This window comes from Muntiacus reevesi, chromosome 2, assembly GCF_963930625.1.
Source record: "Muntiacus reevesi chromosome 2, mMunRee1.1, whole genome shotgun sequence".
Lineage (NCBI taxonomy): Eukaryota > Metazoa > Chordata > Mammalia > Artiodactyla > Cervidae > Muntiacus > Muntiacus reevesi.
Window position 1 is genome coordinate 96,240,137 of NC_089250.1, and position 72,089 is coordinate 96,312,225.

Here is a 72,089-nt window from a genome sequence, read left to right on the forward strand (position 1 = left end):
TCCTATTTACCAAAATCAGTGTCAATACCATTTCCAATAATTCATCTTAGAGTGTCATATTTCTTTTTCTCACACGTACATGGAAGATTGCATGGTAGTAGAGAAGCTGAGCTTTGGAGTCAGAAAACTCTAGGTTCAAGCTCCATTCTACCTCTTATCAACTACCTGACAGTGGGCAAGTTATTTACCCACTCCAGATCTTACTTTCCTCCTCTGAAGCTGAATCTGTACTGATAGAACTATTGCATTTTTGAAGAAAGGCTATGTAAAGTTTTTAGCACAGTTCATGGCATAAGTCTAAATGTTATAAAGAAGGTAGCTAATATTTTCACACTGAAACTTAAACTGCCTTGTGTGTTTCCATAAGCACATGGGCTTTCCAAGTGGCGCTGGTGGTTAAAGAATTTACCTGCCAATGCAGAAGATGTAAGAGACACAGTTTCAATCCCTGGGTCAGGAAGAACCCCTGGAGGAGGGCATGCTATCCATCCCAGTATTCCTGCTTGCCTGGAGAATCCCATGGACAGAAAAGCCTGGAGGGCTACAGTCCCTGGGGTCGACTGAAGCGACTTAGCACACACAGGGCACATATACACGTAGTGCTACATGTTTATGTATTTCTTGCTTACTGACAAAGTTACACTGTTTATTGTCTGGAACTTAAACAGTACAAATAAGTCCTAGGAGCTCTGAAAATAGGGGAAATGTAAAAACTTTAGTTCCTTAACACTCTCTTTTATTCTCATTAGGTGATCTCTAAGTCTCCATCAGCTTTAACATTTTATTGTCTTGTAAATTCTATAATTGTTGCCTTTGCAAATGCTCAGAAAGCGCTGAATGGAAAGCAAGCTTATTTTTGGTTTTGGAGTTATGTTTTTAACGATGAAAAAGGGTGGTCAACTCAGACATTTTCATGACCGGGCAAGTTTACAAAGAGTCTACTCCTACCCTAGGACATGCATTTTTCTTATTCAGTAACCACAGTATGGATGTGAGAGTTGGACTGTGAAGAAAGCTGAGCGCTGAAAAATTGATGCTTTTGAACTGTGGTGTTGGAGAAGACTCTTGAGAGTCCCTTGGACTGCAAGGAGATCCAACCAGTCCATCCTAAAGGAGATCAGTCCCTGGGTGTTCATTGGACGGACTGATGCTGAAGCTGAAACTCCAATTCTTTGGCCACCTCACGCGAAGAGCTGACTCACTGGAAAAGACCCTGATGCTGGGAGGGATTGGGGATAGGAGGAGGAGACGACAGAGGATGAGATGACTGGATGGCATCACCGACTCGATGGGCGTGAGTCTGAGTAAACTCCGGGAGTTGGTGATGGACAGGGAGGCCTGGCGTGCTGTGATTCATGGGGTCGCAAAGAGTCAGACACGACTGAGCGACTGAACTGAACTGAACTGAACTGAACAGTACTAGTACTGAACAGTACTAGTGCCATATTTCATTTGAAATTTCTGTTTGCTCTTCTGATTTCTTTGCATTCCTTTCCTTAAACTGCTGAGGAAGGTATTTATAAATCTTTTCAAATACAATACTTTACCCCAGAGATGTATTGATTGTAGACATAATCATTCTAGGTGTCTCAGTTTGGTTTCTTCCTTTCCTTCCTTTCTTTTTTTCTTATTAAAAAAACAAGGTCATTGAAGAGAGTTGTTCTGATATGAATTTTCATATGTAGTGATCTTTGCACTGTGAAGCCTTGGAATGTGTTAGTTAAATGGCAGCAGCTTGAAACTGCAAGTAAATTTTAGTAGCGGTACATTCCCTTTTAGTGTGTGGTCATTGCCCAGGTGGCTCAGTGGTAAAGAATCCACTTGCCAAGCAGGAGACATGGGTTCGATCCTTGGGTTGGGAAGATCCCCTTGAGAAGGGCATGGCAGCCCACTCTAGTATTCTTGCCTGGAGAATTCCATGGACTGAAGAACCTGGTGGGCTATAGTCCATGGGGTCGCTGAAGAGACTAAACAGCAGTGGTAGCATTGTGAAAACAGCATAAAACTAGTTGAATGGAAATACTTTTAAATGATCACACTTTCCATCACACTAAGAGAATAATTCTGTGTCTATTTCTTTCTAGGATAAATTCATGCTTTTATAAACTTGCTATCATAGTGTATGTGTCTGAGCCTGTGGTATTTGATTAAGGGAGATGTCATAATTTACTGATTAAACTATTTCCCTATTAGACTTCTAGATTGGCTCTAAATTGTTTTTCTAATTTTTTTTGTTATTATAGAAAATGTTGCAATCTGCTTTTCCAAATATGACTTCTATTCATATAAAATTTTTTCCTTATGATAAAATAATGTTGGAGGAAATCCTAAGTTTCCAGAAACAAAAAAACAGCCTAGTTATTTTAGCTCTTCAGTGCTATATTACTTTCCAAAAGGGTGTGTGTAAGTGTATAAAATACAGCAATACAACACAGCAACATGCATTTTAGGATATTATCTATAATGAGTATACCAAAAATATACTTCTTCCCACTTAAATTATTTAACCAAGAGAATACACTAAAATTAACTTGTACTAATTTTTCTTTTCTTCTTCTCTCCTCCGCCTCCTCTTTCTTCTTCTTCATTTTCCTTTTCTGCTCTTCCTTTACAATAATCAAGAAGAGACTTGGGTGTAATATTCTAGGTTCAGTTTTTTTTTAAAAAAGACTTTCCATTCAAAGGCATAATTAGATATTGGTTATTGTGAAGAAGCTAAATACTGCCTAGTTTTCTGGGCTTGCAAACTCAGCTAGATCACCTTTTAAAAATGGGTACCTTGAGTTTGCTCCCTTGTCTAAAGATGTTGTTGTTCAGTCGCTCAGTCATGTCTGACTCTTTGTGACCCCATGAATTACAGCACACCAGGCTTCCCTGTCCTTCAGTGTCTCCCGGAGCTTGCTCAAACTCATGTCCACTTAATCAGTGGACCATCGGTGAACCATCGAACCATCTCATCCTCTGTTGTCCCCTTCTCCTCCTGTCTTCAATCTTTCCCAGCATCAGGGTCTTTTCCAATGAGTCAATTCTTTGCATCAGTTGGCCAAAGTATTGGAGTTTCAGCTTCTGCATCAGTCCTTCCAATGAATATTCAGGACTGATCTCCTTTAGGATTGACTGGTTTGCTCTCCTTGTAGTTCAAGGGACTCCTTGCAGTCCAAGGGACTCTCAAGATTCTTCTCCAACACCACGGTTCAAAAGCATCAATTCTTAAGCGCTCAGCTTTCTTTATAGTCCAACTTGCACATCCATACATGACTACTGGAAAAACCATAGCTTTGACCAGACAGACGTTTGTGGGCAAAGTAATGTCTCTGTTTTTTAATATGCTATCTAGGGTTTTCTAAAGCTACAATCTACCAAATGTACTTGTCATATTTTTCTTAGCCATGGAATAACTGAATCAAGCTTATAACTATTCCAAAATATAGGCAAGAAGAAAAATACTTGACTTGTAATCAGTAGAAATGATAACAACTTCATCTACTTTACGAATTTGTCTCTACTACCCTCTAGTGGAACTGTAATCATAATAGCCTTACAGCATTGCCTCCAGATTTCACACACACACACACACACACACACACACACACACATAGGTGCACGCTTGTACGTGTATATGTAGAGCATGTGTGTATGTGTGAGTGTGTGTGTGTGTCTGTAGAGATTTATAAAGAGTCTTATAGAGTTGGTCCCAGCCTTGGATATGAGAAATGCCTGGAGGGAGTTATCTTTTAACTGGCATTCTTATTCCTCTTCCTGGTGACTCAGAAGGTAAAGTGTCTGCCTACAGTGCTGGAGACCTGGGTTCAATCCCTGGGTTGGGAAGATCTCCTGGAAAAGGAAATGGCAACCCACTCCAGTATTCTTGCCTGGAAAACCCCATGGACGGAGGAACCTGGAAGGCTGCAGTCCATAGGATTACAAAGAGTCGGACACAACCAAATGACTTCACTTTCACTTTCTTTCTTTCTTGTTCCTCTCTCTTACCACACTAATCCTTTCTGGGGAGCACTGCCAGACTAATCTGTTTAAAGGGGAAATGTGATCCTATCACTCCCCTGCTCAACAGAAAGAAAACCTTCAGTCCTTCCTTTTGGGCTTTCTGAAGTGCTGCTGGTAACCTTCCCCACCGTGACCTCCGAAACACTTTACAGTAAGAATCCAGCTCTCTTTTTTGCTCTTCTACGCCCTTACCGCCTGTCACACCCCACCTTCCAGCCAAATCCCACTGCTGGATGTTCTCCACTTCTGGCCCATTTTCCCTTTCTGCTTATCTTGGAGATGACTACTAGAGTCAACCACCAACTTCCTTCTTCCGTCTCTATTTGCCAGAATTATGCTCACATTTCAAGACTTCTTTCAAATGTCACTACTTACTTTAAAAAATTTTTTAAATTTATTTGACTTCGCTGGGTCTTAGTTGCAGCATGTGGGATCTAGTTCCCTGACCAAGAATTGACCCTGGCCCTTTACATTGGGAGTGTGGAGTCTTAGCCACTGGACCACCCAGGGACGTTCCTCAAGCGCAGTTTCATTCAGTGTGATCAAGCTCCCTCATCAATTTCATGCAAGCCAGATACATCTCTGACACTATGCCACCTGTTATGTATGATATTCTCTTTGCCTGGTTGTTCTCCTCAGGTGTCTCTCAATTCCCATTTAAACTGACATTGGTTTCCTTCCCAACCCAATGCAAGGGTCAGGTCATTTAATGAAGCCTGACCTGCCTCCCGCAATTTTTTTTGCTTCTCTCTTAGCAATTCACCCAAGTCTCTGTTTCAGTACTTACCACCAGAACTACTTTTGCGATCAGTACAATCAGGAAAAATCCTGCATGTGAAGTGTTTACTAGGGGTGAGGCATTGATCTAAGTAAACATTTAATGGATTACTTTATGTCGTGCTCAAAGCAACACAGTTGGTTGCTAATACGATTGTCATTTGAGTAAATGAGGCGCAGAAAATTGAAGTGACTTGCCCAAAGCCACAGTGAAGTTAAGGGCAAGAAACAAGACTTAAAAGGATTTGAGCCCAGGTGATCTTTGGGCCTTAAGCTTCTTTTTTTTTTAAATTGAAGTATAGTTAATTTACAATGTTGTGTTAGTTTCAAATGTATAGCAAAGTGATTCAGTTATTCATATACATACATATTTTTTCTTTTTCAGATTCTTTTCCATTATAGGCTATCACAAAATATTGAGTACAGTTCCCTAGACTATACAGTAGGTCCTTATTATTTGCCCATTGTGTATATATGAGTGAGTATATATTAATCCCCAGTTCCGAATTTATCTCAATTCCCCTACCACTACCTCCTACTATCCCTGTTGGTAACCATAAGTTTGTTTTCTGTCTGTGAGTCTATTTCTATTTTGTAAATAAATTCATTTGTATCATTTTTTTAGATTCCACACACAAGTGATATAGTATATTTGTCTTCATCTAACTTATTTCACTTAGTATGATTCTCTTTAGGTTCATCCATGTTGCCACAAATGGCATTATTTCATTCTTTTTTGTCATGTGGGATCTTAGTTCCCTGACCAGGGATTGAACCTGTGCCCTCTGCGTTGGGAGCACCGAGTTTTAACCACCTGACTACCAGGGAAGTCCTATTTCATTCTTTTTTATGGCTGAGTAATGCCCCTTTGTATATATGTATCACATCTTCCTTATCATTCCTCTATTGATGGACTTTTAGGTTGCTCGCATGTCTTGGCTATTGTAAATAGTGCCGCTATGAACATTGGGACCCTGAGCGCTAACTGTGATGCCATAGCTAGCCATTCCAGAGGGGCTTTTTGTCAGGACAGTGTCTTCTCCTCCTGCTTTTCATTTAAGTGTGCTGTTTGGGGTTGGTTGGGGAAGAAATAAAAAATGATTTCTGGGGTACGAAAAGGTATTTATCTTTTCTTGTTGAATGAAAAGCTCTACTTCCCTCTTTTTCATTTATGTTTCCCTATCTGAACTCTGAAGTTTGGGGGCATGCATTTGATTCTTGCTTGTATGCCAATTATTTAAGCTAATGCTTGGGGCATAATAAAGTCTTCATAAAGTTACCAAATTTTATTGAAACAGCAGGTATCTTTCTCTTTGTCTTCAGTTCAGTTCAGTCTCTCAGTCGTGTCCGACTCTTTGCAATCCTATGGGCTGCAGCATGCCAGGCTTCCCTGTCCATCACCAACTCCTGGAGCTTGCTCAAACTCATATCCATCGAGTAGGTGATGCCATCCAACAATCTCACCCTCTGTTGTCCTCTTCTCCTCCTGCCTTCAATCTTTCCCAGCATCAAGGTCTTTTCCAGTGAGTCAATTCTTCACATCAAGTGGCCAAAGTATTGGAGTTTCAGCTTCAGCATCAGTCCTTCCAATGAATATTCAGGACTGATCTCCTTTAGGATGGACTGGCTAGATCTCCTTGCAGTCCAAGGGGCTCTCAAGAGTCTTCTCCAACACCACAGTTCAAATGTATCAAGTCTTTGGTGCTCAGCTTTGTTTACAGTCCAGCTCTCATACTCACACATGACTAGTAGAAAAACCATAGCTTTGGCTAGACGAAACCTTGTTGACAAAGTAGTGTCTCTGCTTTACCTATGCTGTCTAGGTTGGTCATAGCTTTTCTTCCAAGGAGCAAACATCTTTTAATTTCATGGCTGTAGTCACCAACTGCATTGATTTTGGAGCCTCCCCAGCAAAATAAAGTCTGTCACTGTTTCCACTGTTTCCCCATCTATTTGCCATGAAGTGATGGGACTGGATGCCATAATCTTAGTTTTTTGAATGTTGAGTTTTAAGCCAACTTTTTCACTCTCCTCTTTCACTTTCTGAATGTTGAGTTTTAAGCCAACTTTTTCACCTCCTCTTTCACTTTCATCAAGAGGCTCTTTAGTTCTTCACTTTCTGCCATAAGGGTGGTGCCATCTGCATATCTGAAGTTATTGATATTTCTCCCAGCAATCTTGATTCCAGCTTGTGCTTCATCCAGCCCAGGATTTTGCATGATGTACTCTGCATATCAGTTAAATAAGTAAAGAAAAGAAAGAAAGTGAAGTCTCTCAGTCGTGTCCAACTTTTTGCAACCCCATGGACTGTAGCCTACCACGCTCCTCTGTCCATGGGATTTTCCAGGCAAGAGTACTGGAGTGGGTTGCCATTTCCTTCTCCAGAGGATTTTCCCAACCCAGGGAGTGAACCTGGGTCTCCTGGTTGCTGTTGCTTCTTGACCTAAATACAGATTTCTCAGGAGGCAGGTAAGGTGTTCTGGTATTCCCATCTCTTTAAGAATTTTCCACATTTTGCTGTGATCTACACAGTCAAAGGCTTTGGGGTAGTCAATAAAGCAGAAGTAGATGTTCTTCTGGAACTTTCTTGCTTTCTCGATGTTCTAGTGGATGTTGGCAATTTGATCTCTGGTTCCTCTGCCTTTTCTAAATCCAGCTTGAACATCTGGAAGTTCTCAGTTCATGTACTATTGAAGCCTGGCTTGGAGAATTTGGAGCATTACTTTGCTAGCGTGTGAGTTGAGTGCAATTGTGCAGTAGTTTGAACATCGTTGGCTTTGTCTTTCTTTGGGATTGGAATGAAAACTGACCTTTTCCAGTCCTGTGACCACAGCTGGCAAATTTGCTGGCATATTGAGTGCAGCCTCTTTGTCTTAACTGAATGTATTAATAATATCACTTTGCCTTGTATTTTCTCAGTACTTGGCTCCAGGTACCAGCTAAAGGAAGATATTTAATTAATTAGCACAAAAGAAGTATGATCACTTGCTGCATTTTTTAATCTGGGTTTCTCCTGTCAAGTTCAATGAGAACAGATATCTAATTCATCTTTGGATCTTTGGTTGCCACCAAATAATGCAAAATAAACGGAAGAAACTCAAATATCTGGTGAGTGGAGCCGATAGAGTTTGGTTTGTTGTCATATTTCACTCTCACATCGCTGGTATAAACTGATGCACAGTCAAGAACCAAACAACTAATGTTCATGGTGGAGAGGAAAGCCTCAGTCACTACAAGGCTCTCAAGTGCCTATCTCATTTTGAAGGGTAGAGTAAATTATGTTTCGTAACATCTTAGCAGTAAGAGGATGTTACTCTAACTTTGCTCTTTGAAACTTTCCAATTATAGTAAACATTTTGCTTGAAGCAGAATATTTTCATGGTATGAAATCGCAGGTCTGTATCAGTCCAGATGACTGTTTACTTAGGTAAAATAGAACCTCATTTCGTTAATACCACTAGAAAAAAGATTTTTACATTAATCCCTTAACTTACTGATTAGATAGTTACTGATAGTTACAATCCACTGCCCTAGTTTATCGAAGTGACTCTTCAAAAAGAATGATTTAAAGAATTATTTCTCACTATAAGTTTTTAGCTCTGGCAGAAAGCCCTATAATAGGTATTAATGGTATTGTGATAAAATTTAAGAGACATTACTAATTCATTCAAATTAGTAAAAGAATCTCAGATATTCAGCTAAAACAACAGACCTGATAGTTTCTCCTGGCTCCAAATATGTATGAAAATGCTTGCCACTTTCAGAGTTCAATTTGCCATGAAGCTCATGAAACTTATGTGTCAGTTTGCACAGCCCCTTCTGGACTCTGAGAGACGTGTTCACATGGTCCTGTCTTTGTAAAATGTATAACAAGATATTTTAAACACAGTTTGTTCTGACTGCTAGTTTTTTCCTACTTTAATTCCCAGTCAGTCACACTTCCCCACCTGTTCAGTGACCTGTCCATGAACACTGTTGAGATTCAGCTCCGGAGATGCTAAATTGAAGATACAAGTAGTTTAGGATGAGTGGTATCTAATGCTTCCAAAAAACACATTACTTTTGTTATCAGAGAAATGCCTAACTGAGAAATAGTCAAGATAGTTCAGTGTTTTCAGTCATGATTAAAAAAGGTCTTGGGATCTTTCTCGGGGGAAAAAAAAGGGTGGTAGGGGACTTCCTGTTGGCCTGTGGTTAATGCTCCATTCTTCCAGTGCAGGGAGCATGGGTTCGATCCCTGGTCAGGGAATTAAGATCCCACATGCTGTGCAGTGTGGCCCAGAAATTAAAAAAAAAAAAAAAAAGATTTCAAAACTGTTTGTCTTACTTTTTCTACTATTTTACTTTCTGAATTAATGAAAAGGAACAGTCTTTTCCTTTTGGATACATTTTTTAAAAACTATTCTGAATTTTACCCCATAGCAAAAGAGGCCTTGGCAATATTCATTTCCTCATATGTGCATTTCTTCATACATTCATCCATTTATCCATTTATTCATTTTTTGACTAAGTAACACACCCAAATGGTTCAAAATTCAAAAGGTCCAAAGCCTTCCTCCCATCTCTGTGCCCTGGGCACTCTTCAACTCCACACAGGCGCATTGGTATTAGTTTCTTGCATCTCCTTCCAGTATTTTGTGTATTTACAAGCAAATGTTTCTCAAATGTTTTTATCTGAAAAAATACTTGTGTTAGCTTGGGCTTCCATAACAAAATACCACAGACTGGGTGGTATAAACAACAGAAATTTATTTCCACACCATTCTGGAGGCTGGGTCACAGTGTTGGCAGGGTGGGATCTGGTGAGAACTCTCTTCCTGCTTTGCAGATGGTGTCTTGTTCTGTGTCCTCATGCAGAGGAAACAGAGTGATCGAGGTCTTTGGTGTCCCTTCTTATAAGAATGCTCATCCCACAGCGAACTCTCCACTCACATGATCTTATTTAAATGTAATTACTCTCCCAAGGGCCCATTTTAAATAACACCATATTTGCTGCTAAGTCACTTCAGTCGTGTCTGACTCTATGTGACCCCATAGACGGCAGCCCACCAGGCTCCCCCGTCCCTAGGATTCTCCAGGCAAGAACACTGGAGTGGGTTGCCATTTCCTTCTCCAATGCATGAAAGTGAAAAGTGAAAGTGAAGTCGCTCAGTCGTGTCTAACTCTTCGCGACCCCATGGACTGCAGCCCAATAGGCTCCTCTGTCCATGGGATTTTCCAGGCAAGAGTACTGGAGTGGGGTGCCATTGCCTTCTCTGAACACCATATTTAGAGGTGTGTTAACACCAGAGGGCTGCAATGCACAGATGAAGGGGATGGGAGTGAGGAGAAACATAACTCAGTCCGTAGCAACTTGTATCTCAAAACAAAGCCAAACAAAACTTCTATGCAATGCCCATGGATCTCTGCATACCCCCTCTTCTAAATGGAGGTCACCAAAATATGAATGTGAAAGTTTGGGGAGCACATGCCTTCTTATCCTCTCTGTTTTAGTTTTTTTTTTTTCCCTTGCCACTTTATATACATTTTAAAATTTTTACTTTTTTGGTCCCTCCCTGCAGCATGTGAGACCTTAGTTCCCTGACCAGGGATCAAACCTGCACCTCTTGCAGTGGAAACAAGGAGTCAACCACTGAACCACCAAGAAAGTACCCTAGTTCTAAAATACTGTTGCAAAGCTGAACCTCTTCCAAGCAGCCTCTCAGAAGAGCATTCAGGGCCCTTTTAGATTCTGACTCCAAATTCCCTTCCCTGCTTAACACCTAAGGGGCCCTCTACCCTCTGATCAAGGCACCCTGAATGATATGGGCAGACTTCAGGACTTTACTCATACAACTTCTGCTTGGAAGGCCCGCCTCACCATTCCTTCTCCAGGGCTCCTGGAGAATGTCACATCCAATATTTCTTCAAATGTCACATCCTCTGTTTGAATTAGTAATTTCCTCCTCTATGTTGTCATGTCACCTTAGAGCATAAGTTACAGCGTAAGCGCCAGAAGCAAGTTACGAGTAATGGTTGTGTTCTCCCACTCCCAACATCTAAAGCAGGAAAATACCTGACTTATTTTTGTGACACTGCATAGAAGTTGACCCAATGAACAGTAAATTGTATTTGCCATGATGAGAGCCTAAATTTAGAAAAACCCCTGAACCCTTGTGGCTAAGCTGGTAAAGACTCCCCCTCAGTGCAGGAGATCTGGATTCAGTCCCTGAGTTGGGAAGATTCCTTGGAGAAGGCAAAGGCTACCCACTCCAGTATTCTGGCCTGGAGAATTCCATGAACTATACAGTCCATGGGGTCACAAAGAGTCAGACATGACTGAGTGACTTTAACTTCACTTCACTTCACCCCACCTGAAACTTGAAAAGATAGCTAAAAACAAACAAAAACAAGCTGCAAAAATAGAGAAAGATAACTGAGTTAAATTTAAATGAAAATCTAGCATCAAAGTGTGGAAGCTTTATGTTGAATGTCAAATGTATATAATGAATTACTAGCTGTTTTTAGATGATATAAATTAAATCCTTTGCCTATGCCTCTCAGAGAGAAAGCTATATATATTTATTCTTTAAAATTAGTACCCTAAACTAGCAGAGAATAGTCTTCTCTAGAACACAGTTTTCATTTTATTTAAGGCAATTTAAGGCAGTTTTCATTTAAAATGTGAATTTGAGATTTTAAAAATAAGTTTTAAAAGTTATTAGGTTCAGGCCAAGATTTCCCAAATGTCCTATTTCTGCTATGAATTCAAAATATTCTGTCACCCAGGAGCACAAAATTGCCAAGGTTGTTTGTGTTTGGAGTGTTTGTGCCACATATAGGGGGTCATGTGATAAACTTATTCCATTCCTTATCCTAATCTGGATCATCAAATACATAGTTGTAGAGGGAATGGTAATCAGTTTGTTTCAGATCCCAATACAGTCAGTGGAAAGACTTACTATCCCCAGTTTTATTTTACTTTTTTATTTTCTTGAAGACTTAAGAATGATGTTCAAGTGCAGAAATTTCTTTAGGATATGGTGGAGGGCAATGAAAGAGTTTGGGGACACTGAAATATTTAAAGTGTAATTTAGATCTTTTTCTTCTCCCACAGAAGTGTGAATTTTTCTGTTTTCAAGAACATTTAAAATTCTGATGTTAGAATATTTTAACATTTAAGAAAAGAAAAATTTTGTTTTTTAATTTTTAATTAAAATGCTACATAAATTTAAAAAGTGAGGTGAAAACATAGCACATGTGTGTGAAATGTGACAAAAATGTATCTAACTCGTATTCATATATATATATATATATATATATATATATATATATATAGTTTCTTTACCCTGTTGAGGGCATCTTTCCTAGTTGTCTATTACCTCTTTCTATTAAGACAAAGTTTATTTATTTTGTTTTTTGGCTGCCTTGAGTCTTAAGTTGAGTCTGCGGGATCTTCCCCTTGGGACATGCAGAATCATGCTCCTTTGGCCCAGACTGAGATTCATTAATTCAGAAAAGCATAAATATACACTAGCTTTAAGTATCAGAAATGAAAGTAATGGGATCTGGATTACGTGTAGTACCACTCTTGTGATGAACTATTTGAATACCTCAAATTTTTATTGTGCCAATATTGGGAGAGAAAAAAACCAACCCAGAGAGAACAGTAGATTTTTTATGACTAGAATCAATAGGACGACCCTATCTTGGAAAGCGCTTGCGCTCAGACTCAGTTGGCGCCCGCCCTTCTGGTTTTTCTCCAGCCGCCGTTTCCTCCGCCTTTCGCGCTCTAGCCACCCGGGAAGCCCAGTTAAGGGCAGCTAGGCTCTGATTGGCTCCTTTAAAAGTCTACGGGCTATCTGATTGGTGAATGCAGGACCCTTTAGCGCGGTGAGTTTGAAACTGCTCGCACTCAGCTCCAAAGCTGGCGCTTGGAAGTTAGGGGAGAGCGTCGGGGACGAGGTACCGCCGCAGCTTTCGCCGCGGGATATAAGCCGGGTAGCGTTGGTGGGGTCAGGGTCTTGTCTATGGGGTGTCGACTCGGAAGGGCCGGCTCGCGGGCCTGGGAGGGGGAGTATTAGTGAAGCAGGCGATAATTGGGAGGCTGGGCTCTGGGCAGTGGGGTTCTGCGTACCGCCAGGCCCGGCCTTAACCCGAGGCCCCGAGCCTGCGAGTGGAGCGACGCCAACCCCGGCTTCAGTGGGAGGCTTGCGGGACCCCAGCCCGAGCGGGGTTGCTTCGGCAGGGCTGGCATTGCTTTGGCTTCTGAATTGCAATCTGGGGTCGCGGGCGGCTGAGGAGGCTTTCGAGGCTTGATGGAAGCCAGATTTGTGCCTTCGTTCGCCGACGCCAAACGCTTGTGGAGTGCCAGGTTCGGCCCTGTAGCTCCTAACCTCGCCTCCGGGAGTGGAAAGCAAGACCGCAACTCGGCCAGGTGCTCGGGCCTGCTTCTAATCCCAGACGGTCCCAGGAAACCGACCGGAAGAACTAATTTCTGGGCCTTCTCAGCTTGCTTCTCTGCTCCCATAACCCTAGCCTACTGGAGCTTTTAAGAATACTTATCCTGGGCATAGACCCCGAGAGAACTTGGATTTTTTGGATTTTATTTTATGCTTGGTGGTTGTTACATACAGTGGGATTGGCAAAAACTGGAAATCTAAGAAACGCCGAGAGTTAGAAATGTGTCTTTTTAAATCCTTTAATCAATTTTAACATGCAGGTCTTGCTTTCTCTAAAGACCTAGAGGTGTCTGGGCGGATGAAGCCTTTGGTATTTTACATCCTGCCACTAGGAATAGAGGAGGCATTCAAAAGGCATTACGAAGCCACATCCTTTATTTAAAATAGTTGCAACCAGGAAAAGGTGGAAGAGTAATTGAACCCAGCTTTGAAATTGAGTTTTCAGTTATTTTGTGTAAAGTAAGCTCCACGGTTTCATTGTGACTTGGGCATATTACAACTGGATATTGAAGAAAATAGTTAATCCTAATCCATTGCCATTTGTAAAATTCAGCATTTTTAAGATGGCCAGTGTAGTGCAGTTTTGTTTATTTAAAAAAGTTTGTCTCTGCTTATGTTTGGAATGATTTTGAAAAAGAATGTGAGAAATAAAACTTAAGGGTCAATATAACTTATGGTTCAGTAACCTTTATATATGATTTTATCAGTGATATAAAACGAAGGTTTGGGCTTCTGAAGTTAGTGTTTCCGTGGCAAACTTACCAGGAAGTCTTGAATATCTGGTTGTCATTTCAGCTTTTTTTTTTTAACCATTTTTTTGTGATTCAAGTATATGGACATTCTTTGTTCTTGACATTGCATGGGGTATAATTAAAATAGACTTTATGTGTGGAATTGCCCATTTTCTTTTAGAGTGCTTAGTGATATTTCCTACTTTATGAAGGTATCTTGAAAGTTTTTTGTCATGTTTGTGTTACGTGACTCCTGACAACAAGAGAAAGATTAAAACTGTCATTTGAGCAAGTTGAAATGAATATACTTTTGCTGCTTTAAATATTTTCTAATGGTTGAGCAGTGTGACCACATTTTAGCTCCCTACTCATGTCTTTAAAAATTGTTTATTAACTTCATAGAAGTATCATGAAGCTACAAATGCAAGTAGCATTCTTTGTTGAAATATTTGGGTATTTATGGCGCACATTGATGAGCCTTAGAGGTCTTATGTAAAGAACATCAGGGTTTTGTTTGGGACGGATAGATAAGTTGATGTCTGAATTTTGAAGGTTAACTTTGAAAGAAGCTCCTAGGTGGCTCTAGTGGTAAAGAACCTGCCTGTCAGTGCAGGAAACAACAGACAGTGGGTTCCATCCCTGGGTCAGGAAGATACCTTGGAGGAGGGCATGGCAATCCACTCCAGTATTCTCAGCTGGAGAATCCTATGGCAGAGGAGCCTGGCAGCCTTCATAGGCTCACACAGAGTCAGACACTGAAGCGACTTAATACACTAAAGTTATCCAGGTATAGGATATACAAATATTTCCAATGTTTCTGAAGCTAAGAAAGGTGGGAGAGTCTTGAGTTCTTCCCCTTGAAAATATTGTTTTAATAGAATAGCTAATATTATGGAAAATTTTTTAAAAATTTGTTTATATTTGGCTGCACTGGATGTTCATTGCCACAAGTGACTTTCTCTAGTTGAGGCAAGTGGGTGCTACTCTTTGTTGCAGCACACCAGCTAGGTGCATAGACTTCAGTAGTTGTGACACTTGGGTTTAGTTGCCCTGTGGCATGTGAAATCTTCCTGGACCAGGGATTGAACCTGTGTTCCCTGCGTTGGCAGGTGGATTCCTATCCATGAGGGATGTCCTATTATGGAAAGTTAATACTGCTCTAGGCACGATGGGAAATTCTTTACTTGTAATATCTCAGAAATAACTTAAAAGCACCCTTTGTATTAGTGGCATGTAATCAAATAAGCTTTTCTTCTCATTTTAGGATCTACCATACCCACTGATTAAGTATGGAAGACTATACCAAAATAGAGAAAATTGGAGAAGGTGAGTGGTTTTAATAATATAAAAGAATTTTTAAAAAATGATTTAATGATTTGACATTTTTGACACAAAGATATGTCAATATTCAAATTCAGTTTTTAAAGTATCTAACAGTACATTAGTGCGTTAATACACATGTTCTCTACATAATAGCATAAGCAAAAAAAAAATAGTTAACCTTTCAAGAGAATTGAAATTATTCTGACATGTCTCCCTAACAGCACCCCTCCAATAATCTTACATTCTTCTAATACTAAACACGTAAAGCAATATATCTATATATTTTTAAAAAACACTATTGCTGTTTTGTAGGTGTGTTGAAGAGAGTGTTAGGGCAGTGAAATTATGTGCTTTAATTTTAAGTACGTCTGCATATACTCTCTGAAGTTCTAGTCAGGGTCATGTATTTCATTTGATAGTTAATGTCTTCTTAATGTCTTTTGATTAAAATAGTTCTCTTGTCTTTTCCCCCTTGAGATTGAGTTTTTGACTACCTAGTTCATTTCTTAAATAAATCAACTCTTATTTCAGTTATTACTGAGTTGTTCTGTGGTTTTCTTCTGAGTTAACAAAAATAATTCATTGAATTCAGGTAATAATTTGAACCTCTTCCTGCCTTTTTAGATCATAGAGAACATAACTATATGCATGGTGTGGAACCTTGCTTGGCATTTAGCAGACAGCCTATAACCATTTGTTGATTAATGGTTTTTCTGTTTATTGTTCAGTCTCCATGATTTGCCTACATTGAAGATTTTTAAATTTTATAATACTTAATTCATTTCAAAGTGCATGCCTTGCATCTCACAAATGATTTTTGGTAATCAACCAGTGAAATGACTATGCTCTGTTTAACTAGAGCACTGTTCCAGTAGTTCAGTGAGAAGTGGCAATGATTCAAAAAGAGTCAGGAGAGACAAAGAGCACTTGTGATGTCTAAAACTCAATTCAGTATATACTGAGTGTTCACTATAAGTTAATCAGTGTCTATTATGAGTAAATTTTAGGACCAGGTGAATGTTGTACACTTGAGTGAGAGGTAAGAATACTTAAAAAAAAAGTTTGAATTTATCATTAATTTCTTATTGGACTATATTATGCAAATGACTGATCTTCCTGAATCTGTCTTAACAGTGTGCTGGGTGAGGGTGCTACTGGCTTACCTACTTTTGTATTTAATGCAAGTATAATTTACATCTGAAAAATATACAGATTTTAAGTGTACAGAAGGTCCACGCATGAAGGATGATGGTGAAGATCAGATAAGATCAGTTCTCCTTTATATTTTTTGACCTCACAAAACGACTTGTCGAATTTTAGTTCCTTGAATCAGGGACTGAACCCAGGCACTAAGCAGTGAAGTGCAGAGTCCTAACCACCAGACCATCAGGGGATTCCCAGATCAATTGGCTACGCAAAGCACAATTACTGCAGATTTAGTCAAAATAATATACAATGGATTTTATGTCAACTTAGGTTTTTAAAATGACACCATGACATAGATAATTGGGTAGAATTTCTGTAAAAAAAAAAAAAAAAAGAACAGAGTTTATATAGCATCAGTTTGTCACTGAGCAAACCATCCTTAATATTCTGATCAAACAAGTAAATCATTTATTTATTAGTGGTTCTTAGCCTTTTTTTGAAATACTACTAGTTTTGGAGAAGCTCTTAAAAAGCTGTAAAGTAGACTTACCTAGATATAAGTCCCTCCTAATTGCTTTTGAAGTTACACTGATGTCATAGAAAAAAATAGTAAAGCTATTTAAGAAAATTTTCATGTAATTAAGGGAGTCAAGACCTCCCTTAAATTGTCCAACCCCAGCTTAAAAATCACTTACCTGGGGGATTCAGCATATCATGCATATGAACTTGTTTTTAGCTGACTAGTCCATTTCCCTTATTGCCTTTTCTGTTCGGTGCACCCAACCACCCCAGGAACCCTTATATTGTTGCTCATTATCTAAAGCCCATATATCAGAATCCATATTCTCAACTTCCAAATGGATGTGAGGCTTCCTGCATTTATTTTTTGCCTACCTTGTGTAGGATATTTGACAGGACATACACTCCAATTTGCAAATGATCCTTTTTCTCTAAAATGTGCTGGAAAATTACTGGTAATTTGAATTGTATGGGGAACCTGTGATGACTATATGGATTTTCTAAACTGCAGATAGGTTAGGTTGTAATTAGCCTCTTTTCTTTCAGAAGTGATGAGAGTATAATTATGAATGAGATGCTTCCTTTGTGGCCACACAGTAGATGTTTCTATCATGTGACACCTTGTGGAATTCAATCATCTTTTTAAAAATTTTTTTTAGTTTGTGGAGGTTGTCACATAGCAGACACTTACTTTGTCTATTTCAGGTACCTATGGAGTTGTGTATAAGGGTAGACACAAAACTACAGGTCAAGTGGTAGCCATGAAGAAAATCAGACTAGAAAGTGAAGAGGAAGGGGTTCCTAGTACTGCAATTCGGGAAATATCTCTATTAAAAGAGCTTCGTCATCCAAATATAGTCAGGTATGGTATAATATCTGAATTTGAATCATTTTCCGCATGCTATTTCACATGTGAATTTCATTGTGAAAATTTTTACAGTTGCTTAATTTCTGATCTAACCTTTCTGAGTAGAATAGAACCTTACTATTTTTGTTCATTGAGAATGCTGGGCATAGAAGAACATAGGCTTTTAAAGCAGGAATAGAGTTGGAAGGGCTTGGTGATAGAGATTAGTAGTGGGGGCTGGAAAATCAGGATAAACTAGTCAAGGGAGACAAGGAAATCTTTTTTCACAAAACTTTGTCACTGTTCCAACTCAGAGCTCTGGTCTTTAAGGACTCCTTAATTAGCAACCTGAGATAGGTAGCTAGGTCAGGTGAAAGTTAGGATTTAATTGCATTTTGGGGGCTTGAGATGGTGAACAACTGGTAAGTTTAGATAATACTTCAAAAAGTTTATTTCTATAATTTGCCTCAATGGAAAGACAAGCTCTAAGCAAGAAGCAGTCAGTCTAGAAATATCCTTCTGGAATACAGGCTGTTTACCAAGTTAGCACCTGTATCGTCATTTAATTTTCAGTTGCTGCCCTGAGGTTCCTTTCTCAAATTCTAGTTTAATACTACTGTTTTCACTAGGGAAGGTACCACCTCTTTCCCAAAACAGTATAGCATGTATTTGTTACTGAAGAGATTTCTTGTGGCCTGCTTTTTCTAATTGCAACTATGAAAGTGTATAGAAGCCATTTTATTTTGTGAGAGATCAAAAATGTTAAGGTTTATAATTGTTTTATTTTTCAGTCTTCAAGATGTGCTTATGCAGGATTCCAGGTTATATCTCATCTTTGAATTCCTTTCCATGGATCTCAAGAAATACTTGGATTCTATCCCTCCTGGTCAGTTCATGGATTCTTCACTTGTTAAGGTAAGAATCTTGTCTAATTTTGTTAGTGTTTATCCACTGTGAATGTAAAGGGTCTCTTTAGAAGTGCCTGTGTTTCATGAGAATATGCTTGGAAAAAATGTTAGAAAGTAGAACAAGGAAGAAAAGAATGTTTCATTAAAAAATATTTTGTTTTTTCTCACATAGTCTATGGTTTAGGTTGTTAACAATTACCCATTTTATTACTAGGTAGTGTTTCTGGTTGTAAAGTGAAAAGCACTGCCTGATTGTTGGAAACTAGGATATTCTGTTCTTTGTCAGTCAGATATGTGTAAAATAAAAGAACAAAAGCCTGGGACAGGGTGATGCTGGCAGGCAGTTTCATTTTATTCTGGATTTGAATATATGTTTTGGTTAATCTATTGTAGAGATTAAACTTCATTTAAATTTAAAATAATTACCCGTATACCATCTCTACCAAACCATTCCTCAGAGGTAGCCTTTGTTTTATTAGTAATCTTAGAGATACTTGTATGTCAACTTTGTATATACATAAACTTTTTATAAAAATGGGATTTTATATATACTAGTATATATGTGTTACTTTCCCTTTTACTATGTAAAGTGTGAGTATATGAACCCATCTTTCTGATGTCTGATATAATTGCATAAACCAGCTCCACACTGGCGGACACTGAAGTTGTTTTCCAGCTTGGTGACTCATGTCCTTATGGTCAGTGTGGCAGTGAATATCTTCATATCTTCCTGTGTATCTTTATAGGAGTCTCACTACTGAAATCAGTGGGTTGAAGATGTTTATTTACACTTAAAATCTTGATAGTGCCATTAACCCTCTAAAAAATTAGACCAACATCATGGTGTAATATAATTCTTTTAGCACATCACTGTCAAAACTTGTTTTGATTAATCTTTTTGATAACAATGCTATGTAAAAAATACATTAACATCATTTTGCCTTTCGTTTAACATTTTTCATTTCTTAGCCATTTTATAAACACTATACATATTTTTCGCTGTTGATTCTGTTAGGATACTTTTTTCATTGGTTTCTAAGAGCCTCTTATTGGTAATGAGTTGATAATAGTTCTATTATTCCTTTTTTTTTTTTTGTCTTTTGTTAATGGTATGTATATACCATTAGTTATTTTTATAATTTAACATACTTGTACATATCGGTACATGAATTTTGGAGATTTTTATGTCTTATTTAAGTCTTCCTCATGCAAAGATCATATGTATTAGAGCAGTACATGACAGTGTTTTTCTAGTGGTTTCAGTAGATTACCATTCCTCCTTTTGTCTTGAATTCTAGATGGATCAAAGGTTCCTTTTGATGTAGGAACTAGGGTTCTTAATTTTTTTTCCAAATGGCTAGCCATTTGTTCCAACTGATTGGTTTTATGTATTTTATAATATTGAACTTTATAGTCAACATTATTATTTTATATTTCCGTAGTACCCATGTTGCTTCAAATGTCAATTACATTGTGTTGGCAACAAGTATCTTACAAAACACTTCTCTGAACTGCTAAACAGTGTTTTGCCATAATTATATCTGTTTAAATACAGTCATAATATTCTGGGTGTTTCTTTCTTTTTTTTATTTGTGACCAGTGTTTCCAAAGAGGAAATGAATATATAAAGATAAAAGATAGAAATGGAAAAGATTAAACTTATTTGGGACAGAACTAGAGTTGCTATAAGTATATAAAACAAAAGTTTAAGAAACTTTATGTATAGAAAATTGCCTTATTACTTAAGAATTAGGGACCAGAATAAGTAAAAGAAAACGAGATGAGTGCCTATAGATGTGCCCATAAGGTGAATATCTTTGTCTTAGTTGTATAAACATAATACTTGATATAAATGGGCTTCTCACCTCCCAGATACTTCTGTTAGTCTCAAGTGGCCTGAGAACTTTTTTGGTAAATTGTTTATTTCTCTGCATTATAATTTCTTATGTCTTTGAAAGAAGCCTACCAAGATTATTTAGAAAATCATTCTATCATATGGTTAAGTTTCTAATTTATATTTCCTTCTTCCAGAGTTATTTGTACCAAATCCTACAAGGGATTGTGTTTTGTCACTCTAGAAGAGTTCTCCACAGAGACTTAAAACCTCAAAATCTATTGATTGATGATAAAGGAACAATTAAACTGGCAGATTTTGGCCTTGCCAGAGCTTTTGGAATACCTATTAGAGTATATACGCATGAGGTATGTTTTTTGGTACTTTTGTTATGTGTGATTGAAGGATTGTTTTATGTATTCTTTACGATAAGAAAAAATAGAAAGATTTCAACTGTTTGTCAGTATCAGTTTATTACCTCTCTAGTCCAAAGTAACCCTTCAGTGTCTGCTATGTGAAAATGTATCTGGAACTTTTGAGTGTTTTTCCTTTGCCAGATGCTGGTATGTTACGCTCTGACAGTAGAGGGTGCTAGAGAGGCATTGCAGGAAGGAGTCATTTATTCTTAACAAGTCAGTCTCCAATTATTACAGTCCTCTGTTACAGTTATTAATCCTGCTTAGTAAACGTTCCCTGTTCAAATTACATGTGATTTCTGTCTCTTGTTTGGATCCTGTCTTGAAAAAGACTAGTTATAGATTTTGTTGATTAAGTATGACTATTTCAGATGCTTTTAGAAGCTTGTAAATATAACCAAATTTTGTCCCTGTTATATTGATGACTTGGCTTTTTGTTTGCTGTTTCTGGAGGGGAAAAGAATGCTGAATCACAGTTAAGGATTATTGGGAAACCTTGTCTTCTGTGGAATTGTCTACCCTTGTGCTCAAAGACTTCCTCTAGATCAAAACTTGTAACAGTGCACCTCTGGTCAGATGTTTTGGCTCCTTTTTAATCATTCATTTTTATAATTTTTCCCATGGATCTGTAAATATATATTATTTGGTTTCCACTGATACTGTTGCCCTCCATTGTGATAAATTAGATATGTTTAAATAGTAGACTGGTGCTGCTGCTGCTGCTAAGACTCTTCAGTCGTGTCCGACTCTGTGCAACCTCATAGACAGCAGCCCACCAGTCTCCACCGTCCCTGGGATTCTCCAGGCAAGAACACTGGAGTGGGTTGCCATTGCCTTCTCCGAGATTGGTGCTAGACCACTAATAAGCTATTGTTTGCCTTGGTTGTGATTTTAGCATGTAAGTGATGCATACACTTGTACACTATAGTGTCAACCTAAATCCAGTATCATTGTGCTTTGGTTTTTAAGTGAATGCTGTCTTGAGTGTTTTGATCCTTGCATTTTACTGATTTGAAAAGACTTGGTATGCTTTTATCTTTTCCTCCTTAGTGAATATAACTTACAAACGAAGTATTTATCTAACATTTAGTATTGTGTATAGTTAATTGACTTTTAAACACTATCAGAGACAGTCATGCAGCATTCTAAAGGACAGTCCTAATATAAATGTTTACATTTAGATAATTTAATGTGCCACATTTATTCCAAGTAAGGTATTTTCTTTGTAATAGGTAGTGACACTCTGGTATAGATCTCCAGAAGTATTGCTGGGGTCAGCTCGCTACTCAACTCCAGTGGACATTTGGAGTATAGGTACCATATTTGCTGAATTAGCAACTAAGAAACCACTTTTTCATGGGGATTCAGAAATTGATCAGCTCTTCAGAATTTTCAGGTATTTTTCATTTATGCTTGAGCTGTTAAGAACTTTAAAATTAACATGTAGATAATAAGAATTATGTTGATGCTTTAACTTGTAAGTTTTTGTTTTGTTCTGGGTTTTTAGAGCTTTGGGCACTCCCAATAATGAAGTGTGGCCAGAAGTAGAATCTTTACAGGACTACAAGAATACATTTCCCAAGTGGAAACCAGGAAGCTTAGCATCCCATGTCAAAAACTTGGATGAAAATGGCTTGGATCTGCTCTCGGTAAGGAATACCCTTTATATTGGTTTTAACACCATGGATAATTAATTCTGAATGTACTTAATTCTATCTTTACCTAGGAAATAGGAATAAAACCAACATTTGTTGAGCTAGACATATAACTGTTATGTCTGTTATGTTTATTATATTACTAGCTCCATTTTAGTATATGTGCTACTGAAGCAAGCACATTACTAATTCCATTTTAGATATGAAAAACACTAGTGGTTTTGAGAGGAGAATTTGGCATTTTTTTGTTGTCCTTATTGATTTGTTTTTGATCTGATAGCTATAGATGCTCTGAAGGAGAGGACAGGGTTAATAATAACGCTGTAGGTGACTGACTTGGAGTGGCCCTCCTTTCCAGCTTTTTTGTCTCGGTATTTACTGGTTTTTAGTTTAGACATAGGTGTCTTCCTTAGTTTTTCATATTGTTGGTTATTAAAGCCTTTGCTGCATGAATTTCCATTTCTCACCTTGTGCCTCATTTCCACATCAGATAGGTTAGCAAAGGTATGAATGCAGTTCTTAAAACCTTCCCCTCTATTACATTGCTGTTCCAACTAAACAGCTGTGTTCTTTAAAAATAAGACAAAAAATAATTTGTTAGAATAAAATAAATTGTCCTAGACCTGCCTCAGGAAATTTATTTTAGAACAGTATTTAAATACTGAGGCGTTAGAAGGAACTAAATCTTATGAATCTCTGGTAATGTAATTCCAAAAAAGAAATTTTGGTAGGTTACTAAACAAAGGAAAAAAATCTGTTGCTGTATCATCGTACACATGTTCTAATTGACCTCTGGGCCTCTTTCACAGGTTATAATCATGCCACCAACCTCAGCTCAGATTTCCCAAATGCTTCCAGTGCAGTCCAGGGTCCTTTACTGCCACTCAGATATTTTGTGCGTCAGTATTGATGATACGGTGTAAAATGCCCTCTGTATTCCTGGCTCAGTCTGGGATTCTTGAACATTTCAAAGAATGCCACTTTAGTTAACCAAATGAAAATCATCTTGTCATCATGGTTCCTTAGTCTAGCCAGTATTGACATCTTGGACTGAATCATTTTTTGCTGCTGGAGGCAGTCCTGTACATCATTAAGATACTTAACAGGATCCCATTTCTGTGTCCTGTAGATGCCATTAACACATTTTCATCCCAGTTGTGACAACCCCAAATGTATCTACACATTGCCAAATACCCCGGTAGGGGCAGTCTCACCAGGTTGATAATCACTGCTGTAAACCATATGTTAGTCTTGATTTCAAATATCATCTTTCTCACTTGTAAGCTCTATGAACTTGGGCAAGTTCCTTAACCCCTTTGAGCCTCAGTATTCTGATTTGTAAAGTGGGACTAATTCATACCTTTTGTTGTCAGGATTAAGTAACATGAAATGAACAAATCCCTTAGTAGAGTGCTAGCTATAGAATAAGAGCTTAAATGGTAATAAGATAGAAGTATCTCTAGGTTGGCTTGTTGATTTAGTTTTAAGATTTCTTTCAGATACATTTTAACTTTATTCAAACTTTTCTGCTGATGTGTAAATAAACTTTAATATTAGGTTTTCTGACCATTGTTCATTTAGTGACTCATTTTAGCTATGTTTATAGCATATTGCACTCTGGTTTTGTTTTTATTAGAAACTTGCTGAAAGCTACATTAGAAACCTCTATAGTTAATTACCACAATTTCAGGAATGTTGTAAATAACTCAGAGGGCCTTTTAATTCTCAAAGTAAATATAATTAACTAGATAATCATTCTTAAATTTATGCCTTGGTTTTAAAGTTATCCATGAATACTTGTGTCTTAAACTGTAATTTACAGAAAAAAGGTTATCAAGATATTTGTGATTTAAAGAATAGATCATTTTAGAGCTAGTAGGTGAGGTAAAACATTTATGTGGTTTGGTGTTAAACTAATGGGAATGTTCATTTAGTAGTTTTTCTTTAAAATTATTAGTGCATGACTTATTGCTGGAAAAGTAAGGCTTTTGGGGGATTGTTTTTTTCCTTAAATAAATAACCTTTTAAAAAATCTTTTCCTCACACAGAAAATGTTAATCTATGATCCTGCCAAACGAATTTCTGGCAAAATGGCACTGAATCATCCGTACTTCCATGATTTGGACAGTCAAATTAAGAAGATGTAGCTTTCTGACAGTTTCCCTGTGTTGTGTCAAGAACAGATATTTGTATTTTTACTGTTCATCTCTTTTTCTGTCTTGTGTATTTTTCTTTTCTTTGTTGTAAAACTTAATCTGTACTTCATCTTCTGATTTCAAAAGTAACTTAAAAATGTAAATACTGTTCTATATGAATTTAAATATAATAATTCTGTATATGTTTGTAGATCTCACTGTAACAGCTGTTTGTTACTATAATAAAACTATATAAATCTAGTATTGATGTCAGGAATCAGGAAATTTTTGAGTTAACTCAAACCATCTAAAATGCTACCCCAGTCTTCTTTTCTTGTTGGAAATACTAAAATTTAGGAAAGTGTGCTAAGTTCAAAGTTCATGTTGCTTTGAAGTATTTTTATACTCTGTTTAAATTTTCTTGTCAATTTCTTGCCTTGTGGTAACTATACAACCTGCCTAAAGATGAGTATTTTTCTACTGGTATTTCAATTTGTGACCTAAATGTTTAGGCTTTCAGAATGAGAGAACTATCCAGATTTGAGAGGCGATGCTTAATTTATAGAGGTTTTTAGCAACTTGTAAAACTAACATTAGTGTATGCCAAATCTTGCTAAGTTTTACAGTCAGAGATCAAGGGCTGTCCACAGCAGGAAAGAACAATTTAGAAAATTTATGAGCTATCCTATTTTTAGGTAGGTTATGAAAGTTATTTGTCTGAGTGAATTCTTGTGCTTTGGTCAGAGGTAATAACCATACAAAGGAGTTGCTTATCTTGGCTTTCAAGTCTGACTAAAACTCTTTGCAAATTTTGACATAGTTTAGTTTATTAGCAGCCTTCTTAGAAGGTTCTAATGTATAACTAGTTTAGCCATGATCACTAGCTTTTGGAATTGTTTAATAATGCTGCTCATTGTGATTTTTACCTGTAAGTTGCCTAATGTTAGATTGTTTGTTATAAGAGAAATGTCTCTAAAAATAATTTTTGTCATTTTTAGTGTACATCTATCCATTGGCTGCCCATATGCTGCGCTGCTTTTCATGGTGGTTACCCATGACTGGAATGAGCCTTCTTGTGTGGCTGATCCAGTTGATTGAGTATGTAATGGGTGATCTACCTAATCTTGTTGTCTTCTAATTTTTTCACTTGAGGAGAAAGTATGGGTCACTTTCTTTGGCAACAGGGCATAAGGTGAGAGGTTTGGTGGCCTTCTTCTAGGTCTTTTGGTGGAAGCCAGCCTGCAGTAAGGGAATGCAACTGGAGATGGAAGTTGTTTGAGGTCACACTGTTGAGAGATTTTATGGTGGGAATTTGGTAAGTGAAAGGTCACACAAAAGAGTTAATTGAGATGGTGAAAGGGAGTATCTGCAGACTGTCTGTGAAGTATTGAAATGGGTCTGCTTTTCAATTGTGCTTTACAGACCTTTAGAGGTGTAGACTCAGCATTGATAACTCATACCCCTACCCCTCTGCCCCCACAAAACCATCAGTGTGTCTTATATAATTATTTCCTTGGTCCTTCTGTTTCAATAATATGTAGATGCATTGGTGTCACCAATGTTTGGGGCCTTGTGGATTTGGTAGCAGCAGCCTGCATGCTCACTGCTATTGTTCTGTGCAGTCTAATTGTTTGAAAAGTCAGTAATTCATCAGTTTAGAACCTACTTGGTGGACCAGGGAAATGAGATGGAAGAAGCCTGCCATCAGTTGCTATAATGAGACATACTTTTTGTTCTGCTCCAGCTCTCTGTGTAGTCCTAAGTAAAGTGTTTCTGTCAGCTTCAGTTACTAGTTGGAAAGCCACTGAATTGGGTCCTCATCTCATGCATATTTTTAAATTGGCTTGTGCTGTGGTGCTTCTGATTGATTTTTAAAGTGGATCTTGTCTCTGGGTCAGTAGCTCTTAAATCTGTTCTGTGCTAGAAACACCTGAGACTAATTCTCGTCCTACCCTGAACAGTTACAAGTGCCCCAAGATGATTGTGATGCAACCAGTTATCACCAGTTGGTGGTGACTTTAACAACATTGGACCAACATCTAGTTTTAGTTGTCTGAAAATTTTGTTATCTTGCATTATCTCTAACTTGTTCTATTTCTGTTTTAGGCTGTACAAAGTTCTTTGGTGAGGGGAGAGGTTTGTGTGTTTTATCACCAATAGGAGACTTCCATATACTGTGACTAATGCTGTATCTTATTGTCTGTAGGCTTTAGAGAAGGATTTGTTGTTCTTAAACATAAAATATAAAGGCAGTAATGATGCAAAGAAGTTAATACATAATGTATAATAAAATCATTAATTTATATGTGGACATTGCCTGTGTGAATTAAATGTTTGAAAAAAAATGATAGTGTTTTGGAATGAATAAAAGGTCTTTTGGGGACTTGGTTAACAATAAAATAATTTTTAATTAGTTAAAGGAAACTTGAAAGTTCTTGGTGAAATATACTTCTACATTAGTGCTTCTAGCAAACTGTACTTAATAACAGGTCAACTTCAGCCCCATCCCTATTTAAATAGTTGCCATATTCCTAGGACCCTAGGATCATTTTGCATTTTGTGGATAGAATAGAGACATTTAGATATGTTTGTGGGCTGTAGAGTTAAGAGAGTAGTGGGCATTGTTTGAATAGGTCTGGGGCAAGATGGATAGAGTATTGAATGACTAAAGAGAAAGCAAATGATGGAGGGATAAAGTGTGAAAGTACCTGAAGAGGGAGAAACTTCTGACTTAAAAATAGCATCTAGGAAACAGCTCAGGTGGGACAGTAATGGTACTGACAAGGATTGTAACATTTGATCTTTGGAGAAAGGAGTGAAGTTAAATATAATTGTAAGCAAGAGTAGACCTTTTCAGTCCCATACTGTAGTTTGAATATTGAGTTTCTAAGATGCCTTAAAAACTTAAGAAGAAATGTATTGAGAGTCATAGACTTGGTTGTTGAGAAGGGAAAAAGGTATCACAATACCTGCATTCCTTAGAATACTGACAAGTCTGGTTTTCAAACTTGAATTAGGATCTGGATCGGCGTAATATAAAGATCTCAGTTTTAGAGCCATGTTAGGGCTTGGTTCTCAGTTCTGCCAATTCTGTCTGTGGCTTTGGGTAAGTCACTCAGAGTCTCTGAATCAATCTCCTTAACTGTACAATGGAGATAATGGTATTTATTTATATAAATACATAAGTAGGATTGTAAAATTGTTATGAGGGATGCAGACAGGGCAGCCAGGCATCATCATACACACACACACATACACATACAGATATAATACATGTCTCTTTGTCAGGATCCTCTCATGTTCCCTTCAATACATTGCAAAAATTGGGCAGTTAGCTATTTTTCTGTCATAGTAATTGGTGCTTAAATCTGTTAAATGGCATTACAAGGTACATTAAATGGGGAATATGGGTAAAGTTCCTGGTACTGATAGTTCCTTTCTCCTTTGAAGTCTCCCACTTTTTTCTTACATTACTCATAGCACTTTTATTTTCTCCCTTACTGAGGGCTGGGGCCATGTCCTGTTTTTTCATCCCCACAGCCCTCTGTCTAGAACCTCAAGTGCTAGACTAATCCCAGGCCTTTAAGGTTGCTCATAGGTTATGGTACCTTCTGTTCAACAACAACTGAACATCTCTGGTGAGCAGCCACTGTACTTCACCGACACTTCCTGTTTTTCCCAGCAGTCCTGTAAGGGAGTGGGCATCTTCATCTTAGAGACGGTGAAACTAAGATTCATAGAGCTGAAGTAATTTGCCAAAAGTTGCAGCAAGGCAAGTTAAAAGCAGGAGCAAGGACTTGGGAACTTTCTGACTTCACAATGTTCTCTTTTCATGGCATTGTATTGGTTTCCAAGATAAATTGATAGAACATGTATTTAGCTTCTAAAGTTTAAGAAGAAAGAACTCAAGAAGGCAGGCAAATAGTAAAGCGAGTGCAGCCCAGGTGCCAAGGAGTTCCCTCTCAGCTCAGGGTCCAAACCAGCCCCCCAGGTTTCAGGCTTCCCTGTGAGCCCCAAAGGTCCTGAGGCCTCTACTTCAAGGTCGAAAGGACCAAGGTGAGATAGTTTTCAGTCAACGTTCATTTTCCTGTTCCACTTTTACTACTCTGTATGTGGTCCTCTTGAGCTTCTTAATCTTGGCTCCTTTTTCATACAGATGACCCAGATTGGATCAGAGTGATAAACCATAACCCAGCAGCAGTAATTGGTTCAAGGGGTGGGCAAATGACCTAAATAAGACCCATGAGGGTCCATTTTGCTATGGAAACCTTGAGAGAATGAAGTCTTTCTGCTGACACTGCTAAGCTGGGATGACAGGGCTAGGAACCTGAGGCATCTCCCCCATTCTGCCAAGAAAGTGATGAATAGGGAAAGATTCTTGGGGGTTTGATGTCCCTGGACTCTGGTCCTCAAGCCTGGTTCTGGCAGAGCTACCTTAACATTTGGAGCTACTCAGTATCCCTTGTAGGTGTAGGAGTTGTGGGTTTTTTGTTTTTGCTTAATTTGGTTTGAGTTGGGGTTCTGTCATTCCAACCCCAAAGAGTCACAGCCATCCATACTAAAATAACAATTGTTTAATTTTAAAGAAACCTCCAACGTAAGCACCCTTACAGTTATAAATCCTTACATAATTAAATATCTTCCCTTTAAAAGCTCTATTGTTAATAATCATTGTTTTAACTGCAGCTTCTAGTTTTGGTTGTATAAAATGGTACTGATAGAAATGTATCCCTATTGTCATTTCAAAGAACCTACAAACTTGAGGAATGTTTATGTATATGGACCTACTCTTTTACCAGTTAGGAGGAGAAATCTGTAAAGTACACTTCCACAGGCAGTTGTTTCTTCTCTTGAGATACAATTTCAAAACCATGCTATTTTCTGTTAAGGAAATGATGGAATAACAAGCAGAATGGGGAGAATATTTCTTAATGAATGTTAGTTTTTTTTAAAGAGCTTTGTAGTAACTAAGTAGCCTATGCTATTTCAATTGAAGCTTCCTCTACTATAAAAATGCCCTTAACTATGAAACCACAAGAATAATTATACCACAATATATACTTTATAATAAGGACAGAAAAGATAAATTTCCCAACTGAACACAGCCATTTGTCTCAATGGTTCTGGTATCATGACAAACATATTTATGTGCAAGAAAATATAAGTCTATTCTTCATGAACTGCGTTCACTGCTTCAAGTATCCAAATGGGAAGCCGAACATTTGCTCTATCTTAAATCTTGCTAAAATTTGAACATAGTTTTAGAAATGCATTTTGGCTTCTTGTTTGAATTACTTCTCATGCACAGGCACTAATGGAAAATGGTTCAGAACATAAAAGGCTTGTGATTTCCCAGGTGAGCACAAAACTTTTTAGACTAGCCAACATCAATCTGAAGCCTCAGGGACTGGATGACAAATGCAATGTTATTTATATGTTGGGAGCTCTTACTTACCCATGTTAGCAGAAAGCTCTAGCAGCTTGGATAACCATAAAGGGCAAACATCTCACCTCCCTCATCCTAGATTCTGGCATTCATTATGACCCACAAAGGTCCATCTAGTCAAAGTTTTGGTTTTTCCAGTAGTCATGCATGCATGTAAGTGTTGGACCATAACGAAAGCTGAACGCCAAAGAATTGATGCTTTTGAACTGTGGTGTTGGAGAAGTCCCTCCAAGGGATTGCAAGGAGATCAAACCAGTCAATCCTAAAGAAAATCAGTCCTGAATATTCATTGTAAGGATTGATGCTGAAGTTGAAACTCCAATACTTTGGCCACCTGATGCAAAGAAGTGAAAAGACCCCAATGCTGGGAAAGATGGAAGGCAGGAGGAGAAGGGGACGACAGAGAAAGAGATGGTTGGATGGCATCACCGACTCAGTGGACATGAGCTTGAGTAAACTCCGGGAGTTGGTGATGGACAGGGAAGACTGATGTGCTGCAGTCCATGGGGTTGCAAAGAGTCAGACACGACTGAGCGACTGAACTGGTCTGAACAATGTAGGAGATATGGGAGACGCAGGTTCGGTCCCCTGGTTGGGACGCCCCATGGAGGAAATGGCAAACCACTCCAACTATAAAATGTTGATAGAAGAGAGAACCCAAGTGGTCAGTGAAGAGAAAATAGAAGTCAGATCAGAGAATGCTGCATAGGTTTTCAGTTCCTAGAGGTTAAAACAGTAATAGCCAACAGTGCACGCAGCACGTGCAAGCCAAGCACACTGAGAGGTGTATGGAGTGTTTTCTTTGGAAGAGCAATGGTGATTTTCATTCTTCACTTCCCCCCAGAGGGTAATCGGGAGTTTAACTCAGATCTACAGGCATTTTAAATAGTCACATTCTGAAAAATAACCAAAAAAGTAAACTTGATCCAACTACAATTTAAGTATGTATCAGATAATAAACATTGATGTTAATATATATTCATAAGTCTCTGTCACTGGAATAGCTGGCTCATGTATAAAGGAAAAAGGCAAAGAACTCAGTCTTATCTCTTATCGTTTTTTAAGAGAAATACCTCGTGTGTTACCATGTTTGGAATATCTCCTAGCAAGGCTGAAAAGCAGGGAATAAACAGCAATAATTCAGTGTGCCTAATGGCACAAAATAAAGGAGTTATTCACAAACAGAAAACTGGACTTTTGAGCAAATGTTTATTTAAGTACAAACAGCAACTCCTACTTTTCCTGTTATCTCCAATTATATGATGCAATATTTTTACCAGAAGAAGTGCTTTTTAAAAACAGCCTTCCAGGGAGCGAATAAACAATACTATATTTGGCTAACAGCTGCTTTTGGAAAATGAGATGTCAGCAAAGCTGAATGTTGTTTAAAGAAAACTAATTATCCAGCTACCTTTGACTTGGATCAGAGTAAATAAAGCACTTCCCTATTTGCACAGAAATGTTTTGCCTAGGATTTAAATATTAGGTATTAGTCAGATATTTCACTTCCTCACTCATTTGCCATGTGGAGCAAATTGCATTAAAGTATCCCTGTGTTTGATTTTGCTGTCAGAACCACTTCAGGTCATCTGGTGCTGCAGAGCCTCCATTGCTTTCTTGCTTCACTGTCCACGAGTTATTCTGTTTGGTGTAAAGCAGTGTGTTTATAGATGCACTGAAACAGGTGACCTAGTGACACATGGAGTGGTGGCATTTGTGGGAGTTAAATTATGTAAATGTCAGGTAATATAAGTGTGTTTAAGCTCACATGTAGAATTGGAAGTAATGGAAATACCACCAGATTTTGAAAATTCGTTTTAAGGTTGGCAAGCCGTGCGAGCTGCAGCACTGGTATATGCATTGCTGTTGGGCAGTTTGGTAGGAGAAACAAAGACCTGCAGCCCTTTGTCAGTGTTTGCGTCAACCAGGCTGTGGCTTCCCTGAGTTAGAGCTTCTGCAGGCAGGGGCCTGTGGTGAGGACTTTCCTTATTTTCACATTGACCATTTTTTAAACTGAATTATATATTCCATATCATTAACATATACCTTGTCAGTTTTTTAATGGCTGCATAGTATTTCCTTATACAGTTGTATTTTGATTGTGCAGTTGTACATAACTAGTAATGGATGAGACATTTGGAGGTTGTTTTCTTCATCTTTTTTAAAGAAAATTTTACATTTTTGACTGTATTGGGTCTTAGTTGCAATGCCCAGTACCTTAGTTGTGCGTGAGGGCTCAGCTGCCCCAAGGCAAGTGGGATCCTAGTTCCTGGACTGGGGATTGAACCTGCATTCCCTGCATTGGAAGGCAGATTCTTAACCACTGGACCACCAGGGAGGTCCCTCACATTGACCATTTTATAATTTTAGATATTTTTACATTCTGAGGCAATCTTATCTGAGCATTTATTAAATGCGGGTGACAGTGTTAGGGCTGAAAAACAGACTGAAACTTTGATTTTTGAAATGAACTTTAGATGGGCTTTAATGTCTTGAAGGCCAAGCAGTGCCCATGACACATTTTAGAGCAAATCTATAGTTAGAGTAAAATGTTAGTGTTAGTCTTGAGAAAATAGAAAGCAGCATGAAAGCTAAAATGTACTATAGATGTAGATTTTGAGGAAGCATGTCCCATTCTGTGGAAAAATCAGTATCGAGTTATGCATGTTCTTTAAGAACATATCCTCTAAAATATGGTATATACTATATAAACAGTTGTTAGAAAACAAGTCTGGACAAGCACAGTTTTAATTATTCTGTAAATGTTTGTTCTTCCAATGAGTATTTATTGAAAGGTATAAGCCAGATACTATGGCATGAGGACAGTGTTCAGCTAAATAATCTTATCTTGGTGGACTTATAACCCCTTGTTGGGAAGACAGGTTACAAACAAGTAAATAAATGTAATGCGATATTAGGAAGGGACTCTTACTGTTTTGACTTTGGCCATTAAGATAGTTGTCAGAGTAGTTCTCAGAATTCCATACCTGGTATGCAGATTTACAAGGAAGTGGACTCTAAGAACCTGTCGCACAAGTCTTAGGTCCAGGATAAGCTACACAATTTCCAGGGCCCAGTACAAAATGAAAATGTGGGACCTTCTGTTAAAGTACTGAATTCCAGACAACAGCAACAGAGCATTAAATCAGGCTCAGGACCTTTCCAAATGTGGGGGCCTGTCTGACAGGTCACATGCCTATGAAGTTGGTCCTGCTTAGATCCTTTAGCCAAAAAAATAAAAGTGAAAAAAGCTTACAGTAGAGAAGAGAGATTTGGGGGATTGTGGTCTTCGGAAAACTGTGCTGTGCTTTGGAAATGCTATGATCTAACTCACCCAGGTCTAGTGGGGAAGTGGTTCGAAGGGACCCTTGAAGAGCTTCAAAATGTGTTCCCTGTCATGAAGAGACACAGAACCAGTGACTCTTGGAGGCCTGAGAAACTAACATTGACAACTGACCAGGTGCATTGCTCCTACCCACCATATCTGCAGAACAGTCAGGAGAATGCCACTGGGATGGTACCCATCTGCATGTCTAGAACTCGTGGGGCAAGTGTTTGCTTAACTGGACTGGGTCCAAGGGGGAGAAGCTGGGAGGGGTTTCTTGGGTCAGTCTGCATTTGCCAGATGACATCAAGATCTGTCTTCAGACAAAGAATGGAGTCTTTTCCTGACATTTAGAATAGCCACTCTGACTCACAGTCCTTCAAGCTCCTTTGTAAAGTTTAGCATACTATGAAAAAATTTTGTATAAACTTATCAATAGCAATATACAGTGGTCCTGTGTACCCATCCCCCAGTATCATCTTTACTACATTTGAAGCTCTCGGCATGCTTTCTGTTCACATCTCCCTTTCTTTTTCCAGAAGATGTATTCCTTTATACTTCTTTCAATTTTTCTGTGTACTTTTATAACATATCTATCTTTTTCATCATCATCATTGCATGCTTTTATGCTTTATATATAAATATATAAAATTCTAACATTTATTTATTTTGTTTGGCTTTGTGAGACTCATCCATGTTGATAAATGTAGCTATCGTTCATTTGCTTTCACCATAGTAGAATATTTCATTGTATGACTACTATAATTTATTTGTGTTTCCTATTAATAGACACCTGTTTCTCTTATCTTGCTGTTATGAACGGTGGTGCTATAAGTTTTGTTATGTATGTCTCCATCTGCTCCCGTGCAAGGGCTTTTTGGGGCAGTGGGGGTGGGGACAGAGCCAGTCCGTGTCCTTCCCCTGCTCAGTTCTGTATCTCAGGTTGCATTTCCCAGATTCTTGTGTTCCCTGTCTGGCTTCTGGGCTTTGCCAATGGGAGGCATTGGCAGGAAAGAGGGGAGAGAGAGGTCAGAGTGCCTATCTCTCTGTCACTCAGACGATGTTGCCTCTGCACCTCCAACTCCCACCTCACAGGTCCACCCTGGTTCTAGCTTCTACCCAGATACTTCAACTGACTCCTGGTCTCCTGACAGCCTCACTCTTCTGTCTCCATAGACTTGGGGGGGCGTGGGCTCCTGAAGCGGCCGGTCATTGGCTGTCTCACTGTCTGCGGTTTTACCTCTCAGTTCTTTCAACCCACAAGACACCAACACGGCCGCTCTGCGCGACCCCTTAGTATGCATTCCTGCGCTCCATGACCCACCAACCCGGTTACCAGGCAGGGTTACCTCCAGACCGTTAGTGGTCCTGCTAAGCCATTGGCTGGCGCTCCAGTGGGCCCCTCCCCCAGCAGCCAACTGTCAGTGAGCGACCGTTGGTGCGTCAGGCGGCCAGCCCTCTGCGGATGGAGGTCCTCAGGTGGAGGTGAGCTAAGAGGCAGATCTGGGCTTTCTCCCTGCGACCCTCCAGCTCACCCAGCCTCTGGCCAGTGGGTGAGCTGGGCTGGGGCCAGGGGAGCAGGCTGGGGGCTGTGTCCTGTAGGGCTCCAGAGCCCTCACCAAGGCTGCCCTCTGGCCAGGTGCAGGCCCTGAGGCAGCAGTGAAGCTCTCCCTGATCCCTGCCTCTGTGACCCAAAGGCAGCAGCAGTCTGCCTGGGACACAGTTTGCTGAACCAACCTCTGCGATTTGGGTGGCCTGAGGAGCCTGAGGGCCAGTTGGGCGCTGGGCTCCTGGTTCCCTCAGTGATGACAGCTGGACAGGGCCTTGAGGTAGCCACCAGCTGAGACCTGCCTCCTCTTAGTCAGGACCTGGACCTCACAGGGTGAAAGTGGAGCCTTGGGACCTTGCCGTTCCTTCTCAGAACAGAGAATAACATTTTTTTTTTGGTGGAGGTTTACAGGATCTGTGACCTGACCTCGGAAACAAAGGATCTGACACCAAGAAGTCTGTGACAACTAAGCACATCCCTCCCTCACCTTTCCTAAAACAGGGCTTTGCTGAGAGCTTTTGGGAGTTTGGGGGTTTTAAGGCAGGAGCCACCTGTCTCCTTGCATGGCCCTCAATAAACCTTTCTCTGCTCCAAACTCTGATGTTTTGGTATTGTTTGGCCTCAATGTGCATCAGGCACATGGACTTGTGTTTTGGTAACACCACCTCTAACTACCTAAGAGGTATAAAATTATTTGCCTATTTATTTTTTCTTCAAAAAGCTTTATTGTTTCCATTTGGTCCAACGTTTGGGCAAGGATTCCAGGGTGGTTAAAAAGCTGCCTGGTGGCTGCAGAGAGGGGCTTCTGCCCCGACACCAGAGGAGTACCTGCAAGGCCACTGGGCTGCAGAGGCTCCTGGTCGTGTGAGCATTTGGAAGAGACGCTCACTCAGCCCAGCCTGGGAACCCGCCAGCCTGTGGAGGTTGGTCTGGGGGTTGCTCATCTTCTTGATGAGTTTCACCTCGTCTAGGAAGCAACTCTCCTGGAAGTCACATAGGTAGGGGTCTGTGTGGGCAGAACCCAGCCCATGCAGATCCAGAAGGCCTGGTTCAGGTTCTCCTTGAGAATGGCAGCTTCCGTAGCGTTCTGGGTTTTACCCCACTCATTCTTTTTTTTTTCCTCCCTAAACATTTATTTATTTATTTTGGGTTGCCTCAGGTCTTAGCTCTGGGGTGCAGGATTTTCACTGTGGCACATGGGGTTCTCTCTAGTTGTGGTGAGGGGGCTCAGTAGTTGCAGACTGGGCTTAGTTGTCCTGTGGCATGTGGGATCTTAGTTTCCCAAACCAGGGTTTGAAATCATGCCCCGTGCATTGGAAGGCAGATTCTTAACCACTGGACTGTCAGGGAAGTCCCTACCCCACTCATTCTTGAGATGGTTTCTGCACATCCTGAAAGGAGCTCAGCTGCAGCACTGGTTTTGCATTTCAAGAGATACTTGGAGCCTTCCTGCTTCTCCTGGTCCCATTCACAGAAAATGTGGCTCACCCCCTCCAGAGCCACATCCTCACAATGGAGATAGACACTCATGCACACACATACACTCACCCTGAAAGAGGCAGGTGTAGGAAGCCCACAATTGCGTGTTGACCAGGCAGCTGATGACAGCCTCCACCTCAGGAATAATTCTGATGGATCTGGGAGCTTATGGTTGGTCATTATTAAGGAGTTTAACTCAAAAAATGGTGTTGACTTGTCCCAGTGGCTGGGGATAGCTCAGTGGCTCATTCTGAAGGTTTTGACTGTTAAAAGGGAGAATGGTGGGAGGTTGGAGTAAGGAGTGTCTCTAGGTCTGTGCCATCCAAACTCAAATACTGTTGAAGAGACAGATCTGCAGAACTGCAGAGCACTCTGCCTGTTTATTTACTGATTGGTTGGTTCTTATTGATTTATAGGAGTTACTTATGTTATACATACTAATTCTTTGTTGATTATTTGTGTGGTAAATATCTGCTTCCATTCCTTGTGCTGTCATTTTTTCAATAGTATGTTCTCAGGGACTGAAGTTTCTCATTTTAAGGTAGTTCTCACGAAGTTTTAACATTTCCCTGAGCTACATGGAACATTGCTAATCAGATCAGGCCAGTTGTGAGCCAAGTTATGCGACTAGGCTACCTGTATTGACAAACTTCTACAACCCAGATCCCTTCCACAGAACCATGTGGAGGCAGCTTGCAGTTGGCTAATCAAGGAAACATATGTTAGCATTTTCCATTAGAATAAATGGATGGACTCAAGAGGGACTGTCTGAGGCTCCATTTGATGCAGATCCTAGCTGGGAGCATGGAGTGGGCCTGGTTGCCCTAGGGGACACCTGGGCTTTTCTCGCCCAACTATATCTCAGACTCCACTGAACGCAAGGCTATAATGGGCATGTGTTGTTTTCAGTTTGTACTGAGCCTGGTTTATAAAGTTTCTTGAACAGAGAGAGCCCCTGAAACATAACCAGCTATATTCAGTGTGACCAACTGGCAACCAAGAACCCTCCTGGATTGGAGCAGAGAACATAGGCAGTGTGCAGCCAGGGTTTCATGCTGCCAGAGGAAACAGATAAATCTAAGGGGGATGACACAGCAGGCTGAGGAGAGTGAGCCCAGGACCAGCCTAGTGCTTCCCTGGCCACACAAGCCTCCACATCCGTCTCTCCACTGGCTAAGGCAGCGTCTAGCCCAGACCCAATGTGAGGCCTGACTCCCTAGAACAGAGGTCAGGAGCACTTGTAATATTTGCATATTAGACTTGTTATTACTTGCACATGATGTTTTTATTATTTTAATTTTATTTTTTAAAATTAATTTTGTTGGAATATAGTTGATTTACAATGATACATGATATTTTAAAAATTCAAACAATATAACAAAAAGTACACAAAGTCCTGCTTCTTTCTTGTTCTCATCATCCGAATTCCCACCTTTCACTCCAGTCTCCACCTCTCCCCACTAACGTTTTCTTTATACAAATAAGCAGGTGTGAATGTGTGCTCTTATAAGTCTCTATTTTTATACAAAAATAGCATATACAGACAGATTTTTCTTTTAAACCACAGATGATCTTGGAGACATTAGATAAAGAATTTTAAAATCAGATTTTATTTCATTAGATCTTTCCTATAAACGACTGTTATTTTGATAAATTTTTCCTAATCTCCTACCACAGTTTAAAAATGTACTTACAAAAGTCTGTGGTCACCCACCAATTCGAGACAAAAGTAAGTCAGGAATAAACTGGGCAATTTTTTTCTTTTTAAATATTTCAGAGTCAGAAAAAAAGTTGTGTGATGTGTTTATTAAAGAAAATTTCCAGAATAGAGAAAAGCACAAAGAAGAAAATAAAATTTAACAGTAATTCTCCTACACAGAAATATTCAAGTGGTAACAATTACAGTGCTTAGGATACATTTTATAATGGATATAGTACATGTCCAAATAAAGCACATGTACAATTAACATATATTTTAAACTGTAAAATGGGAAAGCGTTTATCAATACTTAAAAAAGTTATTTTATTTTTGGCTGTGCTGGGTCTTCATCGCTATGCATGGGCTTTCTCTAGTCGCAGCAAGCGGGGGCTACTCTCTAGTTGTGGTGTGCAGACTTCTCATTGCGGTGGCTTCTATTGTTGCAGAGCATGGACTCTAGATCCTCGGGCTTCAGTAGTGAAGCACATGGGCTTAATAGTTGTGGCTTGGGGCTCTAGAGAGCAGGCTCAGTAGTTGTGGCAGTCTGGCTTAGTTGCTTCAAGGTATATGGGATCTTCCCAGACTAGGGTTTGAACCTGCATCCCCTGCATTGCAAGATGGACTCCTACCAGGGGAGCCCAATACTTGTTTATTTACCATAAAATCACAAGTGTTCACTATTTTCAACATTTTGGTAACAATAATGTGATGTGTTGATATATGTATTAGCTTGCCTTCTCTACATAAATTTTTTTATATCTCTATACATGTTGTTTTCAAAAGGAGTTGAGTAGAGGCAGATATTGACTTTTTGCCAAGTATATAGAATTGCATCACCTCTCTATTCAGTTCAATGGGTTTCAACAAGTATTCATTCTCTACTTTAATGATAAAATTAATAGTAACCCTTACATTTGTGTACAGTATTACAGTTGGCAAAAGTCTTGTCTGCTCTTTGAACAGCCTGTTGAGTGAGGTAGTACTATTCTTATTGGCTGGATAAGGAAACTGAGGGTCACAGGAGTTACGTTTCTTATCTAAGACTATCTAACTAATTGAGTAGAAGACTTGCAAGTTTGGATTCCAAGTATAGTTCTTATCCCACCAGACCGTGGTGGGGACAGAAGAAAGGAGAAACACCTCATGTTCCCAGACCTCTTTAGGTTTACAGTGTAGTTGATGAGACAAGTCACAAAACCATCAGACACCCAGAGAAGACAACACCTGGCCTAGTGGAGGCAAAAATGGTCACCCTTATCAGGCCCTATGCATCATCCTCCATTTTGCCAGTTTCCACCACTTCTCCCTGTTGCTTTACTTGGTCTTCTTCTGGCCTCTGTGGTACCTACCTAGACCTCAGAGGCCTTTGAAGAAGAGCTCCTGTTGAGAAATTGGAAAGAACTTTAGCTAAATTCCAGTCATGGGATTTTCAGACTGTAGGCCAGGCAGAAAATGTGCATTCCTCCAGCAATGGAGATTTTTCACTGACAAATGAGAGTTACACTTAAATATTGTGTTTTTCCTGTAGCTTAAAAATATTGTCATGCATTCATTTAATTGTTCAATCATTTACTCACTCATGTTTGAATTCAACAAGCATCACTGAGGACCCAGCATGTCCTTGGTGTCCTAGGGCACCCTGCTAGCCCTAGTGGAGGACAAGATAAATAAAACACAAGTTATACTCTTAAGGAGTTCCATTTCCACATGATTCTTCTGGTTACTCAGGCAACAGACTTGAGTGCAGCATTATTAGATAACACACAATCTGTACTTTCAACCTAGACATTTCTAAGGGACAGCTCTGTAGAAGTATCACTTAGCTAAAGCCCAAGCCAAGAATTGTTTTTCATCTTTTTTTGATACTACAGCCACTCTTATGAAGATACTTAATACTCTTAATACTCTTCAAGTATTAAGATCGAAGGTGGTGGTGTCCAACATATATAAGACAACCCATATAGAGTGCAAGAAGAAAACATTAATATGTTAGTATTACATGCAGTAGTGCACATATATACTTTCTTAATTCATAGCTATACATATGCTTGATAGAGTTTTATCTATGGAGTGGGCAGTCAAGAGTTTGGTTTTCCTTGTTCTCTAGCCATAGTAGCTACTCTCCGTCTCCTTTCTCAATAGTATATAAAACTGCTGAAAGGCTCATTTGGGAAGCTTTTTCAAGTCATTGCATTCAGATTTGGCCTGATGGCTGAGGAGAGACTTCATACAAGGTTTCTAGAGCAAGTGGTAAAATTTGAGTAAGGTCCTTCAGTCTGTGCCATTTCTCTCTAACACAGACAAAGGAAGGATAGATTCTTAGCTCAATAAGCCCTTCCTTCCTGCCAAGATCTTAAGTTTTAAGAGCTTACTTTCCCCCCTCATACTTGAAGAATTCTTTTGATGTTTATTTGATGTTGGAGCTCTTCTTCAGAGTGACTTTTCACTTATTTTCCCAAAAAAGCACCATGCTTTATCAACCCCCTTCACTCCTTGCCCCTGATATGGGTTGGGAGGGCATCGACTGGGGACAGAGTTCCCCTCTCTTCTGTTGACAGACATCTACATTTGACAATAGATGCCAAGCAAGCATCATCTATCATGATCATTCTGTCTCTGGAACAGAATTCCAGAGCATTCTACCAACTTCACCAACAAGTTCTGCTTATTTACTCACTGTCTATGCATTGAACACCCTGCCTGCTTTCTGCCCAGGAATCCTTTCGGCTGTACCATGGTCGATTTCTAGGTTGAGGATTATTTTTCATTTTCATCTAAGTGTTCAATTAATATTTTCTTCTTTCCCTATTCTGTAAGAACTACTAGTCTGTGATATTTTAAAAAGTACTTAGGTTGGGAATGTGGATTATGATTTGAATTACAGAAAGGTCTTAAAATATTCTTTCTTATCTTCTTGACTTACAGTTTGATAAAAATTCCAATTTTGATCAACTGTTCCAGAGACCCATCCATAGTATAATGTGAATTTTACTTGAAGTATCCCTTTCCTCCAGTTCAGGCCTTGGCTTGTAATAGTGTCTGTGTTTTGAGATGAAATTTGGAAAAATTGCCCATCCTTGTAAAGGTAAGCCAGGTGACCCTTGCAAACATCCTCACCTAATTTCACACAAGAATTCTGAGCTTATCAATTCCCAGACTGGTGATGTTCTAGCATCTTCAACCCATGGCTTCCAGAGTTGCCTAGGAGGCATCTCCATACCAACTGTCCAGAAGGCAGATAAAATCAGAGCAAAGTGCCTGGAGAGGTCTGAACATGGTACACCTCAGTTCTCACATTCCGTCAGCTAGGACACTGTCACATGGCCATGGCAAACTGCAAGCCAGGCTGGGAAATAAGGGCTAGTTGGGCATTAAAAAAGAAAAGACATACCCATCTCTGCCACTGAATACTTGCCCTTTGACTCATGGAAGCATTTATTCCAAAGTCCCCGTATCAGCCAGTGAGGGTCAATTGTGTGTTCAGAGTTAGTGGAATCCTTTCCCTAGGTAGGCTGGTAACCCTATTGTTTCATAGAGGATGGCAAACCCCTTCTAAATGGTGCACAGTGGATTTGAGTTTCATCAAAGGATTTCAGATGATCAGTAAATCTCTACAGAAACAAGCAGGGATGACCTCTCTGGAACCATAATCAAAAGTGTGTCATATCTACCTCCTCACTGGAGGCTGTGATCTAGTGTTCCCAAATGTCTGCAGAGCTAATGTTCATGGCGTTTTCATTTGATCAGGGGAAATTCTGGTCTTATCTTTGCAAATAAAAATAATTCTGCTGAAATTGTCTACTTGTTATCTGGAAAGACAGGAGAAATTCTTTGGCAAGAAGGGTCCTGGCAACTAGCCTCAAACCTGGGCGATGGAAATAGATGGTCTTGGACAAGTGTTGCAGACTTTCATCATTTAGAGAAACTAATACATAGGGCATCAGCTGAGTTTCCATTTCAGTGCAACTTAAGCCTGTGTGATAAAGGCAGTCTGCTCTGTGAACTTTGTATTACATAACATTCATGTGATTCAGAGCTGCTATTTATAGTTTTCCTTTGTGTGGAAATGGGATGGGTTACAGGGATGCAGCTTCCTTCTATCCCAGCGTCCCAGAAGGAGATCAAAACAATTCTGTATTTACCACCTAGCCTAGGGCTTTCAAAACCGTTCTTGCTTTATCGTCAAAAACAATTTTGGCATCTTGTTGTTCAGTCACTAATTTGCGACCACACGGACTGCCGCATGCCAGGCTTCTCTGTCCTCCATTATCTCCTGGAGTTTGCTCAAATTCATGTCCATTAAGTTGGTAATGCTATCTAACCATCTCCTCTGCCACTCGATTCTTCTTTTGCATTCAGTCTTTCCCAGCATCAGGGTCTTTTCCAATGAGTCAACTCTTTGCATCAGGTGGCCAAAGTATTAGAGCTTCAGCTTCAGCTTCAGCAGCAGTCTTTCCAATGAATATTCAATTCCTTTAGAACTGACTTGTTTGATCTCCTTTCAGTCCAAGGGACTCTCAAGAGTTCATTCATTCATTTATTCTTTCATCATCCATTCCTTCATTCAGGTAACAAATATTTAGTGAATGTCTACTAGACACTAGGAGTGGAAATAAGTGGTTGAAAACACTGTTTCCTAGATCTCATCCCAGACTAATGAAAACAAACTGTCTAGGAGTGAGTTCTGGTCATAGGTATGGAGATATGTGTGTGTATATATATATCTCACTGGGTGACTTGCAGGATCTTAGTTCCCCAGCCAGGAATTGAACCCTGGCCACAGCAGTGAAAGTGCTGAATCCTAACCACTGGACCGCCAGGAATTCTCTGGTCATAGGTGTACTTTTAAATCCCTTCAAGAGAGTCCAATGTGCAGCTAGGATTGAAAATCACTACAATTTGTAGACTCTGAAACCAGAGGAAATTATAATGTTTAATAAATCAAGGAGGTGCACTAGAAAGAGAACCAAATAAAGAGGGTGTTGAAGAAGAGTGCAGAGAAAATTGGAAATTGCTTGATATAGAGAAAGAGAAATAATGCTTGTGTCTGATTCATTTGTGGTGGAATGTTAGCCTTTCTACTTTTTAGCTTGTATGATGCTAGACAAGGCATTTAACCCTCTAAGCCTCAGCTTTTGCATTTTTAAAATGAGGATATTAATCATTTTCACATTCTAGGATTACTGTGAGCATTTAAATAGAATGCCAAGTGTGCAACGTCTGTTATTTTTGTCATTTGGAATTCTGGAGGAAAGATCAAGCATAATAAGTTGGATAGTTAAAGATGTGAGTATGATCCTAGGTAAATCTCTCTTGCTGCCAAAGGTGAATGAAGGCCACTATGTATCTGTGGGTGTCTGAGACCTCAGCCCAATACAGTGCATCTTCCTTGGGGGAAAAGAAATCATTGTTATCTTAAAACAAATGTAAATATGTTGTCGATGAGAATGTCAGATTTATATCAATTGATTAAGAAAAAGATGAGAATTCACATGGTTTGAAAACAAGCCCCATTTTTGGGAGGACACCTTTAGGGAGCTCTCAGCCTCCCTGAGGGTTCTCGTCACATCTCTGCTATCAGTCTTCCCTGACCTTCCAGTGAAGAGTATATAGCCCTGAGCATAACCAAGGTCTCAGCTTGCTGAGTGAGTTTGGACATTCAGAGGTCATTCCTTCTGGATTTTTAGCTAAACATTGTTAGGATTTCTTCAAGTGACAGATTTTGTAAACATCAGCAGATATGTATATTCAGTGTATTTCTTTTTTGATTTGTAAGATAAATGATAGCACAGTCTATACATTTTTAAGCCCTGAATTTCACTTTAATGATATATCTTAGAGATGATCTGCATCCATCCATAAAGAATGTCACCCTTTTCTTCTTTTAGAGCTGCACAGTATTCTTTTATGTGGATGTATTATAATTTCCTTAACCAATATTCTGCTAATGTCTTCAGCATTTTGCTGAAACATTGCTGTTTAAACTTTTTGTTTAAACATTGCTGCAGTGAATAACCATGTACATAAGTCATTTTGCAGATGGGAGCATCTTTTGTTCTATAAATTTCTGGGAGTGGAAGAGCTATGTCAAAGGATATATTCATTCACAGATTGTCCTTCACAAGGATTGTTCTAAATTCCACTTGCACCAGCGATGTAGGAGAAAGTCTTTATCCCCACACCCCACCAATACAGTCTCCTATCAAAGTTTGATTTCTGCTAATGGGCTAGATGCAAAATGACATTTTCTGATAGTTGTAAAGTACATCTCTCCAATTGTGAGTGATGTTGAATTCCATTTCACATGTTTTAAGACTTACTTGGGTTTTCTTTGCTGGGATGAGTTGGTCCATATCATTTGTCTATTTTTGAAATTAATTTTATTTAAGTACAGTTGAATTACAATGTTGTGTTCGTTTCTGGTGTACAGCAAAGTGATTCAGTTATGCATATGTATATATATACACATTCTTTTTCAGATTTTTTTCCATTATAAGTTATTACAAGATATTGAATATAGTTCTCTCTGCTACATGGTAGGTCCTTGTTGCTTCTCTATTTTGTATATAATATTGTGTATCTGTTCATCACAAACTCCTAATTTATCCCTCGCCACCTTTCCCCTTTGGTAACCATAAGTTGGATTTCTATGTCTGTGAGTATATTTTTGTTTTGTAAATCAGTTCATTTGTATTACTTAAAAAAATTCCACATATAAGTGACATCATAAGATATTTGTCTTTCTCTTTCTGATTTATTTCACTTAGTATGATAATCTCTAGGTCCTTCCATGTTGCTGCAAATCAATGCCTATTTTTTAATTGGGTCATTGGTTTGTTCCTTATTGATTTTTAGAAATTCATTATATATTTAGAAAAATTAGCTTGATATCTATTACAAATATTTCTTCCTTCCAGTTTTGTCATTTGCCTTTGATTTTTTTTTCTGCACAATGTTATGACTTCTGTGTTTCATATGTGTCATAAATACAAAGATATTCTGCACCCTGAGATTATTAAATAGTTCTCTCATGGTTTCTTACATCATTTGTAATACACTATTCTTTGTTATATTTAAATTTCTGTACCACTTTGAATTTTTCTGGGTGTAAGCTGTGATCCTTACACCTTAGTTGTATGGGATCCAACTTTCTTTTTAGATGGCCATCTAGCTGTCCTAAAGTCTTTAACTGAGTAACCTATCTTTTCTCTGAATTTGCGATATTGTTCTTTAAGTTATATTAAATTTATCACATACTAAATTCCCATGTGTTCTTAGATCTATTTCTGGACTTTCTATTCTTTTTCATTGGTCTCTCAATCTATTCATGTATCAGCACTATCTATTTTTAATTACTATAGTTTTATTTTTTATTTATTTATTTTTTGGGGTTCCAAATTACTCTATTTGAAGGAATGGTGCTAAAGAAAGAACTTAAGTAGATGTTTTGGTACAACTTATAGAAAAGGTGAAGGTAACCCAAATATGCAGGCACCGCCTTGGTGCCCAGGAAAGTCACCCCTGTGGCTGTGGGAAGCCAGCCTGAGGCTCAGCTCTCACTGAGTCCCAGGGTGTGCTTGTCAAAGAGGTACTCTGCCCTGCCAGATCCAGGGGCCCCCGTCTTGCGCAATGTGGTCATGTGGTCACCCAGTTCTTTGATGGCTTCTATGTGCTCATTCAGGTAATGAGTCTCAATGAAATCACACAGATGGGGGTCATTTTTTTCAGTGGCCAGTTTGTGCAGTTCCAGTAGGGACTGATTCACATTTCTTGCCAAGCATAGCGCACATTCCATTGCATTCAGCCCATTCTCCCAGTCATCGCGGTCTGGTTTCTTGATATCCTGAAGGAGGATTCTGGCCACCTCGTTGGTTCTGCAGCTTCATCGGTTTCTCAGTGACGTTCCCTCTCCTCATGAGACTGGTGAAGAAAGTATTTGGCAAAGTTCTTCAAAGCCATGTCATCGAGGTCAAAATAGTGTGACGTGGGCAGGTAGGCAGAGGAGGTGTAGAGCTCCCGGTTGATCTGGCGGGTGATGGAGGCCTCCGAGTCCTGGTGGGCGTGGTAGCGCCCCTGCGAGGGGGATGCGGTCGTCACGGCGGTGGCCGGCGGCGGGGACCTTGGGCGGCCGGACGCCCTGTCGGGTGGGGAGGAGGGCTGGCTCTGAGTGGCCGGAGGGGTGGGGGACCAGCAGCCGGTTCGGTTCAAGCGCTGTTCAAGCAGGAAGCTGTGGCGACTCTCCGCGAAGATTATTACTACAGTTTTATAATATCCTTTAACTTCTGGTTTGGAAGAAATTTGGAAATTGTTTTTTTTCCACACAAAACTGGAAAAGGTCAGTTTTTGTTCCAATCCCAGAGAAGGGCAATGTCAAAGAATGTTCAAACTACTGTACAATTGTACTCATTTCACATGCTGGCAAGATAATGCTCAAAATCCCACAAGCTAGGCTTCAGCAGTATGTGAACTCAATGGACATGAATTTGAACAAACTCCAGGAGATGGTGGAGGACAGAGAACCCTGTCTTGCTGCAGTCCATAAGGCCTCAAAGATTTGGACACAACTTAGCGACTGAACAACAACAACAGTATCATGAAACAGAAAATGCTTATTAATACATGTGTTTTTTCTGGGCTTATTTCTGTGTCTACACCCTTCTCCACATGAGCCTTGATACATTTGCATTCATGCTTGTGTAGACTTCTACACGGTATAGATCATCACACTATGGGCATGTAGGATCACAGTTGATATATAATTTGGTATTTTGCTTTTTTAACACTATATCATATCTTTTTTGTATATTTTACAAAGCTTCCAATAAGATTTTTTTATTGTTGCATATTACTTGCTACATTTATCTTTTAAAAGTCAAGAATTATGCAAGCAGGTTTTTAATCTCCATTGACACTAGTTTGCATGAAGAAATAAAGTTTGGAGGGTTATTATTTATACATTTCATCTAAATGTATAAGTAAACAATCTGTTAGTTGCTAAAAGCTTAGAATTATAAAGAATGAGAGCTCATTTAGAATCACTGTTTCTTGTCTCTTTTTAGGGAAAAGATTTGAGTGTTTTTCGGAGTTATTACTGAGTAGCTTGTGCAATACTATTTGCATGAGAGAGTCCAACAAAAAGGCAAAGCAAGAGTTATGTCCTTCTTTTTCTTTCCAGAACACAGCATGTTTATCCTTTTTATGGGGTAAATTTGAGTAGTTCCCATAGAGCAAAAAACCTGGAACTCTAGAGTGATTTCAGCCAACTGGTAAATAAAAAGCAAACAACATAAATCAAGAAATACTTGTGGGAGAATGAGCTAGATCGCTTCTGTCATCCCACCGCTTTTTGCTGTGTCTCTGGCAGTTGACCACAAGATGTCACTATGACATCTTAAATCCCAATAATCCTGTAGCTGGCTGGGGGTGGGGAAAGAACAAGGAAGAAAATCTTACAGTTCTATGCAAAATGGAATTTTCTTTTTTTCTGGCTGCCTGCCAGGCTAATAAAAAAAGAATTTTTTTTAAACCAACACTATGAATTAAAAAGGCTTTCAAGAAACATCTGCACAGTGAAACTGTTAACTCCAAAGAAGTCCAACATTGTATTTATACTGTATAAATTAAAATGGAAAATAAAAACCCATTTGGGCCAATGTGCAAAATCTCCAAAGCAAGAGAAAAGTACTTCTGAAGTCAATCCATTTTCGAAATGATGGCATTAAATATGGAGGATGTAATAGTCGAAAACAACTGAAATTCTGCCCAGTGAAGCCTTAAATAACCAGTTTCTCAAAACAAATATTGTTAATTAACCAAATTTCCCTCCATGGACTCAGATTTTAGAGGAAAGAAACAAATCATTTTTTAAAAAATGCAATCTTTCATGTTTCTTGGGTGAAATGATTTTCAGAAATGGCTAGCACAGACTGTAGCAACCCCTCCATAGGATACATCTACAGGTCAGGGGAGGAGAGCCACTGCTTTGGATCATGATTCTGAAGAACTGAAAATCATAAAAAAAAAAAAAAAATCCTGTTTATTTATTTATATAGAAAGTGAGAAAGTGCTTTTAAAAACCAGCTTTACACAGAACACATCTTGTATTTGAACAGCCATCTTTTAGGTGATCTGCCCAGCTCCCCACCTGTATATGGGCATCCATACTATACCCTTATACCCCACAATCATGGTGTGACTGGCATGTTCTGTGACCCACCCAGTGTTCTTACCAGTAGCTAGCAGCCTGACCAATATCCCTTTCTTAGGAGTTTGGGATTAAGTCAGTTGACCCTCTTTCCTAATGACTGGACAGTGACAGACAAACCCTGGAACTGTTGGTCACCATATTTTCCATCTTGCCAGCCAGGAAGAAAAATCAGAAGTCTATAGAGAGAGAATGATGAAGGGGATCCTGAGGACCACGGACAGAGAGGAAGCCTTGGTGGCATCCAGGTGTCCAGTTCCATCTTGTCCTGAGTCCAGAGTCCACTCTTTTTCTTTTTTTAAATGAGAGAATGCCCTGCATCTTCATAGTAAATGATCGTTTTGTTCAGCCAAAACACTCTTATGACTTTTCAGGATAATCTGGAGCTCAAGTCATTGTAATTCGTTATCTTTGCACTCCAATCCTTCTCTGCTCTCTAGCCGTCTTCTGCCCCCCATTATTTATCCAGACATTTAGGTTATGGGATATTTTATTTGGTCAATCAAAGCAACACTTATGGCTTGTGGAGGGACAGTGAGAGTAACCTAGACAGGCCTCAGGGAATACTTTGAAACATCAGTCTGCACAATCTTTGGGTGAACTGGATCTATGAATTAGGATTCTACAATAGCACTTCCCAAAATTTATCCCTTAGAACATTAATCATGAAAGTGTTAAGAATATAAAGTATTCCATAGTAAAATAAGTCTGTGAAAAAAGCAAAATACATCTCCCTCTTGTATGTGCACAAGAGGGGACTAAAGATCCTCTTGATGAAAGTGAAAGAGGAGAGTGAAAAATTTGGCTTAAAACTCAATATTAAAAAAACTAAGATCATGGCATCTGGTCCCATCACTTCATGGCAAATAGATGGGGAAACGATGGAAATAGTGGCAGACTTTATTTTCTTGGGTTCCAAAATCACTGCAGGTGGTAGCTGCAGCCATGAAATTAAAAGACACTTGCTCCTTGGAAGAATAGCTATGACCAACCTAGACAGCATATTAAAAAGCAGAGACATTACTTTGCCAACAAAGGTCCATCTAGTCAAAGCTATGGTTTTTCCAGTAGTCATGTATGGATGTGAGAGTTGGACTATAAAGAAAGCTGAGCACTGAAGGATTGATGCTTTTGAATTGTGTTGTTGGAGAAGACTCTTGAGAGTCCCTTGGACTGCAAGGAGATCCAACCAGTCAATCCTAAAGGAAATCAGTCCTGAATATTCATTGGAAGGACTGATGCTGAAGCTGGAACTCCAACATTTTGGCCACCTGAGGTGAAGAACTAACTCATTGGAAAAGACCCTGATGCTGGGAAAGATTGAGTGCAGGAGGAGAAGGGGACGAGAGAGGATGAGATGGTTGGATGGTATCACTGACTCAATGGACTTGAGTTTGAGCAAGCTCCGGGAGTTGGTGATGGACAGGGAGGCCTGGCGTGCTGCAGTCCATGGGGTCATAAAGAGTCGGACACGACTGAGTGACTGAACTTTGCGTGTGCATGTGTACTCAGTCACATCCTAGTCTTCGTGACACCATGAACTGTAGCCTGCCAGACCCCTCTGTCCATGGAATTTTCCAGGCAAGAATACTGGAGTGGGTTGACATTTCCTACTCCAGGGGATCTTCTTGACCCAGGGATAGTCTTACATTTCATGTTAATATATTAAAGGCTCCGATAAGTCCTGCAGTCAAAAAAGGGATCAAAATTTGTTTAGCCTAGGATTTTCAAAGTTTATGTCATAATATTAACAGATTTCTTTGGGGAGGGGAGTTAATCCTTATTAGCAACATTTTAAATGCTACTTTAAAATGTCTGTTCATGTCTGCTTTACAGCCAAACTGAATTTGAGGTGGGCTGACCTTGGGAATTTTGATAGGAAAGACCCTGGAAAATCCTCACTTCCTTACCTCATGCCTCATAGCCCTTTATTAGTCAGGTAGTTAGTGAGAAGGCTAAGAAATGGCCTAGACATCCAGTGCTGTGGGAGAGACTGCCTTATGGCCTCTCTTGACATTTCCTAGAGCCCTGACTTTATGCCTTCGTTTGGTCTTTTTCAAAATATAGTACACACTGACAAAAGTGCATAAATTACTAAGTGTACAGTGATGAACTTTTCCAAACTGTTTCACAGACTATTGTAGCCAGCACCAGGGCAAGAAACGACATTATAGTCTCCCAGAGGCCCTTTAATGCTATTTTAGCCACTTTGCCACACTAGGATAACCACTCTCTGACTTTATGCCTTTTCTTTCCACATAAATGGATATATCCTGGAGAATAAAGATCGACCCTAGATCTCCTTGTATCCCCGCAGTCTAGAACAGGACTTAGGATAGTTAATTGGGCTTAACTGTAAAGCAGGACCTATAAAAGCACAAGTGCCATCAGACTCCTATACAGGGTAGTGGAGGGACCCTGGAGTCAGACTGCCTGGGTTCAAACCTATGTCTGCGATTCCTACTTGTCTGACCAGGGCCATCACTTAAGTCTTCAGAAACCTCAGTTTCCTGCCTTGCAAAGAGACTAACCTGGATTATCTCGGTGGGTCCTGAATATCATCACAAGTATCCTTATGAGAAGGACAGAGAGAGATTTAAAGATGGCCTTGAAAACTGGATGATAGAGTTGCAAGCTAAGAACTGCCACCAGCCCACCAGAGACTGCAAGAAAAAGAACTGATTCTCCCATACAGCCCTGGAAGGGCGTGTGGCCTTTGCCAAAACCTTGACTTTGGCTCAGTGAAATTGATTTTAGACTTCTGGCCTCCAGAAAGGTCAAAGAATAATTTTCTGTTGCCTTAGGCTGTGGTGATTTGTTAGGTCAGTCATGGGAATCTAACACACATATCCTGTGATTGGTGTTGGGGAAACAGCAAGAAAGAAAAAGCAGCCTTTGAAGAGGTTACATTCTACCACGGAACACAGACTATGATGCGCAATCTAATGTTGAAGTTCTGCTGGCTCTACACTACAGCAGCTAACTGGTGGCAGCCCATGGAACCTGGGAGAAGGGCAGAGACTCTGGGCCAGGCGTGCAGGACTCTGCAGGCCCTAGGTGATAAGGAGATAAGGGCTCTGTATTTTCTTCTAAGTGTGGCTTTGGAGATTCTCCGTGCATGTCGGAAGCCAGCGGGCTCCTCTTCAAGTTGTCCTGGGACAGGCTAGGGACTGCAGTCAGTTGACGGATGTTCCTGTTCTGGGTTACCCCTTTAATTTGCTGTGCCCTCAGGACACTTCTTTAACCTCTCTAGATTTTAACATCCTCAACTCAGGTTGGATTAACTAATTTATAAGGATCTTGCTCTTAAAACAATAAACCAATTCTCGTGACTCTTGTCTGAACAGGGAAGCCACGGTCCTAAACACAAAGGCTCCTCCGGCCGTGACTGTCCTCCTCAGGGCCACTAGAGGGAGTCGGGCGAGGCAACCGGTGCAGAATTGAATTAAGACAAGACGGAGGGTGTATTGTTTTAAAAAAGAAAAAAAATCCTCTGCTCATTCCCAGAATCTGCTTCTAATTATCCGTTGGGCTAGACTCTTAACCACACACGTTTCAGCCAATCCTAGACGGCCTAGGCTCCTTTTTCACTCTCAAAGCAGTCAAGCCACGAGAGATGCACTTTCAGACCAGAGGAGTGGAACGAAGATTCACAGATTCCCTCCTCCCACCCCCTGGCCCTGCTGTCCAGAGCCTCCTGAAACTGAGAGCCGCTGACGGTTAACTTCCCTCCCAGCTGTACTAACTCCTGATGGCTGAAGCTAAGATGGGACTCAAGCACCTTTCTAATTTCTTCCAAGAGGAATTCTCTAATTACTCTTTCCTCTTCATTTTGTGTTAAAGGCTGGCAAACGGTCCTCTTTCCCTCCACATCAAAGTTGGAGCAAAATGACTTGCAGTTCATGTAATGAAAAACCTCAATTTCTGGGGTCCAAAGGCTCTTTTAAGAAAAAATAACAAAAGGAGGTAAATTTGGGAGGTACTTTTGGCACACACTTTTAAAGCAAATTAAGGATATAGTAATGATTAAGAGACTTTTTGATGTTTGTTGTTTTTAAAAAAATTTTTATGGAATGTATTCGATTTGCAATGTTGTGTTAATTTTTGCTAAATAGCAAAATGACTCAGTTATATACATATATGTATATTCATTTTCATATTATTTCCATTACAGTTTATCACAGGATATTGAGTATAGTTTCCCATGCTATTCAGTATGACCTTTTTGTTTATCCATCCTATATATACTAGTTTGCATGTGCTAATCCCAAACTCCCAATCCCTCCCTCCCCTAACTCCCACCCCCTGTGGCAACCACAAGACTGTTCTCTGTACCTGTAAGAGACTTTTAATTTTTCCTCCATTTTATCCTCCTTACGTCTAAATCCAGAAACTAAAGAAAGTGGAGTTATCTAGAAAATGATCCACTCTTGTACTTGTTGAGTAAGCCTTTTCCGTGTAACTCCTTGTTTTGACATAATTTTGGACTAATAGAAAAGTTGAACTAATGTTGGACCATAAAGAAGGCTGAGCACCAAAGAATTGATGATTTAGAACTGTGGTGTTCGAGAAGAGAGAAGACTCTTCAGAGTCCCTTGGACTACAAAGAGATCAAACCAGTCAATACTAAAGGAAATCAGTCCTGAATATTCATTGGAAGGATGTTGAAACTCTAATACTTTGGCCACCTGATGTGAAGAACTGACTCACTGAAAAAGACCCTGGTTCTGTGAAAGACTGAAGGCAGGAGGAGAAGGGGACAACCAAGAGAGGATGGTTGGATGGCATCACCCACTCAATGGACTTGAGTTTGAGCAAGCTCCTGGAGATGAAGGACAGGGAAGGCTGGCATGCTGTAGTCCATGTGGTTGCAGAGTCAGACAGGACTGAGTAACTGAACGACAACCATGTGTGTGTGTGAGTTGCTCAATTGTGTCCGACTCTACGACCCCATGGACTATATATAGCCTGCCAGGCTCCTCTGTCCATGGGATTCTCCAGGCAAGAATACTGGAGTGGGTTGCCAGTTTCTTCTCCAGGAAATCTTCCTGACCCAGGGATCGAACCAGGGTCTTCCACATTGCAGGCAGATTCTTTACCATCTGAGCCACCAGATGACAAAAATAGGCAAGGAATTTCTGAACTTCCTTTTTCCAAATTCCAAATATTAATATTTTACCACATTTGCTCTTTTCTCTTCTATACCCTGTCATATTGTTTTCTGGACCATCTGAGTCAATAACAGAAATGATACCTTTCCCCCATTAACTGTGTATTTCCTAAAAACAAGAACATTCTCTGACATAATCACTGTGCAATGAGCTAGATCAAGAAATTGACTATTATTTTCTTATCTACAAACTTTGTTCAGGTTTTTCCAATTGCCATTAATATCACCCCCAGTTTTAGGTGGAATTCTGTTGTCATATCTCTTTAGGTTAGTTTTAACTGAAACCGTTTCTTGGTTTTGCTTTGTTTTTGTTAGTTTTGTTTTTTTATATTGACATATTTTTTTAAAAAATACAAGTAAAATATTTGGTAGAATGTCAGTGTTTGGGTTTGTCTGATGTTACTTTATGGTTAGATTCAGGATGTGCATTTTTGTTAAGAATACCATAGAAATGATGTGTCTTTCTCAGTACATTACGTGGAAAGCACATGATGTTGATTTGTCCCATCACTGGTGGTGTGAACTTCGACCACTTGTTAAGATAATAATAAACATAATATAAAAACTATAAAATATATATTAACACATATAATATATAAGTATAATATCTAAGTGAAATATAATATGTAAGCAAAATATAGTATAGTATAATATAATAGGAAATGTACTAGGCTAGTGGTTCTTAAACTTCTGGTCTCATCTCAGAAATAGTTTACACTCTTAAAATTTATTGAGGGTCTCAAAGAGCTTTTGTTTATTTTCATTATGTCTATCAATACTTACTGTAGTGAAATTAAAACAGAAATTTAAAAATATTGACTTATTATTTTAAAATAATAATAATGAACCTGTTACACGGAAACATGAATAATATATATTTTATGAAAATAACTATATTTTCCCAAGCATAAAAATGAATAGAATGTCACTCTTATACATTTTTGCAAACCTCTTTAATGTCTGACTTAATAGAGAGCAGCTGAATTTTCATATCTGCTTGCAATATGGATTCAATTTATTACAGTATGTTTTTTGCTTAAAGTATATGAAGGAAAAGAAAAACATATGTACACAATTGGGAAAGGAAGGAGTATCTTAGCCTTTTCAGTTGATTTTGGATAATCTTTGATACTGTACTAAAACCCAGTGAGTATAATTTCTTAAAGGTATTTGGAGTATAAAACCTGAAACCACATCAATGAACATTTTGTTCTCTGTTAGGTTAAAATTCTGGTTTATCGTATACTTTGGTTGGATCTGTTACCCATGCATGATTTTGTTAACATTGTATGCTGGTCATTTGGAAAGTATTGGCACCCTGAGCTATACCTGTCTTCTGAATGTTGCCACTTTTTTATTATAACAACCAAAAAATTTTCACATTTGTTAATATCTCCCCTAACTTCTTCTGAAGAGTAAAAAGTTTAGATATTGAGAAGCTGTGAAGTTCACAGTGGTAGATACAAATTTTCCAAAATCTGAGTCTTCATTTGAAAACTCAAATTTTAATTAATGGCAATAAATATTGCCAGTTGTTTTCTCTGAAGTGACAGGTTTACTTTGTTTGAGAAAATGTCCACTGAAGTCTCAATTCTGAATGATCATGGTTTGTCAGTTGTTCTTTCAGGTCAAAATGGTGTTACATGAAAAAAAGTCTCTAGCTCAGTTCACAGCTCAAATAATTGCACAAATGCTTTTTTGGGACAGCACTTGCATGTCGATGTGCAGCAGAAGTGCTTTATGCATATCATCACTTACACAAAATATTAAAAAGATGAGCATTAAAGGGTCAAGATTTAATGAAATTAAATACATTTTAACGCTTAAGGACATTTAAAGTGAAACTTTTCTTTTTTTAAAAAAAAACCAACAGTGCATGGCATTGATGGTTACAAGGACTACCAGTATGGTATGGTAATACTATACTTTATGAGGCTACTATGTTGATTTATGCTAAGGTGCCAACAGTTTTACACACCGTTGCTTTCATGATTTGTGCAAATGTCAGCCTATGAAAAAGGCAAATGACATCTTAGTATTATTATAAAAACACTTTGAACTGAAAGTGTCTCGGGAATTCTGTGTCTAGATATCACACTTTGAGAAGACCATGAAACATAAATATCTATATAATATATTAGTACATATTCTGTCCTCCATGAACTTAACCTCTAGCTGGGCCAACAGAGCAGTTGACAAAAAGCAAGATGAGGGAAGCATCTATAGGTAGACATAAGTTATTGGCAATATTTTAGTTCTTGTTTTTGGTTATGTGTGCATGGAATTTGGCTATATTATAAATCTGTGCTGTCCAGTATGGTAGCCACTGGCCATGTATAACTATTGATCACCTGAAATATGACTAGAAACAATATATGCTCTAAATGTAAAATACGAACCAAGTTTTGAAGGCTTCATATGGAAAAAAAACAAATGTAAATATCTCATTAGTAATGTTTGTATTGATTATTTGTGGAGTGATAATCTCTTGGCTGTATTAGGTTAAACAAATATATTATTAAAATTAATTTCAGTTGTTACTTTATATTTTTTTAAATAGAGCTACTAGAATACTTAAAGCTGCATATGTATATTCCATTATATTTATACTAGGTGGTATGGTTACAAATAAGTAAAGAGATAAAACAAAACACATATTGGACTTCCCTGGTGGTCCAGTATTGAGACTCTGGGCTTCCACTACAGGGGGCATGAGTTAGATCCCTGGTCCAAGAGCGAAGATCTCATATACTAAGCAGTGTGGCCAAAAATAAAATAAATAAGAACATGATTATAAAACAGGGTTAAGTATAAACCAGCAATGATAATGCATTACAAACCAAGGATTATTTTTCAACCATTTCTGTGCCTATGAAGTCAAGGGCAAAAAAGAACTTTAAATAGTGTGGTAAAGATTATTTAAGTCATTTCATAAAGACTCAGGTAACCGAGAGAGCACAGTGGAGGGGCAACTAGCCAGTCTTAGAGAGATTACAGAAAGACCTTTTCCCAGAGAAAGGATTGTCTCACTTGTAACTAAAAGAAAATTAGAAAATTTTCAGGTGAATTAGGTGTAAGTAGGGAGGAAGGGAAAGGGTACTCCAGGGAGAGGGAACAGAATTTTCAGAGACTCAGAGCACAGTTGGAAAACTCCAGAATTTATAGGGGCTATTGTAATACTGTTACATCACCACCTGCAGTTATTTACATAAAATTCTGTTTTCCCTGAGGTATGTGTATATAAAAGAAAAGATTTATTTGACTTTCCTGCATTTTTTCTCAAAAGGATCATGAATTTTAAATTATATATTTTAAAACCTGGGAAACATCCCAGGCTCATGCTAAGAGATACTTTGGAATTACTATTTAGTTTTATAGACACACATGGGGTTTTGCTTATCCACATCTTGCCAAAATTGTGACCTTTCACGTTCAGGATAGTAAAAACCTGACTCCATGATACATGGAGCTGCACATGGCTCTCAGCAAGAGGAAAAGTAAAAAAATAAAAAGTTCACAAAGACATAAAAATCGTACTGTGCAGTGACATCACATCACTGTTATGGTTAATGTTACACTGAGCAGTGGGACCCCGGTGTCAGAACTTTGGGAAGTAGCCACCTTGCAGCCCAGTTGCTACTCCATCAATTGAGAGACCAGTCCCAGGCGGAAGGTGGAGACAGGGTTTATTTATTTATTAGCTTTTATTTTGTATTCGGGTATAGCTGTTAACAAACAGTGTTATGGTAGCTTCAGGTGAACAGTGCCAAAAGGACTCAGCCACACATATGCCTATGTTCATTCTCCCCCACACTCCGCTCCCATCAGTGCTGCCACGTAACATCGAGCAGTTTCATGTGCCCTTTAGTAGGTCCTTTGTGTACATGTCCATCCTAAATTCCTTAACTATCTTTTCTCTCCATCCTCCTCCCACCATCCACCCTGGTGGTAATCATAAGTTCGTTCTCTAAGTCTGTGAGTCTTTCTGTTTTGTGAGTAAGTTCATTTTTATCACGTCTTTTTAGATTTCCTCATAGAAGGGATGTCATGCAATATTTCTCCATCTCAGTCTTACTTCAATTATTGTGACAGTCTCTAGGTTTATCCATGTTGCTGTAAGTGGCATTATTTCACTCTTTTTAATGGCTGAATAACATTCCATTGTATATATGTACCACATCTTCTTTAGCCATTCCTCTTTAGATGGATGATGGGCATTTAGGTTACTTCCATGTCTTGGCTATCATAAACAGTGTTGCAGTGAACATTGGGGCGCATGTATCCTTTCGGAACATGTTTGTCTCTGGATATTTGCCCAGGAGTGGGATTGCAGAGTCGTATGGAAGTTCTCTTGTTAGTTTTTTTAAGGAAACTCCATGCTGTTCTCCATGGTGGTTGCGCCAATTTACATTCCTCCCAACAGTGTAGGAGGGTTCCCTTATCTCCACACCCTCTCCAGTATTTATTGTTTGTGAATTTTTGATGATAGCCATTCTGGCTACTGTGAGGTGATATCTCATTGTAGTTTTGATTTGCATTTCTGTAATAATTAGCAATGTTGAACATCTTTTCATATGTCTCTTTGGAGACAGGATTTAAATGGCCTTCTAACTTGACCTCTTCCTTCTCCCTCCTTAGATGAAAATCATGTTTGAAGTCCTCAGTCTTTCAAAAAACTGGATACTAGGACATCTTCAGTATGAAAAAAGCATAGTCAAACCCTAAACCAATGACCTGAGCTCCCCAATTTACCTTTGTAATCATCTCACTCTGGCATTACCCCAGAAACACGATCCTAATCCTCTGTGCTTGCTTGTTTGCGGTTCACCAGAGAATAGACTTTTTGAGAACTGGGGCCTCATCTGCCTTGTTTGCATCACTGAGAATGATAATGTGACCACTTAACCCAGATCCTCTTGGTTCCCCAGGAGGCTAAAGAGGGCAAGATTTAGTAGTCGACCTTCAATAGTTAAGCCACTGACAACGCTGGAAGAGCAGGAGCTGGGAATAAAAGCCATTCCCCATCTCTTCCAGCCTCTCCAGCCCTCCGCTTCACAATCACTCCCATGGATGCAGCGCCTCCTCTGTGCCAAGCTGGGTGCTTCACAAATATCATTTTTAGTTCTCCCAACAGCCCTACAAGATGGAGACATTATTATGGTCTCTGTTTTACAAGTGAAGAAACTGAGGCCACTTGATCAAGTTCATGCTGTTGGTAATAATCTGCTTAGCTGGGATTTGAACCCTGCTCTAATTTCACCCCCGAGTCTGGCCTTCCTCTTCCATCCCCATGTAATTTGGTCTCTAGTTCTGGAATGCCAGCAGCTGGAGGAGAAGAATCATGTCTTTGGGGGCACCTGGAAGAAAGTGGTAGGGAAGAGCAAGTGTAATCAGGGGACTTTAACACTTCCTGAACACATGTCATGGGCCTGCCTTACATCAGACATGTTACTGGTATATCTCAATTACTGATGGGTATGATTTTTATGGAGAAAGAAATCTCAGCCTTGGTGAAGTCATAACTTATGTAATTTTGTTCCAGGCTTTGGAGCTAGTGAGTGGTGGAGCCAGAGTTCAGACTCTCATGAATCTGAGGTTCATACTCCTTTTTTTTAAAAAAAAAAAACAAAACTATTTTTTTTTTAATAGGCATTGAATCCATGAGGTTCAAAAAGTCAGAAGGACATTCAAAGATCAGCACTTAAAAAGTTTCCCCTATATGTCTAACACCCCTCCCCTTCCTCCCATAAGTATCTTTCTGATGCTGCTCTGTGCAAAGAAAATCAAATGAAAATAGGGCTTCTTATGTACTCTCACTTCTTTATAATATGCTAAATGTAGCATATTATACACCTCCAAACTTTGCTGTTTTCACTTAATGGAATATAGATGTAACTAACACTTATATGGTTATTTTCTGCTGTGTGCCAGGCCCAGTTCTAAGCATTTGTGCATATTAACTCATTTAATACTCTCACCAACTCTATAAGTACTGTTATTATTTCTGTCTGATAGATGATTATATCAAGACACAGAGAGGCTAAGTGACTTGCCCAAGATCACACAGATAGAAACAGGTGGAGACAGGTTCTGACTTAGGTAGTCTGGCTCCAGAGTCTGTGCTCTTAACCTCTCTCCAAGCTGCCTTATATATATATATATATATATATATATATATATATGTATGAATGTATGTATGTATATATAAAACACTTATATATGGTGCATTATGAATATATAATATAGATCACATATTATAAAAAATCCATTCTCTTTCATATAATATGAATTATGTATCTTCTGTATAGTGTTAAATATCTACTATATCAGTATGTAGAAGACTTTCTCACTTCTGAAACATCTATATAATATTCCATTATGTTGATGTAATTATTTAACCAGTCTTTTACAAATGGATATTTGGTTATTTCTAAATCTTTTGCTATAGTAATAATAATAATAATAATAATATAGACTAGAATAATATATACTTATATATAACATATCATAATATAATTAAGTTATACTTATAATAACATACCAATAGATACTTATATATAGCATACCATAATATAATATACCATAGTCATATATAATTATAACAAAATAATAAGATAAATACTATTGTAAATATCAATAATATAAATAATAATAGTATCAATAAAAAGAGTATAATAATATATACTTACATTATTCTATTATGATCATTAATTAAAATATACCATTATACTATAATATATGATTATAATGAATAACATAATAATATAGATGCTACAAAAAGGATTGGGCACATATTAATTTCCCATGTGTGCAGATCTATCTGTGGGATACATTCCCAGAAGTGGGATCAGTGAAGTGCCAAAGTGCCTCTAAGGAGCTTGGACCCCTTACCATCCGCACCTGCTATGTACCAAGTGCCTGTTTCACCATGGGGCACTCAGCGTGCTGTTATTAGACCCACACCATTATAACCACTGCAACATGTTGTCTCCCAAGGACAAATCACTTTGAAAGCCGAGTCCAAGGAAAACTAAGTTACAAACGAAAAGGCAGAAAGGTTGAGACTGACATCTGCACACTGCTATATATAAAATATATAATAATAAAGTGGATAACTGATGAGAACCTACTGTATAGCACAGTGACTGCTCCTCAATATTCTGCAATGACCTACATGGAAAACGAATCTTAAAAAGAGTGGACACATGTATGTATGTAACCGACTCACTTTGCTTACAGCAGAAACTAATACAACATTGTAAAACAACTCTACTCCAGTAAAAATTAAAGGAAAAGAAAAGGTCAGAAAGTTAGCCTGAATCAAATGTCTGACAAGAGGTACTAAAAATAAGAAGCAAAACGGAAGGTATTTGACAATTACACTCATGGGAAGCAGTATAAAGATGTTTATGCCAATAATTGAGTTCCCTTTCTGGACTGCCTAGGTTTCTAAGCTGTTCACTTCCTCTGCAGAGAGAGGAAGGCAATTGAATTCCAGGAAACGCCACTGGATTTGGAACACAGACAGGAAGCATGCTATCCTCTAAGTGACAAGGGAGAGAAACTGCTAGTCTGGGCTTTCAAAAGCCCTCTGAGCTAAGATGAGATAAAACCACCATTTCTGGTTCCAATTCTGGAGACCTGGTTAAGTACAAATTTCTGGGAGCTGATCAAAAAGGAACAGGCAGAACCTAGCTTCTCCCTTGGGCTGCAGATGCCATGGGGGCTCAAGATGAGGGTTACAGAGGCTTCTAACTAAATGCACTGAGCTGGTGATGCAATCCTGGTGATTTTGGTTTTTTGGTTTTTTTTCTTAATTCTTTTGGAGATAGTATTTTTCAGATTTTTAATAGGGAGCACATATTACTTTTACAACCAGGACAAATAAATAAAGGTCATTGAAACTAAAGCAGTTCTTTCTTTCTTTTTCCTCCAAAATAATTCTTTGAAAACAGGTGAGCAGCCTCTGCAAGGTCAGATTCAAGGGCCCCAGGAAGTTCCTGGCTACCCAAAGGCCTTCCATCAGCCCTGTAGCTCCTTGTAGCAGATGCAGATCCTCTTTGAGATGAGCATATCTTCCCTTGTATGTACTTCTAGATTAAAAAAAAAAAAAGTGGCTCCAGCAATTAACTCCCTACTGGAGTGCACAGGTCCAGTAGGAAATAAGGTGGAGAAGCAGAGGCACTATAGGCCTGAGGGGGAAGGGGATACAGGGAGCGTCACAGAGATAGATCAAGGTGGCTGCATGAACAGGGGTGAAAAGCAAATGATGCGGCACCAAGGACGTTCTTCTCTGACTTCTGCAGATTGTCTGCAGCCAGCCCGATCCATCACAGTTGAGAAGACTCCAGAAGAAAACAGTCTTCCCTAAGAAAGGATTGGTAAACCTACACAACTGGTAGGAAGAGAAGTCAAGCCAACCTTCATGGAACTTAGGTAAATACAGATGAAGACACTAACAATGTAATTCTACTTTGGGGGAATTTAGTCTCAGGACATAATTTGAAATATGAAAAAACATTTTTTTATTGAATGATAATTGAAGCATTCTTAATAAATCTGAAAAATAAGATATAACTTAAACATTCAATAATAGGGAAATAGTTATTGTAAATCTGGATATATAAACACAATGAAGTATTAAGCATCCATTAAAAATTTTGTTATAATTTAGAATCGGAAGCAATGTACAAAAGTGATTTAAGTTATGATTAAAATTTTGCAAAAATAAATAAAAATAAGACTATAAGGAAAGATACTAAAATATTAAATATTAGTCTTTGGGTTGTTGGCATTATTAAAAATTTAATATTTTTTCTTCTAATTTTCTGTGAGTATTAATATTTAAAAATTAGATAAATAAAGCATTATTACATTATTAGAAGATGAAAGATTTAGCTTATATTTATGTACAGTACATACATGACTAATTGTACTTCAATATATGTATGTGATTAATATAACTCTGTATATAAGAGTGGGCTACTTTTCTGTACCACCAGTGAACCAGTGAAAGCTTGACTCAGAGTTCAGTATACTGTCACTGTAGTCAGTACCAGGTGCTAATAAAATGCTTCGGGGGATCTTATTGGAAGTATTTTAAGTAACTGAAGATTTGTTTTAGTCAGTATAATTTGCATATAAGCAATAATAGCGTTATAAGCCTTTAACTTTTTTTCTTTCCTGATAAGTAGGTTAAACAAACCCCTATAAGTTTTGTTTACACTGTTAAATTACTTGGCAAAACATACCCTCCCAGAAAATTCATATATCAGTTTCAGACTGGACCATTCCAGTCTTCGTTGGGTAATCAAAGTTAGTAAGATCTTAAGAGTTCATATATATGTACTTTTTCTAAAGCATATTCAGCTTGAATCTATTTGGGATAGGGGTAGAGAAATCCATCTCTATAATCTGTATACCACGCTTGCATTTTGTTAATAGTGTTTGGTACCATTTGCTGATGGTTTTGTGAGTAAAATCTTACTTCCTTTTGTTTCCCTGGAAGGCTAGGATTTGAACTTGGTTGAACTGATTTCAACCAAGAGTCCAATGCAAGGCGGTGCTCTGAGAATTTATTAGCTGGTAAAATGAAGAAAAAAGAGGGGAGGAGGTGCAGAAACATGCTCTAGAACACCACTCACTTATAATGTCAGAGAGGTAACAATTCAGGGTTATTTATTGTGCCTATGCTGCTTATCAGGTACTGTTCAGTTACCACAGGAATGCAAAGATGAACAGAAGGAATGCAAAGTCTGTGCTCAATGGTAGTTGTTGTTTATAAATTCATTATGATACCTTATGCAGGTAGCATTAATTAGTAAAGTGAGATAAATATGAGACAATAAGGAGGGGTAAAGACTGTGTCAAGTTGGAGAAGAGTCTCCAGATTTAAATGCTTTGGTCAAATCTCATAGTTAGGCTCTGTGAATTTCTGTAAGATAGGTTAGCAAAATGGATTTTTATATAAAATACCCAGATTTTTAAATGTCATCAACTAATTTAAAGCTTTTTAAGAACAATTGTGACTTTGGACCAAACAAAAAAATTCCACTTGATCACAGTGAGACACATATGTGCAGCTTCTGTCTTTAAGAAACAGTTCTCCTGAATGACATAGCACTTAAAAATGTGTCTAATTGCAAAGTCATATGATAATGTACTTATCTTGGATTTATTAGAAATACTAAATAAGATATTAGCTGTGAATTGCTTGGCAAAATGACAACTCTTAGTTGTTATAAATTAGTGATAAAAATTCATGTGCCAGGGATAGAGGTAATCAGAGGATGGAGTTACAGACTGTTCAGTGAAATGTTGGAGTTTCCTTGAACATTGTTTTATTTTAAAAAGTTTTTATTTTATATTGGAGGATAGTTGATTTACAGTGTTGTGTTATTTTCAGGTATACAGCTGAGTGATTTAATTATCCATCTCCATATACCTGGGCTTTCCTGGTGGCTCAGTGGTAAAGAATCTGCCTGCCAATGCAGGAGATGCAGTGGTTCAGTCCCTGGGTTGGGAAGATCCCCTGGAGAAGGAAAATGGCAACTCACTCCAGTATCCTTGCCTGGAAAATTCCATGGACAAAGGAGCCTGGTGGGCTACAATCCATGGGGCAGTCGGACATGACTTAGCCACAACACCACCAACATGCACATATCTATTCTTTTTCAGATTCTTTTCCCATATAAGCTATCACAGAGTATTGAGTAGAGTTCCCTGTGTTATACAGTAAGATCTTGTTAATTATCTGCTTTTTATACAGTAGTGTGTAATGTTAATTCCAAACTCCTAATTTATCCTTCTATGAGCATTGTTTTAATAACAACTTTATTGAGAGGCAATTTATATACCACACAATTCACTCATTTAAAACTACACAATTTAATGGCTTTTAGTATACTCATTGAGATATGCAACCATCACTGCAATCAATTTTAGAATACTTTTGTTACCTTACCCCAAATTAATTCTGTAAATTTTAGCAGTTACTTCCCATTTCCCCCAACTCTTCCATCCCTATGTAGTCACTAATATGCTTTCTATCTCTATAGGTTTGCCTATTCTGACTATTTAATGTAAATGAAATCTTACAATATTTGTATCTGGCTTCTTTTGCTTTGTGTAAATCTTGTGTTTTCAAGATTCATCCATGTTGTAGCATGAGTTAGTATTTCATTCCTTTTTAGTACCAAGTCCATCCTAAAGGAGATCAGTCCTGGGTGTTCATTGGAAGGACTGATGCTGAAGCTGAGACTCCAGTACTTTGGTCACCTCATGCGAAGAGTTGACTCACTGGAAAAGACCCTGATGCTGGGAGGAATTGGGGGCAGGAGAAGAAGGGGACGACAGAGGATGAGATGGCTGGATGGCATCAACGACTTGATGGACGTGAGTTTGAATAAACTCTGGAAGTTGGTGATGGACAGGGAGGCCTGGCGTGCTGTGATTCATGGGGTCGCAAAGAGTCGGACAAGACTGAGTGACTGAACTGAACTGAATATTCCATTGAATGGGCATTTCCCATTTAGTTGATCTATTTATCAACCTATGTATAAATGGTTTGTTTTTACTTTTTGGCTACTGTGAATAAAGCTGCTGTAAACATTCAGGTGTGTATACTTGGGAGTGGAATTGTGTGACTACACCTTGTTTTGAAGAGGCAGGGAGAGTCAGAGGAGGGAGAAAGAATGGGTGAGAATTGGGAGGCTATTTTGCATTTTGACCAAAACCATGGCGATACTGGGTTCAGGTTTCTCCACAAGGAAAAGTTAATTTTTTTGCTCAACCCAATGTAAAATAAAAAGGCATGTATACAGGAGATTTGAAGTAGTTCTATATGGAGAAAAATATAGAGATAAATATACACAGGAAATTTGAAGTAGTTCTATATGGAGATAAATATAAAGATAAATATAAATATGGAGAGAAAAGAGGAATTCAGGCCTTGGAAGGGCTTGTTGGTCTGTCTTTCTTCTGGAGGTACTAGAGAGCCACTGAACAACTAAAAGCTGAAAGGGGCAAGACCATTTTGGAGGTCACGTGGGGATTGGAGTTAGTTTCACAGCTGGGGTCCTACCTGGCAGGCAGCTCTGGTCATCTTGTTGCTCCCTGCAGAGAATTTTGCTCTTCAGAATTATCCACATTAAATATTTGGACTGGCTTCTTACAATCAAAATAATGTAGTATATGGATTTGTGATATGTGATATATTCATAATATGGTTAAGGGAGTTTTAAGAAAAGCCATTTTGTTGTCTTGAAAGACACTGCAAAATTGGGTAAGGCCTGTTTGTGTTGGTACCAAACTGTGTTTGGTTTAAGTTTTTGGAAGTGAGTGTGCCAATTTGCTTAGATTGTGTTTTTGTTTTTTTTTTTCCTACAGTAAGAAATATTCATTTTAGCCAACAAAAAGTATACCAGAATTGTGATTGAAATGGAGAAGATGACTCATGATTTGAACTTGAATATTCTGAAATTAAGATCGTTTCTGCACAGTTCACTCTTAAAAATAGGACATTCAGAGGGTGCTCTTAGTTTACCAGGTTGAAGGACAAGAGCCTGAATTGAAATGTTGTCTATCAGAATAAATATTTTTTATGTCCCTAAGCTGTGGGAATTATTAGACTTTATTAAGAATGCTGTTGTTTGTTTTCTCTTTCAAAGCTGCACATATCAGGCTACAGTTGATTCTGAGTTTTATTTAACATATTTTCCATTCTTTTTCAGCTAAGGACCTTCAGAAATAATATATCTCTGTCCTGATTCCAAATTGAATTTGAATCTGACTATTAAAACAGCTTGTAGCTGCTTTTTAATTTCCTTATTCACTTGGTAAACAGCTGAAGTGGAGCAATATGAAAGAATTTGGAAAAGTTGTATAAAGCCTCCTAGTTTCCGCTTTCTGGCATTTAATTTATTGGATTTGATTTCTCCTTTTTGAAACTAAATGCAAGTTGGGGAAGTTTAAAATGCTATCAATAGGTATTAAGTCGACAAATACGTATTGAATACTTACTGTGTGTTAGATACCATGACAGGTTTGGGTGATAAGATGACTAAGATAAAGGTCCCTTTAGAGGTGTTTACAACCTACTGCAAGACATTATAGAGCTACCCAAATGGTTCTGCTAGGAGGCAGAAGGGAATAGGACCCAGGAGTGGTGTACCTGAAGTGCGTGGGGTCTAGCCTGTTTTTATGGGTGATTTCATACGGGTTTGATCAATGCAAAGAAATAGAGGAAAACAATAGGATGGGAAAGACTAGAGATCTCTTCAAGAAAATCAGAGATACCAAGGGAACTTTTCATGCAAAGATGGGCACAATAAAGGACAGAAATGGTATGGACCTAACAGAAGCAGAGATATTGAGAAGAGGTGGCAAGAATACACAAAAGAACTATACAAAAAAGATCTTCACGACCCAGATAATCACTCACCTAGAGTCAGACATCCTGGAATGCAAAGCCAACTGGGCCTTAGGAAGCATCACAATGAACAAAGCTAGTGGATGTGATGGAATTCCACTGGAGTTCTTTCAAATCCTAAAAGATGACGCTGTGAACGTGCTGCACTCAATATGCCAGCAAATTTGGGAAACTCAGCAGTGGCCACAGGACTGGAAAAGGTCAGTTCTCTTTCCAATCCCAAAGAAAGGCAATGACAAAGAATGTTCAAACTACTGCACAATTGCACTCATCTCACATGCTAGCAAAGTAATGCTCCAAATTCTCCAAGCCAGGCTTCAACAGTTCATGAACTGTGAACTTCCAGATGTTCAAGCTGGATTTAGAAAAGGCAGAGGAACCAGAGATCACATTGCCAACATCCACTGGATCATCAAAAAAGTATGAGAGTTCCAGAAAAACATCTATTTCTGTTTTATTGACTATGCCAAAGCCTTTGACTGTGTGGATCACAACAAACTATGGAAAATTCTTCAAGATATGGGCATACCAGACCACCTTAACTGCCTCCTGAGAAATCTGTATGCAGGTCAAGAAGCAACAGTTAGAACTGGACATGGAACACCAGACTGGTTCCAAATAGGCAAAGGAGTACATCAAGGCTGTATATTGTCACCCTGCTTATTTAACTTATATGCAGAGTTCATCATGATAAATGCTGGACTGGAGGAAGCACAGGCTGGAATCCAGACTGCCTGGAGAAATATCAATAACCTCAGGTATGCAGATGACATCACCATTATGGCAGCAAGCAGAGAACTAAAGAGCCTCTGATGCAAGTGAAAGAGGAGAGTGAAAAGGTTGGCTTGAAACTCAACATTCAGAACACGAAGATCATGGCATCTGGCCTCATCACTGCATGGCAAATAGATGGGGAAACAGTGGAAACAGTGAGAGACTTTATATTTTGGGGCCCCAAAATCACTGCAGATAGTGACTGCAGCCGTGAAATTAAAAGATGCTTGCTCTTGGAAGAAAAGTTATGACCAACCTAGACAGCATATTAAAAAGCAGAGACATTACTTTGCCAACAAAGGTCCATCTAGTCGAAGCTATGGTTTTTCCAGTAGTCATGTATGCATGTGAGAGTTGAACTATAAAGAAAGCTGAGCACCGAAGAATTGATGCTTTTGAATTGTGGTGTTGGAGAAGACTCTTGAGAGTCCCTTGGACTGCAAGGAAATCCAACCAGTCCATCCTAAAGGAAATCAGTCCTGAATATTCATTGGAAGGACTGATGCTGAAGCTGAAACTCCAATACACTGGCCACCTGTTGTGAAGGGCTTTCTCATTGGAAAAGCCCCTGATGCTGGGAAAGATTGAAGGCAGGAGGAGAAGGGGATGACAGAGGATGAGATGATTGGATGGCAACACCGACTGAATGGACATGAGTTTGAGTAAACTCTGGGAGTTGGTGATGGACAGGGAGGCCTGGCGTGCTGCAGTCTGTGGGATCACCAAGAGTTGGACATGACTGAGCGACTGAACTGAACTAAACTCATAATGGTTTTGCAGAAAGGGGGCCGGGGCCTGGGAATATATTAGCAAGCTCTGGTTTAAATAAAATTAGATCGGTAAGAGTGTCTGAGCTCAAAACTGGGCTCTCTCTCTTATCTATAGTGAAATTTTCATTGAATTATTTAACCTAGAGTTTCCTCATCTGTAAAATCAATATATTCTGTAAAGTTTGTAGCAAAGGTAAATATAAGATACATATAACAATTAAACAGCCTGTTGTAATAATGATTATTTTCATACAACAGAACTTCCCAACTCTGGAAGTACTAATAGGCATATTGACAGATGAATAGATAAATAAAAGATGTGGTATATACTGATGCTAGGAAAAGATTGAAGGTAGGAGGAGAAAGGGGATGACAGAGGATGAGACAGTTGGACAGCATCATCAACTCAACGGACATGAGTTTGAGCGAACTCGGGGAGATGGTGTAGGATGGGGAAGCCTGGCATGCTGCAATCCATGGAGTCACAAAGAGTTGGACATGACTGAGCAACTGAACAACAACAGCGTATACATAAAATGAAATATTACTCAGCCATTAAAGAAAGAAAATAATGCCTTTTGCAGCAACATGGATGGACATAGGGTATCACATTAAGTGAAGCAAGCCAGGAAAAGACAAATATCATATAATATCACTTAGGTAGAACCTAGAAAAATGACACAAATGAACTTTTTAGCAAAGCAGAAAGAGACTGACCGACGTGATAGAAAACAAACATGGTTACCAAAGGGGATGGGAAGGAGGAGAGATAAGTTAGGAGTTTGGATAGGTTAGGATATATACACTACTGCATATAAAATAGATAATCACCAAGGACCTACTCTATAGCAGAGGGAACTGAACTCAGCACTTTGTAATAAGGTGTAAGGGAAAAGAATCTGAAAAAGAATATATATATATATAAAATATACCTGAATCACTTTGATGTACACAACATTGTAAACCAACCACATTTCAATTTTTTTTAAAACAAGAAAAAATAAAATTCAATTGTGAGGAAAAAAAAAAAAGAGAAATCATGCAACTTTTCCCAAATCTGTTTGATCATAGAATACTTTTTTTTTTTTTTTAAACAGGGCATCTCAAAAAAAAAAATAAATAAACAGGGCATTTCAAAGAACTAGTGTTCAAATTTTGAAAACCCTAGGATAGGGAGATCACAGATTAAAAAAAAAAAAAAAGCCTCCCTTAAACCTTGTAAAATGGGAATGACTAGGTCAAGTAAAGATGGGATATAGGATATTCTAGGGAGGAAAAAGCAAAAGGAAAAACAAAGTGTCATTTTAATTGAGAGCAACAAAAATCTTTTGTAGAAGGTATATTTACTCATGGGGAAAAATGGACTTAGCGATGGAATAAAAGCCCGCATGATAGTAATGGTCAGCTGCTATTTTGACCTGCCAGAATCTCTTCCCCATTCTTCAGGAAACAGCTTCAGAATTTTCTTTGGGGAACCACCAGAAGTGGGTATACTATGAAGCTACTGAAGCCTAAATCTCTAAGTCTCTAATTTACATGACTGTATCTTTCCATCCTGACCTTCCTCATCCACACTTCCCTTTGTGTTTGAAATATTAGAAGGGCTGAAGGAACAGTTTTGAGTCCAGCTAAGGGGAAGTTGAGTTGGGAATACATTTAGTTTGTGCTTCAGTGGATATATTTATATGGTTCATAGTCACTTGATTTTTGTTTGGTGCTTGCTGATATTCTAATGTGATTACTGATTTCCAGCCATACTCACTATTGGCTACCGTGGTCACTGACCTTGTATGACAAGAGGGCCCTGACAGCAAGCTAGTTAATGAGTGATATCAATTTGAAGAGTATTTATGAGTCAAACTTGGTCAAGAAAAATTGAAATATCTTGAAATCATCCGGCTCATTCATAAGAGAAACTTGAAGAAAGTCCTTAATTTGACAATGAAAATAATAATAATTTGCCATAAAACATACAGAAAATTATTAATACATTGTGAAGTTGCAAGTATATTTTAAAGCTATCAGTTATTAAAAAAATAATATTCAACTATGGTAGAAGAGGACTGAATTATCTTTCTAGCCTCCTTTAAAAAATGGTATTGTGATGTGATTGTTGTATGAAGAAGTGATTGAAGGGTATGCAGTCAAAACTCACAGAAAAAAATAATAACAGATATTCTAGGGAGGATTTTGTGATAATGGTGGCATTCCTTTGTTTTGGGGAATTTGGGGTTTGTTTATTTTCTTCTTCTTTGAAATGTCTTCTTTCAATATCTGATTTTGAATTTTTGAATTTTAAATTTTGTCTTCTTTTTCTTAAAAAGCTTACCCCCTCCCCTGGTTGGAAAAGTGTTAGAACTCACAAAACTTGATCTGCCTTCTTATCACACTCACTTTATGATACTCAAGTGGAGTCGACTCCATTCCAAAATCTAGAATATAAACATAATGATATGCATGTTTGTGTTGAGTCCATTCCAAAATCCTTCTAAGTCTTCTAGATATTGGTGCTTGCTGATATTCTAGACCTTCCAGTCTTTCTAGGCTGGTCAGTGGCACCTTGCCTTCAATTCAGGGTTCGGGGTCATGTGACCCACTCAGAGCCAGAGGGACTCAGTTCTGGCTTGTGTCTGGAAGCTGGCGGGCTGGGAAGCAGAGCTAACAGCAAAGCTCCTGTGGCAAGGGCACAGATGAAGGTCATGTCACATGTCTAAAATTGATGAAGTTATAAATCAAGGTACCAAGTTGGTTAACAAGCTATTCTGCCCTTCCTGCATGATAAATAGACCTTAATTATGACAGATCTAAGTATGGCTTAAAACTCAACATTCAGAACACGAAGATCATGGCATCCGGTCCCATCACTTCATGGCAAATAGATGGGAAAACAATGGAAACAGTGAGAGACTTTATTTTGGGGGCACCAAAATCACTGCAGGTTGGTGACTACAGCCATGAAATTAAAAGATGCTTGCTTCTTGGAAGAAAAGCTATGGCCAACCTTGACAGCATATTAAAAAGCAGAGACATTACTTTGCCAACAAAGGTCCATCTAGTCAAAGCTATGGTTTTTCCAGTAGTCATGTATGCATGTGAGAGTTGGACTATAAAGAAAGCTTAGCACCGAAGAATTGATGCTTTTGAACTGTGGTGTTGGAGAAGACTGTTGAGAGTCCCTTGGACTGCAAGGAGATCCAACCAGTCCATCCTAAAGGAAATCAGTCTTGAAGAAGGACTGATGCTGAAGCTGAAACTCCAATACTTTGGCCACCTGATGCGAAGAGCTGACTCATTTGAAAAGGCCCTGATGCTGGGAAAGATTGAAGGTGGGAGGAGAAGGGGATGAGAGAGGATGAGATGGTTGGATGGTATCACTGACTCAATGGACTTGAGTTTGAGCAAGCTCTGCGAGTTGGTGATGGATAGGGAGGCCTGTTGTGCTGCAGTTCATGGGGTCACAAAGAGTCTGACATGACTGAGCAACTGAACTGAGTTGAATTATGACAG

General features: G+C 38.8%; 1 protein-coding gene and 1 pseudogene across 2 annotated transcripts; one reads left to right on the plus strand and one right to left on the minus strand.

Annotated features, from left to right (window-relative positions):
• The first annotated feature begins 12,658 nt into the window (after nt 1-12,658).
• Nucleotides 12,659-27,161, plus strand: CDK1 (cyclin dependent kinase 1). Of its 2 annotated transcripts, none has more exons than XM_065922392.1 (8): nt 12,659-12,726; nt 15,219-15,280; nt 17,648-17,804; nt 18,581-18,704; nt 20,729-20,899; nt 22,180-22,343; nt 22,455-22,596; nt 24,651-27,161. In XM_065922392.1, the coding sequence occupies exons 2-8, from the start codon at nt 15,244-15,246 to the stop codon at nt 24,747-24,749; spliced, it is 894 nt and encodes a 297-aa protein (XP_065778464.1). In that variant the 5' UTR covers nt 12,659-12,726; nt 15,219-15,243; the 3' UTR covers nt 24,750-27,161. The 2 variants fall into 2 exon arrangements, with proteins under 2 accessions (XP_065778464.1, XP_065778462.1); XM_065922390.1 differs by having other exon boundaries at nt 12,673-12,762.
• Nucleotides 27,162-45,641: 18,480 nt separating this feature from the next.
• LOC136157221 (ferritin heavy chain pseudogene) lies at nt 45,642-48,423 on the minus strand (annotated as a pseudogene).
• Nucleotides 48,424-72,089: the final 23,666 nt, after the last annotated feature.

Bases quoted from the DNA above. Each gene is read 5' to 3' on its own strand.
- CDK1 (XM_065922392.1), top strand. From the start codon at position 15,244: ATGGAAGACTATACCAAAATAGAGAAAATTGGAGAAG. The intron at 20,900-22,179 runs GTATGTTTTTTG...TCTTTGTAATAG, and splicing joins TTAGAGTATATACGCATGAG to GTAGTGACACTCTGGTATAG. The intron at 22,597-24,650 runs GTAAGGAATACC...TTCCTCACACAG, and splicing joins ATGGCTTGGATCTGCTCTCG to AAAATGTTAATCTATGATCC.